This window comes from Ambystoma mexicanum, chromosome 1q, assembly GCF_040938575.1.
Source record: "Ambystoma mexicanum isolate Mex_15411 chromosome 1q, UKY_AmexF1_1, whole genome shotgun sequence".
NCBI classification, from domain to species: Eukaryota; Metazoa; Chordata; class Amphibia; order Caudata; family Ambystomatidae; genus Ambystoma; species Ambystoma mexicanum.
In genome coordinates this window covers 756,964,273-757,036,361 of record NC_090922.1, presented here as the reverse complement: position 1 = coordinate 757,036,361, position 72,089 = coordinate 756,964,273, and positions in this window count along the sequence as shown.

The window sequence follows — 72,089 nt, the reverse complement described above, 5'->3', positions numbered from 1 at the left end:
ATGCCAAATAACATAACATAAACCTTTCAGCCATCAACTATTTTGTTTTCCCATCTGCTAGTAGCCTACATCTACATTATTTCCCACTAAGGAGAATAACCTCCCATATTCAAAGAAAGGGTAGATCACAACTTGATCTGTTCTATAAAGCATTCAAGGAATACCAAAGGTGACAAGGGGAAAGGCATCATATCACAATATTACCCCCAGGGCAGCAGAGTGCATTTTATTTGCAATATGTTATCCTCTGAAGCAGGTTTGGCATATCCTGGTCAGTAGCTGCAGGAAAATATTTTCCTCCTCAAGCTGTGATTTGCTATGCCTTAAGTCCACGGTTATATCTTTTATTGTTATTTCTGCCTGTCATACGGATCACAGAATATCTATATTTCAATATCTGTGAGATTTTCCAGAGGAGCTGTCAGACTGCATAGCATGCTTGTGGATGCTAATTGGTATTATTGCATAGATATTAATGTAAATTACCTCCGGTGTGCCGTATTAGTATGACTGTGTCCCTCCATATCAGAGCCGCTCGGGGGAGTGCAATATATAGAGAGATAGTAGCAATGGTTATCAACGGTAATGTGGAAGTCAGGTTATTAAAACTTTGGTGTCATCTGTACATGCTACTCACGTTTTCTTTTTTCTTTACACTCAGGTTCCAAGGGAGGAGTGGATATCATGGTGTAAAGGCTCCTCTTGGTTTATCAGCGGCAAGGCCTTGAGGAAGCATCCTTGATCTTCAATACAAAGCGTATGATGGACAGTGGCTGATATGAAGTGACAAGGGTGATGGGTTACCTCTTTGCTTGGATCCTTCATATGGTGATTGTTTCAAGTAAATGTTGTTGTTCTGAGCGCTTAAGAGGGACGACAGACTAACAACACAGCCTTTTTTGTATTGGGTCTGGTTTGATTGGTTGGGTCAGAGATCATGAACCCAGTAAGTTATGGAGTCATGTTTCAAGTTATCAGAAACTGTTTAATTTCGTTTCTGAGAATGGTTTATTTAAATGTAAAAGAAAAAGTATTTGCTGCTGGATGAGTAGATAAAGAGGATTAATGCATAATAGTCGCCTTTGTGTCTTTAATAGAATCTAAACCCCCACTCACGATAGTGATGGGGACTAGCCATTATTATGGAAAATGGTGACCAATCCAATACATGCACAATCTCACAACATTCAAATGCCAAATGGCAAAAATTTGAAAAAGCACTTTTACAAAATGTAAATAGAGAAACATGGCAATCAATTACAGTAACATATATTACAGACATACAAAGGACATACATTCGACTAGAAAACCCATGTTGTTGTACTACTTATACAATTCAATTTCAACCAGCATCTTTCCATCACAATCAGGTCCTATTCAACTGTCAACTAGCTTTGATGCCATCACATTACTGGCTCATACTCTCACACATTAGTTTACTTTAGTTTAGTTTAGTTTATTTGTTTACATAGCGCGCTGAACCCAGGGGTAGCTAGGCGCTTGGTCTTGAGTACAGGTTACATATATGTGAGGTTGCTTAGTTACAGGATTTTACAGTTACATAATATACATGCGAGGTTACAGAATTACAGGGATTTACAGTTACACAGTATAATATACAGAAGGTGAATAGGGTGTTTGTTGATGTTAATTACCTCCATGATTAATATGCAGTGAATAAAGTCATTTACAAGATTGAGTAGTAGGAACAATTATCCCAGGTTGGGATGGGCATATTTACATGTATATACAAGTTGAACATGTAAGAGGTAGGTATGAAGTTATGTGCAAGGGATTGCGAATAGAAGCCATGCTTTGACTTTGAAGCGGAAGGCGGGGATGTGATGTTCATCTCTCAGTGATGGGGGCATGGAATTCCAAGTTTTAGCTGCTAAGACTGGTAAGCTAGTGCCGCCTGCTTTCTGGAGTCTGTATTAGGGAATGTTGAGGCAATGCACGTAGTTAGTTCTAGTGGGTCTGGAAGATGTTCTTGTACAGAATATGTCGACCATGTATTTAGGGGCTGTGTTGTTAAGGCATTTGTGTGTGATCATGAGGGTCCTGAATGTGATTCTGTCTTTCATATGGAGCCAGTTGGCCGTTTGTCTTGGCTGGATGATGTGGTCAGTACGTGGGATGTTGAGGGCTGCCCTAAGGACATTATTTTGTGAGATTTGAAGTTTTTGAATGTTTTGCTAGCTATTGCCTAGATATAAGGAGTTGCAATAGTCGAGTTTGGAGAGTATCAGAGCTCCTGCCCATATGATACAACAGTGGGTAGATAGAAAAGGTCTGCAGGCCGTCATAAGCGTTCCATGTAATAATGTCCCTGCAAAAATATCGCCATGCAAAAAAATCTCCGAAAAATGCCAGTTTTTTGTGGGGACATTATTACATGGAACATGCAGGGGACACCCCCGCAAACCCAAACCTTTTTTTCTTCTTCATGGGGAACGGGGGACACCTCCGCAACCCCCGCTGCCCCTGTCCCCATATATACGGTCACCCAAATAATATCGCCACAACTTTTTCCCGGCGATGTTATTTACGGCGACCATATATATGGGGATAATATTACCTGATACCGTTATAAGTTTTGTGGTGTAGGCCAAGGCAGAGGCGATGGTGTTGACCTTTGTTGATAGTGTCAGGGAGGAGTCTAGGTAGACACCTAGTGTTTTGGCATTATTGGAGACCTTAATATTGTTTCCATCGATGTTGAATGAGTCGTATTTTGTGGTAAAGATGTTATAGAGGGTAGGGGAGATGCAGGAGCCTTTGGGAACTCCGCACGTGATAGGTGCGGGTTCTGGAGATGCTTTGTCTGAGAAGACCCTCATGGATTTTTCGGATAGGAAGGATTGGATTCATTTGGCTGCATTGGGTGAGAAGGAGGCAGAGGTGGTTAGCATTGCAGTAAGGATGTTATGGCCGACCAGGTCGAAGGCAGCCGATAGATCAAGAAGTAGAAGGAGGGAGGGGTGGCCTTTGTCTTTGGCCTCATCCATTTGGATTTTCAGATCTAGAAGGGCTGTCTCTGTGCCGTGTCTTGGTCTGAAGCCAGATTGGCGGAGGCCCAGAGGTTATGCGTTTCCAGATGGTTCTGAATTTGGATATAGGCTGCTTTGTCAAGGATTTTTAGCAGGAATGGCACTGTGGTGATGGGACAGTAGTTGGTGAGAGTGTTAGGGTCTAGGGTGTTTTTTTTAGCATTGGTTTGACCCAAGCGTCTTTCAGATTTTTGGGTACAGTGCATGATGCGAAAGAAGAGTTTATGAGCGTGGTGATGAATGGTGCAAAGTCTTTAACTTGTTCTTTAATGAAGGGTGTGGGACAAATGTCCGCTTGACATTTTGAAGGTTTGAGGCTGGAAATGATTGCTTCCACCTGAGCGATGGTGACTGGGGCAAATTCGAATAGTTCTGCATTGTTGGGTTGAGGTTTGTGGGTTTGGTGGGTTTGGTTAATGTTGCTACCTTTGGTGGATAGGAAGAGTCTTTTGGCTTCTATTTTTGTTTGGAGTAGGGCTAATTTGTCTAGTAGCGCCTTTTGGATTTTGGCACACCATGTGGCGTCTTTTGCACAGGTGGATTGGGGGGGAATGGGTGCTTCCATTTCTCTGAGAATGGTGAAGAGTTCTTTTACATTGGATTTGGCGTTTTGTATTCTGTCGTTGAAAGTGTTGCTTTTGGTGTTGATAATAGCCTTTTTGTAGGAGGTGGCAGCTGTCTTGAAGAGATCTTTGTTGTGGGGTGAGGTTTGTTTTAGCTATGTGGATTCCGCAGCTCTTTTGGTTTTCCTCAGTGCTTTTAGTTCAGGTGTGAACCAGTTGTTGAGGTGGTTAGGCTGTTTAGCTTTTCTGGGGTTGATGGGGGCGATTTGGCGTAGCGCCAGTTGTAAGTTTTTATTGAAGGCGTTCACTAGAGCATCTGGGTCGAGTATGGGCATGTGGGGTGGATTGATTATAGGTTGGATTAGGTTCAAATTGCAGTTTAGGTTGGCCACCCAATCCAGGGTTTTGCTGTGGCAGTGGGTGGGTTCTGACAGGCGTTGTTTGAAGCCCAGTTCGAGTAGGGATTGTTCTACTGTACTGGCGTGGGAGTCTAGAGGGTCTTTGAACCCTAAGTTCAAATCTCCTAGTAGTAGGATTTTTGAGGTAGGTTTGGTGTTGTGGGAGAGTAGGTTGGAGATGTCTTCTTCAAAAGTGGAAGTGGGTCCTGGTGGCCTATAGATTAGGTGAATAAGGAATGTGCTTTTGGCAGAGAGTGGTAATTTTGTGGATATAAGTTCTCCAGAGGGGAATGGAAGAGAAGTAAATTCTCTTAGGCACATCTGGGTTTTTGAGATGAAGGCAATTCCTCCCCCTCTGCTGGAAGTTCTATCGGCTTTGGTGATGGTGTAGTCTTTTGGGACTGCAAGCATAAGTGCAGGTCCTGCTGCTGGATGTTACCAGGTTTCAGTTATTGCGAGTTGGTCCAGGTTATTGGTTGTGATGAGATCTGAAGTCTCAAGGGCATGTGCAGTTGAGTTTGATGTTGGTGGGTATTGGCGAATCTTTAGTACATTTGGGTTATACTAGTTTTGACAATATGCCTTTGAATTAATGGCTTGTTGACTGTTGTCTAAATCCAGCGCATGGAAGATTGTATCTAAATGTCTGCATTTTCCAGGCTGTTTTAGAGCGTTATTCAGAGGGTGGAAATATGCCAAATTAGGGGTATTTCACACCCAATCCCCACTTAGAGCTGCTCGCCCAATTCGCCCTCACCCAAATATCTTCCCATGCTGGCGGTATTTGCTTTTTCCTCAGGGTTTTTCACCCCAATTCCCCTTTTCATTCACCCGCCACCTCCCTTCCCTGCTACAAACATGTCATACATCAACACACACACACATACACAAAATGTGCTCACACTTAACTGTTGCTCTCCACTGTGATGCTGGAAATGCATTGGAGGGACAGGGCCTCCATGTCCTTGTCCTGTACTCCTTTTATCATGTGTGTTATTTTCTGCACAGTAGTCCGTGTGGGACTCCTGGCAGTGCAGCTCTCCCTCTTTTTGGTTTGGTGTACAGACCCTTGGTATACCCTTATGGCACCCATGTGTAGGGGTACAAACCTGTACCATGTGTGTATGTTTATGGGCACCTGTGTTTGGCCCACCGAGCAGAGTATGGGCTGGCGGCAGCTCCATGCCAAATTTGACAGGTGTTCTGAGTATCCTCCATTTTAGGATACCCAGGCCCTGTCGTTGGAATCGGTTGATTCCTGATAAAAGACAAGATGACCCCTGTGGCCTCTTGTTTCTATTGCCTGTTACCTTGTTTTCCCAAAGTCCTGGGAAGCCCTGACTCTGTCCCTTCCCCTGACTGGCTGTTGGGTAGAAGTTCCATATATGGTGTTGTGGGGAAGTCCAGGCCAGACTGGCTGGAGCCTTCCCAATGACTGTATGTTGTGGGTATGGCCTTGGGGTGGGGCCTGGGTGAATGGAGTGTGTGACCAATATCCATTTCATGTTGTGGGTATCCGGTTACTGCTGTGTGACACAATGACTGAGACAGCCCTGCCCAAAAATGTTATAAATGCAGTGTTGAGTGCTGAATGGCTGGCTGCTTGTCCCAATCCACATTCCTTGTTGCGAGTGTCTGGATGGAGAACAATGACCTGAATGCACTGTGAGCCTGATTGGCTGCCTGCCTGTTGATTGCCCTTCTGAATGATTGGCTGCCTGAGCCTGGCTCAGCAGTGTGAATGAGAGACAGAACAGTATATCTGGGGACCTCCCACTTACTAGAAATGTTCAGAGGCTGAAGTCGAAACTTGATGCTTAACCTTGAAGCCCAGCTGGAAGAAAAAGTCTTTGCTGCTGCTTTCTATTGTCACAATCTGAAATCTGTCGTGTCTCCAAGAACTGTTCCAAGAGAGGACCTGGCTAGATGACCTCTTCCCAAGCTACGATGGAACATTGTGCACCAGCTAACCTTCAACGAGGCTCCCTGGAAGTCAATCATCGAAAGGCTGCCGACCGGAGACGTGGACCGCCGAGGAATCTGAAGTGAAGCGCCCGGACATTGAAGTACATCGTCGTCAACCGAGGTTTTGAGGACCAATGTAATCTCGTCGACCGGAGCCGCAACACTCAATTGCCTAAGACATTTGAATCAAGGACTCCCTTGCTCATCACCGTCAACCGATATGTCCCACTGGAGAAAGTAAAGGTTGCAGACGAACCAAGGAGAACCCAGCGGTGGGTTTCCAGCCACCCGAAGTCCTCAAAGAAGCCGACGAAGATCAGAAAGCCAGCCATCGAGCCCCAATCGCTGACGCCATCTGCCGATGAACAACGACCTTGCTGGGCCTACGTTCTTCATTGATTTGCTTTGCGGCAATGAACTATTGTCGCTGAGGTGCACCGCACGCCTCATCTTTGCAGGATGTCCACGACCGACCATCAACGAACATCAGAAGGACCAAAGCTGCTCCCTCAACAACATTGTTCACCCCTTTCTTTGAGGAATCTTGATGATCCGTGGCTCCTGCCTTAAATAAAGTTCATTCATTAAGGATCCGTCGATGAGTTGTTGTCGAACTCTGCCAAACCAGATACATTGGGGTAGTAGAACACTTATTGAAGCTAAACAATATATGGACTGGGATTGTCAATATACTTTCTGTACAGGTTGCCCAGGTGGGGGGATCCTCACACAGAACTGTGCCTAGTGGTAGGGGCCTAGTATTCTGCCAATTGCTTAACCAACTTGTTTTCCTCATAAATTTAGTGTCAATACCTTTTGCTATTGATTTAGTTGCCTTTTGAAACTGTCAGCAGTTGCTGCATTATAGTGGAGTCAAAGAGATGTAATTAGATGTCATATTCATCTATTTGTATTTTGTTAAAGTGGTTTTATAAGTGTTTGATATTTGAAAAATAAAAATGTGTATGTTGATATATCGTGCATGTTGTAAATTGAGCAACATTATGCATAGTAATTAAGTGATGTTGCACACACTTTCTAAATAATAAGTATCAATTGCATAACGATTGATCCCATATGAAACATTTTTGTGTTAGAAATTGTTGAACACACAGCACTGTAAAGGTTTTGCTGCATTTGGAGACAATAGACCAACCCACACTAAAACTCTCTAAGAATGCAGGTGGGTGACAGCTTAGCATTCCACAGCCTCTCACACAAGTGTCACTGCCCATATGGACAGCTTCCTCTACCAATACTGTAAAAGTGTCATAAACCCTTGACGTTCATGAATTATTCATTAGCACCCAGGGCAGGGACAGCAACAAATCAGGTTGCTCAGAAAGCAGGCTGAAACTATCGATCAAAGCCCATGTTCTGAGCAACCTGATGGCTGCTTCCCCCACCATGTTCCCTCCACCCTCCCTTCCCTACTACTTTTAATCCACCCCACTTACCTGATTTTTGCGGCTTTAACACCCACTGCAGCTGCTGCTTCCTTCTCCCGTTGTCCGTTCTGGCTGCCATGGAAATGTAAGAGGGGCTCAGTGGCAGCCATCTTGCTAAATTATGTTGTTTGAATGAATGGGATACTGCAATTCATCCCGTTCATTCAATCAAAATACAATGCTCTCAACAACCTGGGTTACCGGATTGGCAACCCAGTGTCCTAATAGCATTTATACCCTCTCTGGTGTGCTGGATCAGGTGTTATCAGCCTGGGCACCCTTGTTAAAAGCCCTCATATCGGGTATTAATGCTTAACTGGATAGCCATTAAGCATCTGTAAGCTGATGGTGCGCTTACTGCTCCTATTGATGACCCATCTATAGTACAAATGCTTGAGTCACTGAGGAGGGCTTCCCACAGATTTTCTTCACTATAGGGTGTTTCAGGACTGCACACATTTGTTTTTAACAGTTATCAGTGATGCATTGCTGCTTAAGCCATCAATCTTGTCTCCTCAAAACAGGTTCATCCCTGTTCCTCTAAAACCATCTAGGAACACATTGACACGCTCACTCCGGCCCTTGCCGATTTTTTCAACCTCTCCTTTGCCTCAGGATCCTTCCCCTCGCCTCTGAAGAACTCCCCTGTGCATCCTATTCTCAAGAAACCCACAGCTGATTCTTCTTGTCCGGCTAAATAACGCCCAATTTCCATTACTTCCTTTCTGGGCAAACTCCTGGAAATGCTGGCCATCTCTCAGCTTAACCTTCATTCCGATTCTGTTGGCTGTCTCCATGTCCACCAGTCTGGCTTCAGGGCTACGAGAAGCACGGAAACTGCTCTCCTGAACATCTGTGAGGATCTGCTCTCCAACCTTGACTCCAGCATTCCCTCTGTCAACCATACCATCCTGCTCAACCGCCTCCGTGATAACCTGGGTATCACTGATAGGGCTCTGGCTTGGCTGACCTCTTTCCTCTCTGATTGGCCCTCGCAGGCCCAACTTGGGTCCTTCCTATAATCTATCATCTATTTCCCTCTCTACCTGTGGTGTTCCCCAGGGATGTAACCTCCGCCCAGGCTTTTCAACCAATACCTGGCAACTCTTGTCCACTGCATTGCCATTTTCTTCTCAAATTACCAGTGCTACACTGATGAGACTCAGCTCATTTTCAGGCTGCCCTCAGCCACCTCCTCCCCCTCTCTCATCTCTGATTGCCTAACTGCCATTCAAGATTGATGTGCTGCCAATGATCTTCGTCTTAATGCCAGCAACACGGAGATGCTCCTCATCAGCACACCTTCACCATCCTTCCCCCTCACTCTCTGGCAAGCCTCCCTTGGCCCTCCTCCAACCCCCACCTACGAGGCTTAGAACCTCAGGGTCATCTTTGACTCTACACTTTCTTTCTCTGCCCACATCTCTGATGTCTCTAAAAAGTCAAACGTCCTACTGCACCCCCTCAGAGGTACTCGGCCTTTCCTCTCCTTCTCCCAGAAGCTCACTGTCTCCCAAGCTCTGGTTCTCTCTAGGTTGGACTATAGTAACAGATTCTTTCTAAATCTACCTGCCTCTACCCTCTGCCCTCTGCAACTAATCCAGAACAGGACTGTGAGATGTGTCCTTGGCCTCAAGCCCTGGGATCGTATCACTCCAGCTCTGAAATCTCTCCATTGGCTCCCTGTGGATGTAAGGATTACATTCAAAACCCTCTGCATTGTCCACAAGGCTTTCTGGGGCCTGGGTACAAAATACCTTCAGCTATCCCTCCGCAAATACCTCTGCTCTCGAGCTCTTTGCTCCTCTACGTCTAACTCCCTGAGGGTCAGTCATTTTTCAAAGAAACGAGCTGGGGTATTTCTCCGTCTTCGGCTGGGGCCTCCCTCTGGAACAGCCTCCTTGCCAATCTAAAACTTGAGGAAAACCATCTCCGGTTCGAGAAGCACCTCAAGACCTTCCTGTTTGCTTCTGCCTTCGCTCCCCGCTCTCCCTCGCTTATCTTTTCTCTCTTGGCATCGTGCACCTGGCTACCCTCTGTCCTCCGGGCCCAGGTGCCTGTTCCCCCTGCCACCCTACCGCACAGCCTCCGGGCCATCTGTTGCACTGGGGTCTGTATCTGTACCCATACAGCCCCCACCCCCCTTTTTCTTCCTGCACTTATCAAACCTACCCTGTCTGCTGCCTTAAACCTAGCACTTGCCACTTGCTGGCTGCACTACCACTGTTTGTTGCCTTTATTATTTATGTATTTATTATTATTTATGTGTTTCTCCTTTGCTCTGCACTTTCCACTTCTCCTCTCTTCCAAGCACTTTGTCACTGGGCTTGGTAAGATCATTGTTTTGTTCTCCCCTGTTCCCCTTCCCTTGTCGCGCTCTGAAACAATTGTGTATGAGCGCGATCGAAATAAAATATCAATTCAATTCAATTCAATCTTGAGCATGATGTTCAGTGGACCTGAACAAATATGGGCTGCTTGGTGTTCTTCCAGCTGCCTGTGTTATTAATGTTGCAAACGCTGCTCAAGAGCATCCGTGATACATGTAGTGCTTGGTGAGAGATATCTTTCCCTGAGACAGGAAGATGAAATTAATTCATTTTTAATTTGATTCAATTATGGAAGCCAGAACATACTCAATGTTGCATTTAAATTCAACCATCATATCACCATAAAATGTTGAAAACAGGTCCCTCAGAAGCTGTGTCACCTTAGCATCATCTGCCAGAATATGTGCTCTTGCCATGTTACTCAGGCTGAGCTCAAGCAAAAGCACCAGGGGGAAATCCTCACTCAGGGAAGGCTTGTGACAACAGGCTAACCCAATTAGCAGCCTCCTCAAAACCTTGTAGAGTTGAGCAGACATTAGATAGCAGTGGCCACTGACAATGTTAATTATGACTCAATTAGAGCTCTTCCCTGAATGTTGCAATAATCTGTGCTGACATTACAATGCTCACTTAGCCGTTCTAGCATGTTCAAAGTAGACGTGAAATGGGTGGCCATGCTGGTCTTCAGTTTGAGAAGTGGCAACTGGTGGTGCAACTGCTGTTGGCACTGGGACTCATGAATTTGGTAGTACATCAGTAGTAAATCTACTGATTTACTGCCAACATTACTTACTGTTTTTTTCCACCTGATCCAATAGCATTTGCCAAGTGCTGGTGTGGAGATGTAAATCCCCATTTTTTGAGATATAGGGCCTCATTCTAAGTGTGGTGGTCCAGAAATAAGGGTGCCGGTCGCACCGTACAGACACCCTTTCTGGGCCGCCAGTCTTCAACTATGCCTTCTGGGGCCATTGTGCCTGGCATATCTGACATGCCGGGTGCAACAGCCCCGAACAGCACCGTTAACAACCGTGGGACTCCACAGGAATGGAGACTACCCGAATCTGCCATCTGATATCCCAGGCCGCTGGAACTTGTAATGTCCCGGTGGCACCGGGATATCAAGCTGCAGATTCGGTCTTACGAGGACGGCAGATTTAACGAAGCGGTAATTCTGCATGGTAAATTCACAGATTATTAAACACAAAGTTGAATATTCACTCAGGTGAATCCTCCACTTTACATCCACATTCTGAATCTGTGGGTGTGGTAAGGGCAGTGTCAATTGTAAGGAAGGCATGGTATCAAACAGTGAAGACAGACACAAGTGATCACAGTTCAAGGGTGTTTATTGAACTTCAATGGTCTGGTAGAACGCCTATCTAAACCTAAATCTAAAGATGGGAGCAAGCTACGACCATAAAATAATAATAACACAGTCTTAGTGGAGTCTATCAAAATACAAGGGCCTATACCAATAAACATATTGCCAATCCTTACTTCTAAATACAAAATGGTGTAGAATAACAATGAATGCAAAAGAAAAGTTTTCAAGAAATTATATGTCAGGATAGTTGAGCATGGGTTTCCCTTCCCCATGTTTATGTTACGCTCACCTGGTATCCATAGGGACGCCACCCAGCCGGGTTACTCGCTGGTATGCTTCTCAGCTTTGCCCAGATGTGGTCTGCAGGGAAGTTTCTGCCTGAAAATACAGGAGGAATGTGTTCAAGGCTGACCGACCGGGGTAAGTATCCTCCCTCCACCCCCGTATGATTTCAGCCCCTCTGGGACCCTCTCCTCACCTTGTGGTAGAGTTAGGCGTGCTCTCTGTCCTGCCTTCTTTGCAGGGGCGCGTTGTCTTTCATGGGCGTGTGCGGTTTAGTTACTTCACTGACGCCGGTCCGTTTGATATTGTTCAGGTAAGTCTTATTGCTGTTATTTAGTTTTGTTGCTATCCTGCATGCCTTTCTTTGTTTAAAAATGTCTCTTTTTTCCCCCTTAGGTATGCAGAGCTTCAGCGCGGCGAACTGGCTTGGCTGAGCCCCGCTGGTAAATGATGGCGTATTAAGAGCGCTATGATGCGGTAAGTAAGCACTATGCACAGCGCTGCGAAGTTTTGCCTTTGCTAACCTGTGTTTTCCTTTCTTGTAGGTCACGGTGTTCTTCAGTGCGAGTGGAATGTCCGGAGTGGTGCCAGCTGAGAGGTGATCAGCCAGGTAAGCCTTTTGCGCAGTTCGTAACTTGCAAATGTCTCTACTGCTTTCTTTAATGTTGCCTCTATCTTCCTCTTTCAGCTCATTCTGTCCAGGAGGCGTGCAGATTCGAGGAAGTTGTTCTCAGTAGCTGCGAGTGGCTAAAGATGAAGACTGCAGGTAAGATGCTGCTGCTAATGATGTTCCTTTCGTTTCCTTGCAGGTTTTGCTTCTCCGAGGTTCGAGGGATTAGCTGGACATGGTGAGCGTCACGTTGCAAGCTGCAAAGTAACGCAAAGCATGTTGTCTTGCTCGGGTGTGGTTTAAATAGCACCAACAAAATAGTCCTGGTAAAGTAGTCCCTAGGCTGCCACACCCAAAACACTAGACCGCATAGCTTGGTTCTTTGAAACCAAGCTACGTGGAAGTCTCCATATTGGCTGATAACACATTAAGTAGTTCCCAAGCACATGTTTTTCATGGTGTATGAGCCTGGCGCCATAGGTGCCAGGAGTGGCCCCAAGAGGGTTTTGGAAAAGGATGCCAGGTTCTAGAGGCCCGAGTCCTGACTCCACCTGGCCAATGGGTTTGCCAGAGGGGGTTCTGGGCGAGGGTCTTGACAGTTTATAGCATCTGGCAAGGTGGCACGTGCAGGCTTCACACACTCTAGCTTCTTGGCCATGAGGTAACAGTTCAACACATAGGCACCAGTGCCTTCCGCCAAAGTCTCTCTTGCAATGACAGTCTCGTATTGCAAAGGGCCTGATGTAACAAATAAGACACAAAAGTACATTTCTTTTGTCAGGGTTTTCACTTTTACAAGTTCAAGACTGGTCTCCCTATTTCGGGGCCAGACCACGGGTCCTCCTCATCCGGACTCAGACCCATTTTCTACAATGTTCACAACTTGTTCCCCCTCGTTCGGGCTCGGACCATGGATCATCCTCGTCCGGGCTTAGATCCTTTTTGTTACCACATTTGAAGACTTTCGAATGTGCAATGGGTTTTGCTTCAACCGTCACATGACCACTTCGATTGACTTCACACAATTTACACTTCACATCAATCTTATACTTTCATTTCTTTTGTCCCGACACCATACAGAGACTTTCGACTGAGCACATCCACAGTCCGGACCACTCTGTCAACAGTTTTGTATCTTTACTTGCAATGCTCAAATATACACCAGCAATTTAGCTTCACTCGCATCTTTCATCATACACGTTTGACAATGTACATGTTCACAATATTGCCGCCTGCAACCTTGACTTCAACATAGACCAGTCTGGCATCGGTCTCCCCAACTCACTGACTGTGTTGTTTTTTTTTCACTTCTTTGTTCTTGGAGGCAAAGACGATACCACAGCGTCTGTTGCTCCTCCCTGCCTTTGTCCTTTATGCAGGAGGACCCTCGGTATTTACGACACACAATGCAGGATTTTCAGCCTGGTTTCTTGGTCTTACGTTTTCTGCCTTGAAGGTTTTTTGAAAGTAACGGCTTTCTGCCAAAAGGGTTTAGGATGTTGCCACTCTCACAAATCTCTCGTGCCTGGCTGTTGATCTCCCTTTGTTCAACTGCTGACTCAAAACTGCTGTAACTTTGTTTGTTTTGCCTCACTCAGTGTGTGCTCTCGTGCTCTGCCTTTTATCCATGTGGGGAAGTGTAATGGAAGTCAGTTGTGAGTGATTGTCGATAATTGCCTGAACTCGCCTGACCATAGTATTGGGACAGGTCAGGTACATGGCTTGGGTGTGAGTCTGTTTTCTCCCAGAGCAGGCTGTCCTTGTAAATGTGTTTGTACTGGAAATGGGTGGGGGGTTGAGTTTCTAAATATCCCATCAGGTAGGATGGGTTAAGGGCGTTATAGGGAAGAGAGGGATAAGGCATCTCACCATCTGGTGTCCCACTCCCACTCCCCAAGGACCCCTCACCCAGGTGATCCTCCCGCACTGGTCCACCCCCAGGTTCTGGATCCAATGGTGATGGCAGTGGCCTGGTCACCTGAGAGAGAGATCTGCAGGGACTAGCGGGTGAGCCTTCTGGTTTCTCACACAATTTGGTTGCTACCCAAAAACTGCTGGTAATTGAATTGCTACCACGTTTCCCTACATCACCAAACCTGTAATGAGGCCAAGTTTCTTTTTGACAATTTTCTGCAATTGGAACTGATCTTCTCTGCCACGATGGCCATTTATTTCAAAGGCTCACAATTACTGATAAAGTATGTAAAGAAGGACATGCCCAACCTAGGGGAAGTGCATTGTCTTGCCAATTTTGAAGGCAACAAGGGCATTTGGTCTATTGTCTACTGCAACAAAAAAAAGATACAAATTGACTCTCTCCACCTTCTCCCAGATGTCAACTTTGTTGTGGCTTCTGGCCTGACACCCTTGCAGAGGCACCATTGCCTGGTGCTGAACTGCATGCACCTTCTGCCCTTAAATTACTTCTGCACTCTTCTTGGTTTTTAAAGGAAGAAAATGCTATCCAGTCGGCTGTGACTGCCATATAATCAGTGTTCTTACCATCAGTTTACAGGTCTTTCATTTAGAGGACTTGTTGTCCCAAAAACTGCTGTTGATCCTGTGAAACGGTGGCCATAACGTTGTTGTTCAATTCTACCACCTATTTAAAAACATTAGCTGGGAACTTTCCAGTGGTGATATGATTGTCCCATTAGCTGTCAGAATCCAATCGTGTTCACATAATAGTGGAGTAGGAGGTTTTGTCAATAATATAGGCATGCTAGCATCATGCAGACACTGTCCGCAATGGCATTAGTGATATTTCAGGCCATGCACAAATACTTCCATAGTACCAGCCTGATACAATGTGGGGTCACTGCTATGTGGCACAGTGGTACAGGGGGCAGAGTGTAGTGTCCCAAGCCCTAACACAGCTGCAGTTAATTTCAAGGGTAATTGTGTGGATTGAGGGAGGTATGCTGCTTGTCAGATGCTATGGAAGATGCACATGAGATATTTTAAGTTCATCCAATGTCTCCACATTGTTCCACCATAGCTGTGGCACCTACGATGGCCCATGCCTTCTCTTAGCACACTGCCTTCCAGTTGTTTGTTCAAGAGGCCAGATTTATCCTGTAATGTATGAGACTTTAGTTGTGAGCTAGCACACAAGCAGGGCTCAAGTAGGTGGGATGGTGCTGCTGATGCATGTGGTGTTCTTCATGCCACAAAAGTATGCATTGTGCTTTCTGTCCTGTGACTGGAAGACTATTTTTCAAAGGGAAATGCTTTCATTAATACTACAGCTACAGAAATTGTGGTGTCATTCTGTTCTACTCATCAGTATTGCTTCTCCCACCAGCAATGCTTGGTCTCTTCTGGACTCTGATCATCATATGTCTCTTGAACATCATTCAAATCATCATTCATCTCCTCATCATTATTTCTGTCTGGCCAATGGATGGGGGAGGCAGAGATAGAGACTCGGGATATTAAAACTCCCTCCACAATTCAACTGTTTCATGTGTTGATTTTCCATGGACTTCATTAGGCTAGATATGCATGCCTCCCATTTCTGCCCCTGACAGAGTGGACATGAATGTGCAACTTTCACCGATGGTCATGCAAGTTGATTGTCTTCCTTTTGAAAGTGTTGTGCATTTACATAAACTGGTGCAACCCCAAATTAATTATTGACAGATGGTGTGAACTGTGAGCTGGATTATACCATTAATTGCCCACATGATTTCTGCCTGCTTCAGGTGTGCAAGACCATGAGCAGCATGTCTTCTGCTGTTTCCATCTCATTTAGGTGCTGACACACTGCACCAAATATGTTATGCCCACACTCACAGGTGTTTCATCTGGCTCCCTGAATCTCAGCTCCTCCCTCCAAAAAATGCTGGTGGGCATGTCTCTCCCATGAGCTGCTCTCAGGGATGGCTGTCTCCTACCACTCTTCTTTCCAGGTATAATCCATTAGCACATCTCAGCACATGCTTCAAGAGCTAGACGCTGACTATAGTGTCACCCACCTTCACACAACTCTGGTGATGGCAACAATCTTTTGCACCCACTTTACATCACTAAATATGTCACACAGCAATGTCATCACAAAAGAAACCCTAAATATATATCTCAGACTGGGTCCCAGTCACGCAATGCCTTCCCCTATGCGTATCCCTCCTCATCTGGTCTAATTCCACTTCAGTTTATAAACCCCTCCCTAAATGTTCTAAATCGGCTTCCATTAAGCACCTCCTGACTCTCAGAAAGCTGCCAAGACTGACAATGCTCAAATGGGGAATATCTGTCCCCATTTAGGGATTGTGGTTGAGCTTCAGACTTTTCAAAATGTTCCTTCAATTTTTGAGCTGTTTGTATAACTTAAATTCGGGTTGTTTAAGCTTCCTGTGGAAAAGTTCATCCAGGTCTGTTGATGATGTGTTTTCTCGATCATGTTCATCTGTTCGTTTTGCTTAAAAAGCCTTTATAAACCCACCATCAGCCACGTCCCTCGGTTTACTTGGGTAGTGATGTAGCAAGCAAAGAAGAGTAAGAGATTCAAGCTATGTCATCAAAGATGTACTTCAGCACCAGAAGCCTGTTACTAAGCAGGACGTTGTTGGTGCCTGAAACGTAATGTTATATGCATGCTTCAAAGACTGTTATGCAACTAGAGATATTTCTGAGGGTAGTTTTACTCTTAAAGAAGACATTTCTAAATCCCTCCAATAAAAGAAAAAAACTCTACGAAGCGAATACAAGGTAAGACGCTCATGTGGGCACACAGTTTCCTGTTTAAATCACCTAGATACAAACAGGATGTGATATGTTAAGGCTGGCACGAAAGGGGGCCTTAAGCCTAGCTGAGCGTGGGAGAAGTAAACCAAGCAGACACGGTATCATTCTCACTCCCCCGCTACACCCAAAATACTATCATTGCAAATGACTGCAGCACCCCGAAGGTCTCATTTACCATTCTTCCTTGAACACAGCTGCTCTGTAGAACCATAAATAACATTACTTAAAACTGTTCTGTTGGTGCTTGGTAACTTTTGCATTTGAAACATGGTGATGTCATAATCCGCTCTGAACTTAACTCATTCATATAGCTTGGGGTTATAGGTACAAGCATTGGGCTCGTTCTTTCAAATTGTATCCCTGTCAAAGTTTATGAAGTACAGTAAGTATCATTGGTGAAAGCATTATGTCTGCAAATTATGACAACCTTTTTTTTTTTATCCAGCATATCACATAGACCACAGACTTTACATTGAGGTCCAATGACAGTGACCAATATAAACTTTCCACTTTATTTAAGTCATTCAACATGACTATACGCCTTGATTACGTCCGCTATACATATAACAAGAAAAGTGCTAAAACCAGACAACTCCCCCAGATCTTGACCCTTTCTTTTTCAAGTTAAAGTGTCTGGTTTCTTGAAAAACATCGCTGTGTGTTCAAATCTTCCTCATACCCTGCTATCTGATCGGAATCTATCCCCAACTGGAAGAGATACATTTCATCCAGTCATATATTTAGATGTAAATGGAAGCCATTCCTGTTGAAGGCCACTGCCCACCTTGTTTATCAAATGTGTCATGAATTCCATTGCAAAGTGAGATTCAACTTCTTTCACCAATCTTGCTTTGTTGGAGCTGTATGCCTTTTCAAGGCCCTCACCAAGGTGACCCGGGCAGCTAGTAGCAGGTTCTGTGCCATGTGGCTCTGTTTGCAGAATCCATCCGTTTCCTCTCCTAAGCCAAACAACACCAGGAGAGGGTCAGGTGGTCTTTGTATCTCACCAACTTCAGGTTATTAGTCATGGTTGCCTCCTCCTCAAAGCAGGTCGTTACAGTCCCTAATCTGTGTTACCCTTCAGTTAGTTACCTGCAGCCATATGCGATTTGCCAGGATCGTCCCTGCTCTATCGCCTTTCTCGCAAAAGGTTTGCTTGACTTTTCTAAGTGATCGATATGCGCCTGCTAAACCCAAGTTACCCAGATGTCTCCATTTAGGTTGGATCTCCTGCATAAGCTCCTCTGTTTCAACACCCCCATGGCTAGATATCTTTTCAGCACTGATATTTCCTCCAGCCTGGATTCCAGTAAGCCTCATCCCTTTTCCTCATCGCCCGTCTGCTATAAGAATCCCCCTGAACATGTATTTAGCAGATTGCCATTCTGTGTGACGTTATTGAAAAATAATTTCTTTATTCCTTGATTAGAATTGTCCCAAAAGACCAGGTTTTATTGCAACATAGTTTTACATTACCATGATAAATGTCCTTCGGTTGTTATAATCAATAAAGCAATCAACACTATGTCATGCTCTTAGCAGCCTATCATTTGCACTTATGCTCTCTTCAATATAATCTCCCCCAGGATCTAGATGGGACTCCCTCAGTGCATTTCACCACTCAAACTATTGTAGGACCTATTCAAATAAGTGCTCTGCAGCCCCCTTTCGCCTCCTCTCCCAGCCAGTATCCAACACCCAGTCTAATCCAGAATTGCTCGTTGTGTTAAAATCCCATCCCAGGATTCTGATGCCCTCTGCCCATTTGGCCACTTGAGCAAATCCTCTCTCGATGAATTTCACCTTGTTTACATTATGAGCATACAAGGCCTTCATAGTGACATGTGTTCCTCACAGTCTTCTCATGCTCATTAGAAGCCAACCCTCCATATCTCTTTTAACCATCACATTATCCAGGATCATGTCTACCGTCAGGTGAATTCCCACTCCCCCCTCTTCTCACTGGCCAAGCACTAGAAGCACTGGCCCACATTTGTACCAAAGATCTTGATTTAATAACCCCTTTTAAAATGGATTTCCTGAAGGAACTAAACATTTAGTTTCTTCCTCCTCACCTACGTTGCCAACAGCGATCTCTTGGTTGTCGGGGGTGGGGGTGGGGTGGTTCATCCATTTTACATTCAAGGTGGCAACAATGATGCTATACGTGGTTGCTAATGCTAATTTGTGGTTCCCATCCAGACAGGCAGAGCGATGCACCCTGCCCTTCCCATTCAATGAAAATCAGAGCCAAACGGGCCCGGACACCCAGAGGTTCGAAACCCACTCCTAATCCCCCATTTTGTAGCAAAACCTAAAACTGTAAAATTTAACCAACACAAAGAACTTAACAGAAATTGATCAGAGGATTAGATGTCCCCCTTATCATTGTGATGCCTGCAGTATACCAGGCCACCTGGGTCATACACTAGAACCCCTCCTCCCTCGCTTCAGATTCCCCTGTACATTTTTCATACGTGAGCTAGGATAGAAAACAGAACAACATTTCCAATCATATCTTTTCAGGTAAATCTGTTATTGTACAAGGTCCTGCCCTGCAACGGTATCACTTCACCGTTTGGGAGGCGGTGTCAGATCCGGGTCTCGGCAATGGCTCAGCCACCATTCTGAACTTACGCGTTCTAGTAATCTTCACCCGGCTCCCTTACTTCAAAAGGACTTTAGAAATGCCCCTGCTTCTCCTTATCTTTAATTGTAGAGTTCGGCTCCACTTTCTCGTTAAGATCCGAGAGGATCCGGGGACATCATCCACATCGGAAACCATGTAGGCAGTGCATTTGAATTCAAAGGTGAGGGAAAAGTGGAAGCCCCATCTATACTGGATGTCCTTCTCAGCTAACCAAAGTGTCAGCAGTTTGCAGTCCTTACGTCTGGTGAGAATACCTCCCAATAGGTCTTGGAAAATCTTGATCTTCTTCCTCGCCCTAGCAAGGATGTCCAGCTTGTCTCTGTAATGAGCGCATTTTGCAAGGAGGATCTGGGACCCTTCGCACCACTCCACTCCCAGTAAAAAAGGAATGATCTAGCCTCTGTGTCCTGGCAGGACTTCCTTCATCTTGCTCTCCAAGCCCAGTCCAGTTAACCCCTCCTCCTGTGGATTGCAACAGAATCTTATGTTTTTACTGCTTTCCCAATCCTCCATATTGTCCGTCCTGAGGGTAAGATTCTTACCCATCTGCTCAAATTCTTTGATTCTTGTTTCCAGGCACATTTCCATAATATCAGCCATCATCTGGTTATTTTCAAAATCCCCCATATTGTCCTCCATTTTGTCGGCTTTTGTTTGAAGGGTAGCTCATGAGGGTTGTAGGTCAGTTCTTAGGGCCCTGATTTCCTAAATATATATTTAAGATGTCCATTATTGTAGGCCCCTCATACTCAGTTTGACTGGTTGGTTCCATTCCTCAAGCTTTGCTTCACCAGACCCTAAATTCTCGAATCCACCTTTGTATCCCTCGCTCCAGGGAGATTTCTTGTCTCCTCCATGGGTCTTCTATCTTGGCTAATGCTGGAAACAGAATGTCCCATCAACAGGGCTGGGATGACTCTCCATGAGCAGATTGAGAAAAGAGACACACCTCTCTGTGGGCCACCCGGGTTCCTATGAAGGCCGTCACTGCTGGAGTTATCTCTGCTTACACTCTTTCCCCGAGCCTCCTGGCGCTCACATGTCTGCAAGCTTCTAGGGCACTTTTACTGCCCTGGCTCACCCTACCTCCTTTATCTCTACCAGTAAAAGGCCCTGTTGCATACTTCCAGTAACACTCTTTTGGTATCTGTTGGCCCACTCCCCGTTCTCCACTCATTAAGGGCGCACTGCACTGCCACCTATCCTGGAGTTACTCCTCTTGCTCCCAGCTTCATCCTAGTCTCAGGGTTCCTCCCTCGGAGCCCCAGCATCATGTCTGGTGGCCAAGGATCCTGTGTCATCCACAAGCAGCCCCTCAGTGGGTCTCCGAAACAATCCGCCGACCCCTGAGGCACTTGCCTTCCCACTTATAAGGTGCTGGTGGCGCATCTCAGGTCCATCGTGATTGTGGACTAGCTCCTCTGGAGCCCACTCAGGCGCATCAATGGGATGGCCCCAGTAACAGTCCACAGATCTCCATTCTCTACAGGCCGGGGCCCTCGGCACTTCCACCAAAGCTACAACCAGACCTTAGGATGCCTTGTGGGGGAGTGTTCAGCTGTCAAGTCTCTTGGGTTATGAAATATTTTCCAGACACAAGGGCATTCTCCAGGAGCTTGTGTCTTAGGTCGGCATCTTGTTCGCACACACTAGCTGTCTCCAGAACCATTTCCTAATGAAACAACTGCATGAGAATCATGTTATTCTTATTGGTAAGATTTTGTTTTGACATTTCAGACCTACATATCTAGAATCAATTATAGGATTTAAGAGCGCATATCAGTAGTTGGAGATAAAGAACTTGTTCCTCTAAATATGATATTTATAAAATTGTAGCGCTCTATGTGTCACCATGAGGGAAGCATTCTAGAGTGAGAAACAAACATTACAAGTCAACTGAAGAATCTTCAGGAGTTTGTTGTCCCTAGGCCCAGTACAGCTTGTCAGCCAACTCTATCGACCCTAATATGACTGGTGCTGCTGTATCCCCTTAAGGTACTAATTACAAAACCCCACGTAGATACAAAACTATCGGGCAGTTATGTTTGAAAATGGTGTTGCAATTATCAATGTGGGACAGCTAGGGAGGGAATGGAAAAACAGTCTCTATAATGCATAGTGGATTATGCTGTATGTGTCTCATCCATACAAAAGCATTAACACACAAAGCCAAAGGCAGCACGTTCAGTGTTAACCTTTTATGTTTTTTTCATGGGAGTTTTTTTAGTGATATCTAGTGTAGTAAAATAATCTATGGTTGTGGAAATTGGTAGATGGCAAATGTATATTCTTCTCTGTGCGTTTTTTTTAGGTGTGTGCCTCTTTTGTGATGTATCAATTGTAATGGTGTGAACTTTATTGCTATCCTTTAGTCACAGTATTACTTTTTCTTTATTTTAATGTTATCTGAGAAATTATGGAGAGGTAGAATCTGATAATATTTTCACTTAACTGCACATGATGTGTGATGCTTTTAGTTTTTGTTTAGCACAACTTGGACCTCATTACGAGGTTGGCGCCAACCCTGTAACACTGAATCTGGCACCGGAATGTATAAGTCCCCATGCCCATAGAGTCCCATAGGACTCTATGGGGTTGGGGAGATGGAAGCACCGGCACTATTGCTAACAGGGCCAGAGCTTCCATGATGACTCTGCCTACTGGGTCCGCTGCACCCGGCAGGGTCAGACCTGCCTGGCACAGCGGCACTGGCAGGCAGACTCTTGGTGTGACGGTCTGGAAATAAGGGTACTCATTATCTTACCGGCACCGTTTTTTTCCAGACCGCCACACTTGTAACGAGGTCCATTGTATCTTAGAATACTCTTGTGATGTAGTAATGAACGTTAAATGGGGTAGAACCGTGCAATGTTAGCAGTTAACTCACCAAGTGTAATGTGTATTTGTTGCTGGAAGGAATTTATAATGTAAGTATATTGAACAGAAAGCAATCAATAAAAAACACACTTATAACTTTCATTGGACATATGATGATCATACCAGGCATTTGAGGTAGACTGTCACGTTTCTGGATGCATACTAGACACGTGGAGCTAAGACTTGCACATAATAACTATACTGTAGGAGTAGGGACTTTGAATTTTAACAGTTAGGTTCATAATTTTTGCATGCACATGTTAGCGTGGGTTTGAACTGCAACTGGGGCCCAGTGTGAAATGTATTACTATACTCAAGAGGGTGAGTCTTAGGCAGAATTAAACATATGCCAATTGCCAAGCACATGATTGAAATTGCACTTTGCTTCAGGATGATATTTCAATGAACTGAGCTGCATTTAATATGATATGATATGATATGGCATTTGTAACGTGCCTATACACAAGTGTTTCAAGGCGCGAAGATAATCTAACATACTAAATAACCCAACACCAAGTAACATGTAACTGAATCCCCTAGTAACATTTAGTGCAAATTAGTCCATGATGAAATAAGCTGAATGCAGATTGGGACAATGCATTATGCTCTGGAAATGGGAAATTAAACGTGCAGGCTGAATCTGCACTGGGTGATAAACTAAAAAATGTGAAGATCCGTTCAACTGAAAACAGGGCATTGTATTAGAGCTATAAGCTCAAGGAGAGATATATATTTTGCTCTCCAGCAATGAAATCCCGTGCCATTTCTGTTGAATTGTCTTCTCAAGGGCAGGTGTTTCCCTTGAGTGACAAGGGGATTTGATAAAAAGGGTTTTGAGAGGGAATAGCAGTCAGTCATCTTCAGGCACTGGGAGACGAGGGAGGAGAGGCTGGCTAGGCAGACAGAATTATTTGCTGACAAGCTGTCTGATGCTGTCTAATGCCGAAGCTGTCTTTATCTGGGTTGACCCTGGGTTGACCATGGGTGAAGCAGGGGGAAAGATTGGGGAAGACCTCCATCCCAAACAGAATCAGAAATACCGCCAACATATGTAGGTAAATATAAAGTTAAGTGAGGAGCTGCTGCGTGAATGAGATCAGGTAGTCGAGGTTAAGTAGGTCACTTCAGTTTAGGTGCTGTCTATTTTTAATGTGCATGTAATCCTGCATTATGTTTTGCAAAGTCTCACTGTGTTTTTGTTTTAACGTGTGTACAGGAGGGCGCACAGTCTTCTGATGGGCCCATAGGTCAGTGCACAGCCTCTAGTACCTGTAAAATAAGATAGCTGCACCTTGAGGAGGTTGGGGTGCACGAGTCACATACTCCAACACAATCCAATAAGGACCACTCAAATGGATCAGCACAGAGACTGTTAAGTTCATAAGGGTTTATTTCATCATAGCTGACAAAGCACAGCCCTATCTGCTGTGGACAAGTTCCCTGCCTCAAAAAGAACATCCCCCAGAATTATACAGAGCTCATTTATAGCAAAAGGGGAGGGAGTAAAATGCCCCCACGTCTCCCTGCACAGTCTTAAACAACTACATCATTACATTAGCTCATTGGGCAATTAATTTTAATTGGACTAAAACCTTCAAAAATGAAATACGCTCTACCATGCATTCCTAACTCTGCTTCGGTGCTCGGTTCAACTTATAATTGGTGCAGCTGCACTTTTCAGATAAGGGTTTCGACCAGGCCTGCCTGGTTTCTGCCCCTTAATCAAGTTTCTGAAGGCATGATTTCCCTGAACGTCTCAACTTTTAAAATTATCTCATCATTACACACTTTGAGCTCCTGAGTTCTTCTTGTTCAAGCCACATTTTGGTTACATGCATTTTCATTAAAGGCATTTTTAGCCTGACTGATTTTCTGTCCGTGTATAGAATATCTCATTGTCCATTCTGTGCTTTACCACCATATTAAATCATGGTAATGCCATTTCTGACATTATAACCACAATTCCCTTTGAATACTAGTATATTGCAACATTATAAAAAAAACATTTTCGCATAATTGTACACCACATAAGTCCCTTTGAATTTCTCTGGTTGGGTTTAAGTGGGGGGGGTCTCCGCTTCATTCAGCTGTTGATTCAATATATATATATATATATAGGTTGGGACCTCCATTACACTCCTCCGTCTTTAAAGTTCAGTTGTTTGTAAACCAACAACTTTAAACCATATTCTATTTCCATTCACCGTAACGTTTATCTAAACATTTGTTAACACGATCTTATAATGTGGTATATACTAGCGTATTGTCATACTAAAAACAAACATGTGTGTGTCATCTCCTTCCATGTAAGCCCTACTTCCTGTAACTGTGTGCCTTTAATCTAACTGTATGCCTTGGACTATTCACAGCCATTGTGAGACTCAAGAGGTTTGGTCAAGCTTTGAGGTAACCCATTAGCCATTGTCTCGTCGTATGTCACACCTTGTCTGCAACTCCCACCCCAACAAAGTACAATCTCTCCTTGAGCATCTTCTCCTGCCCATGAATATCATTTCGCTTCGTCCTTTCCTCTTGTCCACACTCTTTCCTTTTCTGTATCTTCAGTTGTAGTTGTCATGCGTTTGGCGTTAGTGGACCGTCTGTGTCCTGTCGCCTTTTCCTTTCCATTTTGTTGTTTTCACAGTTGGTCTCCCAGGTTCTTTTGAAGCTTGGACCAGAAGTCCATTGTTTTTCCTTTTCACATGAAGTTCACTTTTTCCCATAGTGTTTCTCTTTCAAATGGGTTCATTGTTCGATAGGTTCACAAGAGGGGACAGTTCAGCATGGAGATGCAGGGTTGGGGGAGTCTCTTTTGCAGACATAATTGAGCGTCAGGCTTTCACTGGGTTCCTCTACAACCTCCCTCTCTCCTCAAGCAGTTCAACGTCAATTTTCCAAGGCATACAGGTCCCTCGATGTATACCTGTAATATAGAACGGAATTAGTTTCTTTTGTAAAATAACCGGGTCTCTACTTATCTACCACATTTCCTACCAACCCATTTCCTTAAAACCTCATTTCGCATTGGCTCTTATTACTTATTCCCTAAAATTGAGACATTCCCTCCCTCTTATTTGACACCCCTGCCTCCTAGACAATCTACGCAACATTTCATTTTAAACATTCCCCTTTTGTGGGTCATTTTTACACCATAACTAAAATACCCCCCATTCCTAGAACTGTGTCAGCTGGCTTAAACAATGATTTTTGTTTTCAATACCACTTAATACATCATGTTCATCATGGTACGCGTTTTCCCCTTTCGGGTGCCACATGCAACCCTAAGGAGACAATCAATTAAAGAAGGACGTCTTCTCTTTTCTTGGTCTTCTAGGCACGTCTGTAGTAGATGACAGAAACATCCTTGGGGATACCCGTCGTCTGTAGAAAGTCAAAATAAAGGCGAAAGTGATTCGGGCATTAGCAAGGGGTCGGGTTTTCTTCCCAACTTTAACCCCATTCTTCCCTTTCTGCTATCAAAAAATACTCTCTGGGTCATTCTCCCCTATTCGTTGGTGCACATAAACAACTAATTCCAAAACCACCCCGCGGGGATACTTAGCTTCGGCTGGGTTCTTTTCTCAGCTTAGTTATATTCTTCCAGGTTAGCAGTAAATTCTTCTTCAGCTTAGCAGCCATTCTTCTGGTTAGCTGCACACACCTCCTCACCTTAGCAGCCATTCTTCCTATTCTTTTTTTTTTTTTCGTTAATTGGACCATGGTCTATGCTTGTGCTTTGTGTTCATCCTAGGTAGATAAAACAGAGGCGTTTCACTGCACACCGTCCCTGTCTAACTTGATCTGGCCTACCCCAGTCTTCTAAGACTATGGCACAAATTCTAACTAAGTGCCTCCACCTTTATTGTTCCCATTAATGTTTGCCTACTCTAATGCTTGCATACCTCTATCATAACACTCCTTTTGACATTATGAACAAAATATTTACTCACCTTCAATTGTACTTCTATTTTCTGTGGTTGTCTGGTATGGCCATGCTGTTTGTCTATTTCTCTATTCTTTCCGCACCTGATTATACCTATCTTGGGAAAAACAGATAACTTGTGAAGACCTTGCGTCTCTTGCTACCTTTTCCTGTTACTCACCTGGATCCTCTTACCGTCAGTGTTGATCAATTGCGTGTTCACACCCTTTTGGCGTGAACTAGTACTTACCGTTTTCTCTTTTCTCCCTAATTTCAGGCCATGCAGACGATTTCTTGTGTTTCCACGCAAGAGGTCCATAGCTTGTCTGTAAAATAAATCAACATTGTAACTGACATTCACAAGTTGTTTTGATTGCTTAACCATATTTACTTTAAAATGGTTTGTGCGAGTTTTCTTCGTTTAATTGACCCAATTTTATCAGCCATTTTCCTTTTCCTGTTTGCCAGGAACCCTCATAAGTGCTATTTGTATTCCATGTTTTGCCTTTTTTCATGCTTCTGAGTGTATCCCTTATCCTTTTATTCATGTTTTACTCAAGATAACCACTTATTTTCAGTGTTTCCTGATTTATCTATCTATTTATTTATTTATTTATGTATTTATTTATTTATTTATTTATTTATTTCTGTGACCAATCCTTTTGCGCTTCCTCGCCTTTTCTCTGACCCTATCTTCTCCCTTTCTTCTTATCTCTATATTCCTTTTTCCCTTGAATTTCCTCATCCCTTCTTTCACATACCTTTACTTTTCTTCTAACCTTTGCTGTTTCTGTCTGTCACATTCATAGGCTGCTCTCTGGTTTGCGATCGAGCTGCTTTCCTTGCTCTTCGCGATAAAGCTCTTCTCGCCTTAGCCTAACTTTCCTTCTTATCCTTCTGTCCCTTAACGCCTTCTATTCCTTCTTATCTGTGCCTCATCGAACTTCTCCTTAGACCTCCCATCATCACTTCCTATCCCATCGAGTTTCAATGAGAATTGTCCTCCCCTCCATTCGTCCTTTGTAAATGCTATCTCATCAGTTCTGTCTTCACTTTCTTTCCTCTTCCTTCCCTCTCTCCCTTGTTGAGAGATGCCCTTGTCTGTACTTGATCCCCTCCTTCATTAACGCATTATCGTGTCCCCCCTTGTCCCTTGGCTAGGGATGTGAGATTCTTTTCCTTAACCTTCTTTTGCTTTTTGCTACTACTGTATGAAGGTGGCTCATAAGCGGGGTTACTATAACCTGTGGTTGCTTTTAGCTCTCTTTAATGGGCAAAGTCCCTTAGGCTTACTTCCCTCGGCTCCTGTTTCAGGTGGGCAGGCGTTGCTGCAGGTGTCTCACCCGCCCCCTCAGTGCATATTTCAACCAAGCTGCTGGAGGCTCTTCCTCCTTTCCTTGCTCTTTTATTTTTACGATTTCAGAGCAGCATAGTGTTTTTCTAACTTTTTGTTTGTATGTGTGGCATGCAAGTAAGTTGCCATACGTGGTAAAAATGGCTTTAGATTAAGGCTCAATTTGTGGCCGCGGCATAACATCTTGTGGGCGGTACCTTTAACCCACTCCTCCAATTGGAGCAATGTTTCCAGGCTTAACTCTGTTTCTATTGATATCCTTAGGTGAGTCCAAACCCTCCCATTACTATGAGCGAGCATCAAATGCAGCAAGCTCCAATCCAGCCCCTTCCTGCAAATTATTACATTTTTTTTTCTTTCAATGTACTTGAGATCATCAATCTATGTGTGATTCCTTCTCAACTGTAGAATCGCATTAAACTTTTTACTTGATTTCAACGAACAAGGAGCCAAAATTCCTTACATTTGACATACAATAGGACATGTATAACAGACACTTGACAGACTAGACAAACACCAGCTGGACACACATATACCTGCCTTCTAATGAATACCCCGACATGGGGATTAAACAAACCCCATCTGTGCTGTCTTTAATCGTCACCATAGGCTATCGTCCCCAATTATGTGGGCTCTGGGTTCACGTTTCTTCTGACCACTCTTTAAAGCACAGGAACAAGGCAAATCCTTACGTTTTTGTCTCAAGTGACCCCCCCCTGGTAATCGTTACTTTTTCTCTGGGGTGTCCTCCCGGTTCCTTACTTTTCTCTCGGGTGTCCCCCCGGACTTCTAATGTTTTTATCTCGGGTGTCCCCCCGGAATTCTTACGTTTTTATCTCGGGTGTCCCCCCGGAATTCTTACATTTTTATCTCAGGTGTCCCCCTGGAATTCTAACGTTTTTATCTCGGGTGTCCCGTGGAATTCTCACGTTTTTATCTCGGGTGTCCCCCTAGAATTCTTACTTGAACCACTATTGTCCTTCTTGATTCTTATTTCATTCTGCTTGCTCCTTTATCAACTGCTATATTTCCCTATTGTATGGCTGCCTTCATTTTCCTGAGGTAATCCGTTTCACCTCGTGTTTGCAAATGTTCATAATTCGCAGCCTGTGCCTGAATTTCTAAAATCCTTCAGCTCCCTTTTTCTTTACCAGGTTATACAGCTGGCTACATTCATCACATTGCACACGTACTAAAATCTTTTACTTCTCACACACCCAATCTCATTTGCTCTCTGCCGCTTTCATGCCTTCAAAATTGCTTCTGTTTAACTAGGGTATGGACTAAATAATCATGCTTTTCCTTGGTAACCTCAACACCATTACCGTGCTTTCACGCTTTGTCATTCAAGTCTTTCTTTGTTCATCTAATTCCTACAATACCAGAATCTCATCCGCCCGTCTAAAACCAAAAGTTATTTTTTTTCCCATTTAATGAATGTTCTCCGCTCCGGCTGACAAGGCCTCAAAATTGTAATCTACCACCCCTGGTATGACTCCATGTAGACTGTCCTACCAGTCACGGTGGAGCTCCTAGAAAAGCCTTTAGGAGCACCCAAAAATCCCCTTTACTACATGTGTGCTATCCCCAAGATTCCCCAAAAAGCAGGTCACAGATGATCCAGTAACCTCCTTTAATTTCAGGGGGCATTCTTAATCAGAAATGATAGAACGCACGAATGGCAATGGACCATTCAGCTACATGGCAGTGCCTGCCCCTGTCTGCACGTTGATTTAAAACCCCATGTAAAATCATTTGCTCCTCATCTCATGAAGTTTATCACTACCTCTTTTAATTCTAACACTATTTTTGTAGCTGTAAAATAACCCTTACTCATACCATGCCTGGTTACATGCTACACTCTGTTTGCTACACGTTATCGTTGGAGTGCCAATGCAGGGATGTCATTTGAGGGTCACCAGGGGTCGTGGCTGCACCCCCCCTGGGGGTTTTCCTTGTTTCCCATGGTCCCCTTTGCTACCCTAAGAATTTAAAAATGTTTAAAACTTTCTACTGTGGTATCATCAGAGGTCAAGGGTCATTGAGATGTCACTTCCGTTACCTCTTATCCTTTTGGTGGGACGACGTCCCTGTGTCATTACTTCTCTTTCAATATTATGCAAGCTAATGCCTCCGGCCTTTTCCATTCCCCGCCATACTTAAAGAACACCCTGCTCATTCATTTCTCGTGTCCTTATCAGTGTTAAATTGTATTACTACACCGCCATCCTTGCAGGCATCTCCCAAAAATCCTCACAGGCTCTAAAAGTGCAGGGTGCCACTGTATGCAACTCTCAGTATTCTTTGAAAGAATACACATGACTTTGTGCCAGATGAGCTGCTCACTGGCCAACCATGGAGGAAAGGCTACTCTTTTAGAGTCAGAAATGTAAGTCTTGCACAGCGCTGGTACATTTAACTGGTGCTGCTGCCAGGGTCAGTTCAGCCCAGTGGCGGCTGGTCACTTGGAAGTTGGTGGCGCATACATGTCTTTGCGGGAATTTGGGAGTGAGCTAGGCCACCTCACCCCACTCAGTGTGCCGGTGGCTTCTCCCTCTGCAAGGCATTTTGGAAAAAATGGCTTCCAAGATGTGCACTTTACTGTCCAAGACATATGACATCACAAATCCTGGTCTAATTTTGATTCTAAACAGCCTGGAATCCACTGAAATGTCTGCAATGTTTTTTTCCCAGCTCACGGACACCTGGTCCAATATTCTATAGATCACTGAAATAACCTCACAATTACATCAGCTGTTAGCATGTCCACCACGAGTCAAGAATAACAAAAATGTGATGACCCAGCCAGATCTGAGCCCTGCATTTCCCAGGCATCCCACGGAAATATTTAGCTGTTGTTTTCATTAATAAATATCCCCTTTGCGTGTGTTTAACACATGTAACTGTACTAGTGTATTTCCCCCATCTTTAAATGTGGGCTTTTTATTCCATAATTCACAACAATGCTCAGAATGATTCTTTGCATTTTGCGGTCTACTTTTCATGCCTTGTTTCCACGAGACCTACAGCCTGTCTTTTTATAACATTCTGTGTGATTAAGGCAATCTTACAAGGCGCGCCTGGAGAGCGTCCTCCGTGTTTATCTCAAGGGCTCCCTATTTGCACATTCCTTTCTTTGTTTGATCACTGCGCTCTCGTGGACTCTTAGTGGGGGGCCTGATTTACTTCTCTTGTAAACCCCCCTTTACATACTCGTTCTCAACTGTGTTTTTCCAAACTGCTGCTCTGCTGTTAAAACAACCAAAAAAATAATACTATCTTAATCACTACTTGCAACCTTGTACGGCCATTCTAACAAAACCAAAGCTCTGTTTTTGCTTTAAGATTTTTTCTATCATTTCTTATATTTGTACACATGCCAGGCTCACAGTTCCTGGTTCTTAGCCGGACTTCCCCTACATCTCACAGTTAAAACATTGCCACATGTTGCATTCCTTTTTCGCGCAGTGCGCTTAATGCACGAAAACAGTACTTCCATGAATCAAATATAACTCAGCCATTTCAATGCCCTTTAATTAAGTTTCTGAAGGCATAATGTCTCTGAACTTCTCAACTTTTAAAATGATCTCATCATTACACACTTTGAGCTCCTGAGTTCTTCTTGTTCAAGTCACATTTTGGTTACATGCATTTTTCATTAAAGGCATTTTTAGCCTGAATGATTTTCTGTCCGTGTATAGAATATCTCATTGTATATTCTGTGCTTTACCACCATATTATATCATGATAATGCCATTTTCGACATTATAAACACAATGCCCTTTGAATATTACTAAATTGCAACATTATAAAAAACCATTTTCGCATAATTGTACACCACATAAGTCCCTTTGAATTTTAAGTGGGGGGGTCTCCACTTCATTCAGCTGTTGATTCTATATATATATATGTATATATATATATATATATATATATATATATATATATATATAGGTTGGGACCTCCATTACAAGTGTATTTCTCTTGCCAAGTTCCACGAGACCAAGGAAAGGCTTGGCACAGATAAAGCACTGAAAACTATCACAACAAGAAATGTTTTTGCACTGTGAAATACAATGTAGGCATAAGTGTAGTTCTGTGTAACTCACAGATTCTAAAGTAACTTTTAGTTTCTATACCTTTATTCCGCATTCAGTCCCTTTTATTTGATATGAACAAAGAAACAGGTGCGCAGTGAGAAATATTTCAAAGTAAAGTAGCTGCTGTGTGCTGTTTATCTAGAGAGATTGAATGAATCTGCAGTATTTCACTTGCATCCTTTACAGTTGTTGAAACTCAGCCAAAAGGGCAGAGTGTGGTATTGTACATAAGGTACCACAAAGGGGCATGAGCCATCCATCTAGAGTGTATCAAGTCCAGTATTGTGTGTGTTGTTAGTGAATCTGGTAAACACAATTATTAGGCAACATTCTGAAATGAGTCTCACCACTATAAAAATACCCAACGAGTTACCACATTATATTACCAAGGATTATCAAATATACCACCACAATAAAAAATACCACAAAGTAATAGATATAACCCCCAAAACATACCCAACATACCCAAGGTATTAAAGGCATTTCTAATACTTATTTGTACATGTCTCAAAGTACAGTAGGGTCTTATTGGTTGTTATATATCTATTACACAGCCCACGGTAGTGGCTGTGTAGTTATGGTTAAGTTGCTAATCCAATAGGAAGAGCACTTTTTGGGCAGCTTATAACTTTACTCCCCCTGGACGAATCCTCACCAAACGGTGCAAATTTTAGTGAAGTTTGGTCCGGGGTGGGGGGGGCAAAGTTATAGGGGGGTCCCAACATTTCTTTTTTTCCCATAGACATAATGGGAAAAAACTTTGCGCACGCCTACAGCTCAAACCGCTGGATGGATTTCCACAAAATTTGCGGCAGGAATGGCGGCTTAGTCCCGAAAGCATGCTTTTGTTAATTTGGTGTAAATCAGTGGTTTTTTTTAAATGGCCAAAATGTAAGGCAAATAATTAGTGATATCTATGTCCGCTCCGTGGACACACTTCCCTGTTCGCTCCACGGACAGGACACCACTTGGCTAATCGGCTTGCGTCATTTCCACGGACACGCAACGTGTTCTCTGATTGGCTGGGATGAGGCGTGAGGTGCGTCACATTGTTTCGATGTGCCCGCCATCTTGGATCTGCCAACATCACAGCGGAGAACAGAGGCAAAATGCAATTTTGGGCAGTGTTAGTGTGGAGAAGTGCTTGGGGAGGGTTGGGGAGTAAGAGATGGGTCAAATACTGTATTTGTTTAGGTGCCCCTGATATGTTCGCCATGTGCGCGGTCGTTGTGGTTGCCCGCAGACATAATAAATACACTACTGGCTATTCTACTTTAGTATGATGTTGGTTTTGGGTTGTTAGTAGAGGATTGATTGTAATTAATATCCCCTATAAGCAGCTTACATACCACAGTCAAAATGTTTGGTATTATAGGTGTGTTATGCTGCAGGGGTTGTGGCCAGGGCCTAGAGTCTTTGGTGCATGGCCGAAGGCCCTGGCCACACCCACCGCAACATAACACACCCGTAGAATCAAACACCCATCAAATATCGACAACCCAAAAGTTTGTGTACTGTTTCATTTGTAGAGTTTGTATGTGAAGTTTTGGCTAGGTTATGCAGTTAAGATTGTGGAGTATGTAACAAGGAGAGCAGTGTTTCTGACTTTATTTATTGTATACTTACTGGTTGAACTTTTCGTGGTTGTATGCAGTTTTTTCATGACATGGGTAACTGGACCAGATATACTTTTTCGATCTCTGTGATAAAAGAAAAGATCATATGTTAGAGCAGGTAGTTCATAATGAGTTATTGCATTGCATAATAGATATTTCTGTTTTTTTTTTACCCTCATATTTAGTACTTTACAAGTACTATTGTTCAAACCAGTCTACTGTGCAATTTGCTCAGTTTTTGTGGTTGTTTTCTAAATCATTGGGTCTGAGAAAAAGTGTAATCCATGCTGGATTAAAAAAAAAACCTTCTATGTTGTGGGACAATATATTTCTTTCATTGCTTTACTGTTTATTTCTTGTTTCTTGCTAATCTTCTATCTATGGCTTGTAAATTTATGGTGCAATTAGATACCTGGTGGCGTATTCAAATTGTTTATTTCTACTTTTTTGCTCGTCATCTATCTGTTTGCTTGTTGTAGATTTTTTGGAGCAGACAGATCACTGTTGGTGTATTCTAACTGTATATTCCTTGTTTGATTTTAGTGGTATTTATGTATGTGTTTGCTTGTTGCAGAATCTTGGGGCAGTTAGATACATGTTGGCATACTCTAACTATGCACAGTTTTGAAGTTTACATTTTTGCTTATGTTCATACACAGATTACATATAAAATTTTGGTTTTAAGAATATTAATTAAGCATTTACAAGATTTGCTGGCAATCTCTGCTTTAGAGTAATGGTACTATCATTACATTCAAACCATCCACAATTCTTTTTTATATATGCAGTGTAGTGACCTGCATTGGTTGTGGCTCCTGCGTGGTAGATTATACCTATTCTTGTGAAGGTTTTCTTACCAAGTGATACTTGACCATGTGTGAATCCAGTCAGCTTACAGTTGTTTTTGTACCATCTGCATTGTAACGTAAGAGCATTACTATTACGTATTTACTATGTGTCTTTATTTGTAAGGTGGCACGATTATCTGAATTGCAGGTAGTACATAATCTGCCAGGGTTTGCATTTTGTACAAGTTGCTGAAATGGAATGGATTCACAGTTAGGTATGGATACATACATGAAGCGTTCATTAGGGACTTCTTCCTGTGCCACATGGTTGCAGAGAGTGCATGTATGTTTCCACATGTATGAAATCTGAAAGATTTCAATTATAGGTATGTTTTTGTTTTCCAGTACTTGTAGTAAGTACATTAGACATTCTTGTGGATCTTCTTGTGAGTTTATAGTGAATTGACAATTCCAGCACAGTAGCCCAATTCTTGTCTTATTCCATGAACACTGTAATTGTTGTAAGGATTGTTGTTTGCATTTCTATGAAGGACTAACATTTGCAAACACAATTGGTCTGTACTGTGTAAGTAAATGTTCTCAATAATTGGTGTCAATTGGAATAGAATATGTATTGCTACATTTGCATAGCAATTTACAGCAGTTATATATGAACATTTGAATGGACCTGACAGTTCTGTGTCGAAGTCATTTGTTCGGAGTTTGTGTTGCTTCTTTGAAGAAGTAGTTGAGTTACTTTGACCAGTACATCCTTCTTTGGTTGTGGTACTTGATGAAGTATTAGTTTCTTTTTTTTTCTTTGGAGGAATTGAATTGATATCCTCTATCTTTTCAGTTTGAAGTAGTTTTCTTTCACAACGTTTTGCTTTTTGTGGAACAGGATAGGTTTTTAGATGGGGGGAATGGAGTGAACACAGTCTATTGTATTCTAGAATGCAAGGAGTATCTGCATTTACTTTACTTGCATCAAAGTTGATTAGAAATAGCCCGTCAAGTGTACGTACGCGTGATAGTGCAACATAACTCATGCCTTCTTTAAAGACTGTGCTACCAATATCTATTAATGGTTTATCTAGGGTAAGACCTTGTGATTTGTGAATGGTAACTGCGTATGCTATAGTTAGTGAAAATTGTTCTCTGCGTACATACATGTCTTTGAAAAGAAGGAAGCGGGTTGTTGAGCGTACTATCCTTTTAACTTCTGATAGCTTGTCAAAGAGAATATTGACAAATTGAATGTTGTCACATGGGTAGTCCTTGCTCCACGTCAAGGTTACATTTAAGCATTACTCTACAGTTTAAGGATAATTTTAATATTTTCTCCATACCAGCTGTGTTGGAGATAGAGTTTTCTAGGTTATTAAGGGGGTAATTCATAGAATTCAGCGCACAAGTGGCGCACGCGGCTGGCGCACAGTGTGCGCGTGCGAATCCCTGCACCAGCCGCAGGCGTCAAAATACATTTCCGCGCACAGCGTATTCATGGATTCCAGCCACCAAAACCAGCCGTGGCGCACAGTGACGCAGCAACCCTGCAGCAGCGCCAGTCACGCCCCCAAGAACGCCCCTTGCGCAGGGAAAAGCCATCAAAATCCCCAATCCAGCGCAAAGGGCTGCGCTAACCCTGTACCAGCACGGCAAGCGGGGTACGTGTATCACTGGGGTGCACGGGAAGTTCCTCACGTTATTTCAGCTGGGTACGTGTCTTTCAGGGGTGCGCGTGAAATTCCACACGCGATTACATCAGGGTACGTGTACATCAGGGGTGCGCGGGAAGTTTCACACATGAATTCAGCAGGGTACGTGTATTTCAGGGGTGCACAGGAAGTTTCACACGGGATTTCAGCTGGGTACATGTATATCAGGGGTGCGCTGGAAGTTCCACACGCGAATGTCCTGGGTACTTGTATTTCGGGGTGCGCTGGAAGTTACACACGTGAATTCAGCAGGGTCCGTGTATTTCAGGGGTGCACGGGAAGTTTCACACGCGATTTCAGCTGGGTACGTGTATATCAGGGGTGCGCGGGAAGTTTCACATGCGATTTCAGCTGGGTACGTGTATTTCAGGGGTGCGCGGGAAGTTTCATACGCGATTTCAGCTGGGTACGTGTATATCAGGGGTGCGCTGGAAGTTCCACACGTCCTGGGTACGTGTATTTCGGGGGGCGCGGGAAGTTACACACGTGAATTCAGCAGGGTACGTGTATTTCAGGGATGTGCGGAAAGTTCTACACGCGATTCCATCAGGGTACGTGTATATCAGGGGTGCGCTGGAAGTTCCACACGCGAATGTCCTGGGTACGTGTATTTCGGGGTGCGCAGAAAGTTACACACGTGAATTCAGCAGGGTACGTGTATTACTGGGGTGTGCGGGAATTTTCACACACGATTGGCCCAGTGCGAGCGTGGTACGTGTATTACTGGTGTGCGCGGGAAGTTTCACACGCAAATTCAGCAGGGTACGTGTATTTCATGTGTGCGCGGGAAGTTTCACACGCGATTTCAGCTGGGTACGTGTATTCCAGGGGTGCGCTGGAAGTTCCACACGCGAATGTCCTGGGTACATGTATTTTGGGGTGCGCGGGAAGTTTCACATGTGATATCAGCAGGGTACGTGTATTTCAGGGGTTCCGTGGAGTACTACACGTGAATTGGCCGTGTGGGTCCTCCCAGGTGTTCGCTCCACAACCTCCACGGCCCCTGCAGGCAGCCCACACCACGGGGGACTACCCTGCACCCCCACTCATGTCCTCCAGCACCCCCACCCCCAACACTGTGGGGCACCCTCCACCAGGCACCCACACATGTCCCCCTGCACCCCCACCCCCCACCAGTGCAGGGCACCCTCCACCAGGCCCCCAACTCATGTCCCCCTGCACCCCCACCCCCCAGCACTGTGGGGCACCCTCCACCAGGCCCCCACACATGTCCCCCTGCACCCCCACCACCCAGCAGTGCAGGGCACCCTCCACCAGGCCCCCAACTCAAGTCCCCCTGCACCCCCACCCCCCAGCACTGTGGGGCACCTGCCAGCAGGCCCCACTCATGTCCCCCTGCACCCCCACCCCCCAGCACTGTGGGGCAGCCTCCACCAGGCCCCCAACCCATGTGCCCCTGCACCCCCACCCCCCAGCAGTGCAGGGCACCCTCCACCAGGCCCCCAACTCATGTCCCCCTGCACCCCCAACCCCCAGCACTGTGGGGCACCTGCCAGCAGCCCCCCACTCATGTCCAACTCATGTCCCCCTGCACCCTCACCCCCCAGCACTGTGGGGCACCTGCCAGCAGGCCCCACTCATGTCCAACAAATGTCCCCCTGCACCCCCACCCCCCAGCACTGTGGGGCACCCTCCACCAGGCCCCCAACACATGTCCCCCTGCAATCCCACCCCCCAGCAGTGCAGGGCACCCTCCACCAGACCCTCAACTCATGTCCCCCTGCACCCCCACCCCCAGCACTGTGGGGCACCTGCCAGTAGGCCCCCACTCATGTCCTCCTGCACCCCCACCCCCCAGCACTGTGGGGCACCCTCCACCAGGCCCCCAACTCATGTCCCCCTGCATCCCCACCCCCCAGCAGTGCAGGGCACCCTCCACCAGGCCCCCAACTCATGTCCCCCTGCACCCCCATCCCCCAGCACTGTGGGGCACCTGCAAGCAGGCCCCCACTCATGTCCAACTCATGTCCCCCTGCACCCCCACCCCCCAGCACTGTGGGACACCCTCCACCAGGCCCCCAACTCATGTCCCCCTGCACCACCACCCCCCAGCAGTGCAGGGCACCCTCCACTAGGCCCCCAACTCATGTCCCCCTGCACCCCCACCCCCCAGCAGTGAAGGGCACCCTCCACCAGGCCCCCAACTCATGTCCCTCTGCACCCCCACCCCCCAGCACTGTTTGGCACCTGCCAGCAGGCCCCCACTCATGTCCAACTCATGTCCCCCCTGCACCCCCATACCCCAGCACTGTGGGGCACCTGCCAGCAGGCCCCACTCATGTCCAACTCATGTCCCCCTGCACCCCCACCCCCCAGCACTGTGGGGCACCCTCCACCAGGCCCCCAACTCATGTCCCCCTGCACCCCCATCCCCCAGCAGTGCAGGGCACCCTCCACCAGGCCCCCAACTCATGTCCCCCTGCACCCCCACCCCCTAGCACTGTGGGGCACCTGCCAGCAGGCCCCCATTCATGTCCAACTCATGTCCCCCTGCACCCCCACCCCCCAGCACTGTGGGGCACCCTCCACCAGGCCCCCAACTCATGTCCCCCTGCACCCCCACCCCCCAGCACTGTGGGGCACCTGCCAGCAGGCCCCCACTCATGTACAACTCATATCCCCATGCACCCGCACCCCCCAGCACTGTGGGACACCCTCCACCAGGCCCCCAACTCATGTCCCCCTGCACCCGCACACCCCAGCACTGTGGGGGCACCCTCCACCATGCCCCCAACCCATGTCCCCCTGCACCCCCACCCCCCAGCAGTGCAGGGCACCCTCCACCAGGACCCCAACTCATGTCCCCTGCACCCCCACCCCCCAGCACTGTGGGGCACCCTCCACCAGGCCCCCACACATGTCCCCCTGCACCCGCACCCCCCAGCACTGTGGGGCACCTGCCAGCAGGCCCCCACTCATGTCCAACCCATGTCCCCCTGCACCCCCACCCCCCAGCACTGTGGGGCACCTGCCAGCAGGCCCCCACTCATGTCCAACTCATGTCCCCCTGCACCCCCACCCCCCAGCACTGTGGGGCACCTGCCAGCAGGCCCCCACTCATGTCCAACTCATGTCCACCTGCACCCCCACCCCCAAGCACTGTGGGGCACCCTCCGCCAGGCACCCAACTCATGTCCCTCTGCACCCCCACCCCCCAGCACTGTGGGGCACCCTCCACCAGGACCCCAACTCATGTCCCCCTGCACCCGCACCCCCCAGCAGTGCATGGCACCCTCCACCAGGCCCCCAACTCATGTCCCCCTGCACCCCCACCCCCCAGCACTGTGGGGCACCTGCCAGCAGGCCCCCACTCATGTCTAACTCATGTCCCCCTGCACTCCCACCCCCTAGCACTGTGGGGCACCCGCCACCAGGCCCCCACACATGTCTCCCAGCCAACATGTCATCACAATCTAAATCCCTGGCCCTTATGGTCAGCCTCCAAATGCCAAACACCCACCCGAGTATTGCATCCACCCACTTAGAAATGGCAATAACATGATAGAACACCAATTGCAAGTTTGGAAATGAACACATGTTCCTCACATACACCCAATGGGTGTCAGTGAATCTCAAAACCCATATCATGATATGCATGAAACCAATGAGATGATACTACACATTGAAGTTTGAACAAAAAATATGTATTAAAAGAAACATAAATTGAATCAAAAATAAACAAACAAAAATGGGAATTTAAAAAAATAAAAACCAGCATGTCCGTAAAATAATGCAAAACCACAAATCATAATCCAAAGGAAAGGTGTCCAAAGTCACAGTCCACAAAGGTAAATCCAATGGAAAATTAAAATTGAAAACCATTGCTCCATGGGTAAATCGTAAAAAAAAAATTAAAATCCAACAGTCAACTATATACAGATAAACAATCCAGGGTCCATGATCCCAACAGAAGAAATGAAACCTATCTAATAACACTACCTAATAAAAAAAAACTATATACAAAAATGTGGCCCATTGTCCAAAAGGTCCAAAAAAAATGCAAAACCAAAGGAAACCTAACACTAACTACAGAACTATGTACAAGGGCAGCGGGCTAGTCCGACGGCTCACTTTTGGATGTCCCAGGCCAGGGCATCATCGAACTCCTGCTCAATGTCCCGGAGGCGGTCCTCCTCCATGGCCGCGAGGGTCCGCAATGCCGTCAACGTGTCCACCTCCAACCCCCTGCGGATTGCCTCGAGGCACTGGTCCCGCCTCAGGGCCCTCCGAATGGAGTTCTCCGCCCTGACCATCGTGAGCCGTGCCTCTTCCGCCGCTGCCACTCCGCATCGATGGCGTGGCCCAACCGCTGCGACACGGAAGACACTTTCTGTCTTGGGTCCTCCTGCCCTCCGGCCGATGCCTGCCCCTCTGATGTCGAAGGCCCCGAGCCTTCATGGCTCCCACCACGTTGCTGCTGCTGCTGTGCCTCTGCCCGTGCACTGCCTCCTGCTGCCTGCACATCCTCCGCCGGCTGGGGTGCAGTTGTTGATGTGGCCACCCCTGCTGGACATCCGACTCCCGACTGTTGCAGGGATGCCTCCTCCACCAGCCTGGCCGCACCGTCAGAGGCAGCTCCACAGGGCACCCAGGTGACTGATGGGTGGGAAGATGGCACAGAGGACGACTGGCGCATAGGGGGTTCAGTTGAAGAGGGGGTCGTAGCAAGCCCCATCAAACGGAGGAATCCGGCCTGGGTGACCAGTCCCAGTAGGCCGACGCGGTCAACGAGCCATTCGAGATGACGTGCAGTCTCCTCATGAAAAGACTGCAGGTCACCTCGCATGGCCCGTTGACGCAATGCCACACCAGTCAGGACAGGCTCAACCCGGACCCGGATAGCCATGTCCGCAGGCAGAGGAAGGCCAGTTGTCGTGAGCTCATCCCCTGCCTGAAAACGGGTCCGGACGTAGGCATCCCTGCTGGTGCAAGATGATGCAGTGACAGGATCAGGGACAGGATTGCACACAGGCACCTCTGCGGCGGCCTGTGCTGCCTCCTGTCCCTGGTCCTGCACTGCACCACTAGCACCAGTGGAATCCCCACCTCCAGACCCCGTCTCTGTTGCTTGCATGGCCTCCTCCTCCACCAAACCCCCCACCAACCTGGATGACTCTGTGCTATCTTCCCCCGTTGGGCCCTGTGGGGTCCCAGCTGCCCCTTCTGCTGCCGAGGAGTCCAACTCCAACCTCCGCCTCTTGGACCTCCCCCCGGCAGCTGCGGCCTGGGACGCGGCACCGGACTCCTCACTCCCCGACGAGATCACAACCTGGGAGGGGAGCCGGGCCTTGCGTCTCCGGCTGGCGGTACGATCCCCTCCGCTGTGCTCCACAGCACCTTCTCCGCCCTCTTCATCAGTTGATGCTGCAGACGGGGAGAAATAAAACACAGGCATCAGGGCACTGTACAATGGACACATACACACATGACAGTTGTACATGAGTGGCATTGCCAAACCTCAGACATGCCATCACAATCCCCAACACACATGTCATTTCAACTTGCACAAATGAGCCATACCACAGCCATATCGCAACTGCCAGCACCATCCATACACATACAACAGCATGAGCAGGCAAAGGTGAGCCAGACATCACATGCAACGCAGGGAGTGCACTACACATGTACACACACCACCACACTTGCATGCATGTGTACACCTCTGCCAACTGTCGCAGTGTTCAGATGGGCATCCATGTCACATCTGCCAATCAGGCTTTCACATCCCGCTGTCACATGCATCCATGTTGCATCACTGTTGCACCCTTGTCAAATACACACACATGCACATGTACACAGTACTGATACATGCAGCTGAAAACAACATACATGCGTGACATCACGAACATGCCTACTTACATACACATTCATCCAAACGTGTGCCCACACAAATGCATTTGGCATGCAAGCCTACACACACAAGCACCATCCATGTCTCACACATGACAGCCCTCGCATGTGTTAGCCTCACGGCCCTGTACACCCCCACCCATACTCGGCCCCATACAAACAGATGTGCAACCTGCACACTACTGAAACATCACCACACGCACAGCTTACAATCAGGATGCATGTACACTTACTGCTCGACTCCAGACGGGTCTGCCTCTCAAGGACCTGGACGTGGAGCACTGGGGATATGCGTTCCAGGACCCTCATCTGATCTTCCGACAAGTGGCCCCGGCGCCCCTTAGCATCCGCTGCCTTCAAGAGGCGCCGGGCCTTGTTGAGGGTCCTGGACCTGAAGTCCTCCCAGCGCTTCTTGACATGTTGGAAGTCGCGGACTGCCACCCCCTCTGCGTTGATGGCAGTCACGATGTCCGTCCAGATCCGAGTCCGTCCTTCCTTGTTGGTGCGGGAACTTCCGAAGAGGGCATTATACTGCCCCAGGACTTGCTCCACCAGAACACCAACTTCCCTGGCACTGAAGCTGGTGCCCCTCTGCCTCTCTGGCCGGGGGTTGTCAGTGGTGCCAGATGTTGCAGTGCCCGACATGACAACCCCAGAGGCAGGAGTGGGTGGGCAACTGGGTCCTGGGGCTGGGCTGTGGAGCGATGGAATCCCAGTCGGAGTCTTCGGTTCCAGCAGGGGTGGTCACAGCAACAGCACCCCTGGCTGATGTGCAGGCAGCAAATGGCAGGGCACGTGGGCAGCAGGCAGTCAGGCAGCAGCAGATGGCAGGTGGGAGCGTGCTCGGGGCTCTGGGGGGCAGTAATTCGGCCTTCTGGGCAGGAGCGTGGTCTTCCATGTGCTTATGTGTGGCCAACTTGATACGGAGTGATTTGGCACGTGAAAATTCTGCACGTCAGCGTGTAATTCGAGGAAAGGCCCTTAGCGCCAGCGCGTCTGCATGCATATGCAATTTCATTGGACAGAAGACCCTTCAAGCGCAAGCGCCTCTGTGACGTGACGCGCGCAGGCGTGCATGGGCGTTTCAGCGCGTGTGAAAAACTGCACGTCCGCGTGTAATCCACGGAAATGGCCCATGCGCGTAAGTGACGTGACGCGCACGGGCATTTCCCTCAGCACGGGTTAAAGGTGAGTGGGGCCAGCAGTTCGCTGTACGTGCCTTTCGTGGAAACCGACGTGTGTTGCTGCTTCCTGTTGTTTCGCACGCCATCACAACTTCACAGCTATCAAGGACGTATCTCTTCTTTTGGCGGGGGTATTGGCTACGCGTGTTTTTCTGCATCGCGCTAGTCAGACGGTGAGTCGCACACGCTATTTTTCCCACTGCGGGTGCCCCTGTGTATCGCACCCATTTTCGATGTCATAGTAGCCTGCGTGTCCCATGCGTACGCGTTATTCGTGTTACTGGGTGCCACCGCGTACTGCAAGAGGTTGAATCCACGCACCTAGGCTGCAGGGTTGCATGCACGGTTTTACTGCAGTTTTGGGATGCCTGAGCGTTGCGTGACCCGTCACTACATCACCGGGGTCACATACAGCCTTGCAGGTACAGGGGGGTTGTTAACATCTTGCTTCCCACCCCCTTCACCCCAATTGCCCAGGTCAATTGTGGTGTACACCTCCCATTGGCACTACTCCATCTGTGCCGGCACTACTACATCTGTGCCATGGTTGGGAGGGCACCAAAGGTGAGGGGCGCCTCAGCTGGGTGTATTCCTTGTGGCGGGTGTGGTCGGGGACGTGGCTGTGGTGACCAGGGAGTAGGGGGACTCCAGGGTGTCCAGGGCGGCCACAGAGGGGGAAGAGGCAGGGGTGCGCCACTTGAGCACAATGTTGTGCCATGTGTCGGTGCAGTCATGCCACCACCCCCTGTGGTTCCGGGGGATGCAGCTTCTGCATCTGGCACTGGCGCCCGTGTGACCCGGCAGTCCGTTCCATCGACTGCCACGGGCCCAAGGGTAGTGGTAGCTGCAGGTGCAGCTGTGTACACCGCCACCCAGGCTCAGGGTCTACCAGCGCAGGCTGCGTTGGCACTTGAGGAGCCCTTGGTAGATTTCCAACAGGCCAGGAGGGAAACCATAGGGGCAGGCCGGGCTGCTCAGACCAAGACACGTGTCCCTGGGGCAGTTATGTCATCTGCTGCCCCGAACAGCCGGGTGTTGGCAAGTGCAGGGGCAGATGCACCCAACAACACCCTGGTTGTGAGTCTGCCAACCAGGACTGTTGCAGTCAATGACCCTGCCACAGCTGATGTTTCTGCGCAGGGTCCAAAAGAGGGCACCCAGCTGCCACTGACACAAGTCAGGCCTTTGGTGTTCCCTCCACCTGCCACTCCCTTGGCTCAATCCACCGAACCCACTGGCCATACTGGTCAGGGCGGCATTAGCCAGCCAGGGTCTGCGCCACAGTCCAAAAGGAGGAAGGTTGCACCTGCAGCACAGGCTGGGACCCCACACACAGCCACGACCTCCTGCACGTCGAGGAAGAAGCCTTTCTGCAAGCAGGAACTGGACTTCGTCGTGGGCTACGTGCGGGGCCACAGCTGTGACATGCTAGTGGGTGCCAATAGTCAGACTACGGCTGCCCAACGTGACACCCACTGGAAGCATGTTGCGGAACATGTCAGTTCATTCAGCCATGAGGTGCGCACGGCACAAGAGTGCACAAAGCGTTGGAATTGCATCAAACGCAGCACTAAGGCTAAGCGTGCCTCTAATTACAACTTGACTCTGGTGACTGGTGGTGGGCCTGCACCAGAGGAGGAAGAGCTCACTCCGCATGAGGCACTCGTTTCGGAGTTCACACCACCTGAATTGGTCGAAGGAGTGGGAGAGATGCTGGACTTTGATGCCCAGTCCAGTGAGTGTTGATGCATGTTTGTTGAGGACGTGTGTGTTTCACTTGTGGGATGTGTTGTGCATGATTGCCACTACATGTGACGTGTACATGGTTCTGATGTGTAAGTAATGCAATGCTTCCGTGATGCATGTCTCCTCTGCCTGCATGCGGGGACTCCATGTAGGCATGCTCCCTTGCCCCTCCTCCGCCACTCTGCACCCCAGTTCCACCTTTGCATTGGTCTGCTTCAATATTGCTAATGTGTACTTTCCTGTTCATGCGTCCTGTGTAGAGGCTAACTTCCACCGTAGAATCTGCCAGACATATGCCATGTGGTACAGCCTTAGTACTTGATGCAGGGTATCTCACTTGTACTGTGCATAGGTCAGATGTCCCGCAGGGACATGAGTGCCCATTCATGCTCCATGTGCATTGCACGCAGGCCCCTATGTGTCCTTGACTGGATGATCACTGTAATACAAGTCCTGGGTGACATACATTGCATGGCATCTCATCAGCCTTCCCATGTCAACTGTGGCTCAGTACTGCGTTGCACACATGTTTAGGGTCTGACAATCTGTGTGGCTCACAGGCCTCAGCCTGTTCAATGGCCAATGACTCTGTCCAACTGTTGTTGTGTCTTCTTCACACGTGGGCGGCCTCCAGAGTTTTCATCATGTGTCCTGCTTACTGTCCCATCATCATTTGCAGTGTTGTCACTTGAATCACATTAAGCTGTTGATGCCAGTCAACACTGCCTGTCAATACACAGGTGTATGGTCAGCCTTTTGATACCATGCTAGGCATCCCTGCTTTTGTACTGGGGTGGAGGGGTGCTTGGCTTCTAGATATGGTACACATTGAATGCACAATGCACGTGATGCCTGAATTTGACCTTGCACTGCCTTCACATTTCCTGGCACACACCATGGAGTCCTTGTACATGTAGGTAGTGAGTGGCGTACACATTTTCCGCACTGCATAGACCCACTTCCATGGAAACTGCCACCTTTCAACAGGTCTGATCACAGAAGCAATTCAAAGTTGACCCAGCATGCATGCCAGGTTATATGTTGTGTGTCACATGTCTGACTGATGCGTTTGTTGTCGGTGTGTGTGTGTGTTGTGTGCTTCTGACATGTGTAGTGACCTTTTTTCTCTCTATTTTTCAGGTGATGACGCAATGGAGGCGGAGTATGGTGTTGTCATGCCAGACACAGGGTTGTTACCACTACATCAACCCGGCACAAGTGGGGATCGTGGGGTGGTAGGCCACAAAAACCCCCGAGTGCTACAGTCCATCTTGTCTCTGGCTGCCTATGAGTCCAGCCTTGATGACGACTCTGACGTCAATGTTGAGTTGGATGAGCATCAATTCCATGTGTCAGGGGTGAGTGATTTGATGTGGACACTCCTCTGTCTGTGACACCTGCACTGAGGGATCAGACAGTCTTGGTTCCTCCGCCCGTGGTGGATCGGGACGCAGAGTCACCCTCCACACCAGTCACTGATGTGCCTGGGACATCACGTTGACGGGGGCATGTAGTCGTGCAGCCGCGGGCGGTGCCAACACAGCAAGGACCCCCAGTCCTTGGGTCCCGCAGGGGTCAAGCCCGGCAATGAACATCGCTGAGAGCATGGAGAGTGTGGCCCGATCTGTGTTCCCCCCGTGCTAGGCAGGTGCTTCTCCAGCAGCAGGCGGCACGGTCAAAGGCCCGCTCGCTCAGGCTGGGCATGGCGGCATCAGACAGGGCACGCCAGGCTGAAATGTCATCTGCGTCAAGCAATTGCTGCTCACGCAGAGGCGCACATGGATGCCCTGAGGGAGGAGTATGCTTCCCTCAAATCCACTCTGGGTGTCCTTATGATGTCCCTGGGAGGCAGCGGGCAGAGGAGAGGTTTGCACAGCTTGAGCGTACCATCTCGGCTGAGCTACAGGCTTGCCGGGAGGTGCAGCGGTTGTCCAGCCAGGCCTTGCAGGAGGAACTCCGTGTTACACGTGCTACCTTACAAGAGGAAGCACGTGTATCATGTGAGGTTCTGCATGCAGACCTACGTCACATCGCCACACAGAACCAGGCTCAACCATCCGGCAGACTTGCAGCCGACTAGGGGCAAGCTGCGGCTAGGCGTGGCCAGGTTACTGTGCCACGTCCTCCTTTCCAGGATGAGCCAGACTCGGATGACCATCTATCTCCCACATAGGTCGGGCTGTGCAGGCGTTGAGCCCATGGAGGTTTTTTTTTTGGCTCAGCATCATCGCATGTGGGTGTTGAGCAGCACCCTGTACCTCCCCCCTCCTGGATGCCTCCCCTCCCCCCCCCAGGTCGTATGTGGCCATTTTTGATTTTTCTTTTAGTTTAGTTAGTTAAGTTTCTGTTTGATAGTTAGTTTAATTAGGTAATGTAGGTTTTTCATAGTTAGTGTAATTAGTTAATATAGTTTAAAATTGCTTGTCTATTGTGCTTTCATGTGACGGTGTGGTACTTTGTGGCTTTTGAAGGCATCCACTGTCTGTTCCAGCTAGGCCCTTCAGGCTTGTCTTGTGTATGTGTTTGCTGCTTGGGGTCCTTAACTCACATATGCCACTCCTGCCTCCCTTATCCATGGGCTCGCAAGGATGGTTCAGTGTGACAACCTAATACACAAGGGCTTTGGACTGTCATATCTGTGGCTTGTCTGGTGCTGTGTGACTTGTGTTGACACCCCTAGTGGGGATGATTGCGGTGTTATTGTCCACTGTTCAGCTTTTGCTAGATGGGGTGTTTCATGATTAATGTGTACATTAATTGCTATGCATTGTGTAGTATGTTTCTTATCTTTACTGTATACATGCTTGTTGCAATTCATGCCGTAGATAGTGTGTTCCACACTTTTGATGTGAAAGACGGACTGATGGTGTGATTTCTGATGTAAGTCTCTGACATGGTCCAGTAATGAGATGCCTGAAGAGACACACACAGATGACTTTAAAGCATTAATCATGTGTTTCATGCCCTTTCTACAGGGGGATGAGCCTCCAGAGCACCTGTGCCAGCAGACATGGCCCATTAGACGTCTGAATTCTGGACACGTTTGTTGGTGCCCACATGCACATGTGTGCACAAGCAGAGGTACAGGGATTGCAGACCTACATCCTAGAACTGCTGACGTGTTCCAAGGAACTCCAGGCAAGGTGAGCAGCACAGGGGGGCCAAAACACAGCAAAGCTTGCACCAGGCGAGTTGCACATGCAGGCTTAGTCACAGCACTGAGGGTGAGCTTGGACGAATATTGGTGTTGAAGCACACAATGCAGCTCAGATGTGTTGGTGGACTGATGGCTGTTGATTGTAAGGTGATCTGGGTCACCTGCAGGGGCAGTGGCACATACCCTCCGGTACACCAAGGTCCATTGAGGCACTTGTATCAACCATGTAGCCTTCCGAGACATGGAAAGGGGCAGCTCACAGGGACATACAGCAAGGGACATACTCAGGTGCAGTGCATTTCATTTCCATGTACATTTTGATACATGCACTGCCAACTTTGTTTCGGTCATGGTGGAACACGACTTGTTCTGAAGTCATGCCTTGCTATATGGGTCTGTCTGCTTACCCAGGGAACATTGCATGTTGTGTGAATTGTGACACATTGGTGTGCCATTTGCCACGCACCCACCGGCGGCTGACTTACTGCATTGACTGTGTATGACCCATCACAGGGGTAATGTCATATATGGGTACGAAGCATCTACACCAGATTGTCTGTTTGTAGAGTAGTTTGTTGCTATGGGGCATGTTTGGTGGTGTGTTTTTGTGTAATGGGCACGTACAGGTTATTGACTGTGGCTCTCTTTGCAGCATTGCAGTGCTCCTGTAACCAGACCTAAGAGTGCGCAGGCAGGAGGCCAGCACTCAAAACCAGAGCTAAGTGTCTTGTTCTTTTTCTTTCAAACTGCTCTGCATAGGCTTGCTGGGGGGTGCACTAATGCATGGATGAATGTGTAATTCAATTTGGTATTTTTTTTTCCCCTAATCACCGGAGTCCTATCCAATTTTAAACCCTGTACCCTCTACCCGGTGTTCCTGCTTCCCGTACCTATCCAAGCAACGTTCCCTAACCCTCTTTGCCTGTTTAAGCCCCAAACTTGCAGGCGCCAAAACCCTAGAGGGGGGTGGTTGGTTCATGCCACTCCTAAGCCTGGACTATAGAAGGCCATGACAATGATGTCCAAGTTTGTTCGGATTGTGTATGTGTTCATGCAGGTAGTACATTTTCGTGCATTCCCTACTTTCATGTGTCATTCCTCCTCCCCTCTCCTGCCACTCATTCCAGTTATCCAGTGTGACAACACCTGTCCCGACTGCATATCCCTGACCCTCCTTCCCCACCAGGGTCTCAGAGGCCTGTGTGAGTTTGACCTTGCAGGCACCCGGGACACGGTGGGGGTGGTTGTTTCGTGACACTCCCGCGCCTGTAAACGGGACCTGTGACAGTACACATCCGTTCATGGTGCATCATTCTATGTTATGTACCACACATGGTTCACATCCTGTTGTGACATTGTTTTACTGTGCTACCTTGGTTGTTACATCATTGTGGTAGTACTTGGCCTTTGTGAGGTACTGCTATGTCAAGTCATCTACTGGAGGGTGTTCTGGTTCGTTTTTCTGGCTAGGATTTTGTGATTTTGCAAATGAGGGTGGACTCTGAGGGTGCAGGCACCTTTTTACACACAAGGTGGGAGATGGTGACGAAGGGGAAGGGTGATCCTGTGGCCAGGTGAAGTTGAGGGTTGAAGGCTCCATGACCCAAGTGCAGTTGTTCAATGTGTCATGGTCATTTGTGAGGGAGGGGGCGGGTGGGTTTGTTGTTGATAGTAGCCTTGCTCTGCAGTGTGATGGGAACCCTGACATTGTAATGGTGGTATCCTATGTACATGTTGTGTTCTGCTGATCAATGCCTGTTCATGTGTTGTGTTTACCTTTCAGGTGTGAGGGGATAGTTGTGGTTTGACATGCTGGGGTGTACACATGGTGAATGTTCACATGTGATGTGTAGAGGACACTGATGGTCACTTCATTGCACATGCATATGTTGAGTGCATGTCCTTACTGACCCACACACTTGCACTATGATGTACTACATGTACAACCACCCTTGCATATCCACGTGTACACTGTTTGCCTTCTGCTGCCCACTGTTTCCCTGCAGCACATGTTCTGTGACCAATTATGGATCCTGTACATGCCTAATTTGCTTTTTGTTGTGGTCTGTCGCTTAGATGTGATGCTCAGGGTGTGCATCACACACAATGGCTGTTCACTGTGCTGTGCACTGAGCAGTGTGTTGCAGGAGTTGGACACAGCACGCAGAAGCTGCAGTGTTGATTTTGCAATGCACAATGTGCATGTAAACAGGCATTCATTGTTATGTTACCTCTACAACTCTTGTAATGCATTTGGAAATGACTTATTTTGGGTGGGAGGTTGTTGGTCAGTCATTTCATCTGATTCCAGGTCAGGCATCATTGTCTGATGCCACTATACATTTTTGACATGGCAATGTGTACCTTATTGGTACTGTCTTGGTGTATGGGTATTGCTTGCCATGTCATGTTGTGGTTTGGGACGGTTTGAGTGACATAACAGTGATGGCCATGGCCTGTTTTGCAGGTGTGTGTGATTCACACCTTGCATGTCAGGGTCATCCGCTTCTCAAAGCAACTAGCTGGGGGTAGATCTCTCTCCGCGGCAGGGGCCTCCCTCTGGAACAGCCTTCCTGCCTCACTGGAACTTGAGGAGAACCATCTCTGGTTCCGGAAGCACCTCAAGACCTTCTTCTTTGCTTCTGCTTTCTCTCTGCCTCTCCCTTGCAAAATTCTTCACTGGAACTGCACTGGATCTGCAACTGGGCCACTCTCACCGACCTCGGTCCCTGGCACAGCCACTCTCCACTTGCACTGCCTCCCTGGCAACCCCTGCACTGCAGGACTGTCTCTCTATCCCTACAGCCCCCCCTTCCCAGCACTTGTCTGCACTTACCTTTGCAGTTGCCACCAGCTGGCCTATTTATTTGTTTTTTAGTCTACTTACCCTGTACTGCACTCCCCCCTCACCTTCCCCTTGCACTTTTCCCTTCCCCTGCACTTGCACAATCTAAATGACACCTGGCCTAGTAGTATCGTTGTCTGTCTTCCCTTGTTCCCCCCTCCCTGCCTCATCGCACCTTGAAATACTTGTGTATAGGCACATTACAAATGCCATATCATGTCATGTCATATGTGTGCCTTTTTGTCACACAGGATTGCTTGTGTTTAAGTAGCTAGGGATGCAGACAATGTGGCACTTCCATGGCAACTATCTCAGGGTGGTAGGGTTGGGACAGTTGACTGTCTCTTTGTCATCATCGATTGTCACCTGGTATGTGCCAGGCCTGTGTGTACTCCGCAGGGTTGGGAGTTAAGGTGAAAAATGTGGCCACAAGCTGGGTCTGGGCTTCCTCGCCACGTGCCTTGTCCCCTCCCATGGGCAGCACCTGTGCCCGTGGTTGGGGATGTGGGGGCACCACCATGTCCACCGGTACGCCCTGCCGTGTTGCAACATTGTGCAGGACACATGCTGCCACAATGATCCTGCACACTACTGGGCGTGCATAGAGTAGCTGCCCGCCAGAGCGGTCAAGGGAGCGGAAACGTGACTTGAGCACTCCGAATGTGCCCTCCACTATGGCCTTGGTTGCAATATGGGCGGCGTTGTATCTTACCTGGGGTGGTGTGGTGGGGTTCCGGATTGGCGTCATCATGTGGTTGCTCAGAGGGTAGGCACTGTCCCCTGGGGAAGTGTTTATGGTTGTGATTATTGGGGTTTGTGTATTTGTGTGTGTGTGTGTGACATGCATGCATGTGCAAGGGCATTTGTACTCACCTAGGAGCCTGTCACGATGCCTGCCCCCGGGAAACCAGGTTTGGCCCAGCTACCCCGGGAGCAGGCATCATACCATTTAATGCAAGCCTATGAACCCCAATTAGGGGCTACTTGGGTGCAGTCCTGGCGCCTATGGCGCCAGGCTCATAAGTTCAGAATCAGTCCTGGCGCCATGGGCGCCAGGCTCATGGTCAAGGACTTACCGGAAGCAGACCATGCTGCTAACTTACCTGAGGCAGACCAAGTTGCCAACTTTTACCGCAGGTTTATCCCAGACTTTTCGCATATTGTTCATCCCATTACAGCGCTCTTACGAAAAAATAAACGCTTTTTGTGGATAGACGAAGCGGTAAGCGCCTTTCAAGAGCTAAAGGCTAAATTCACATCTGCACCAGTCCTAAGGCACTCACGTCCTGAACTCCCGTACATTGTGGAGACTGATGAATCCAGCTTGCCAATGGGAGCCGTTCTCTCTCAAAAGGACCCCGAAACTAACCAGATTCACCCAGTGGCCTTTCGGTCAAAAAAGTTCTCGATTTCTGAATTAAACTATGCCATTACTGATAAGGAACTGTTAGCTATCAAGTCCGCCTTCAAGCCTTGGCGGCATTATCTACTCGGAACCAGACATACCATTACAGTCATCACCGATCACTGAAATTTACAATATCTAAAGACAGCTAAGGCCCAGTCTTCTCGCCAACTCCGTTGGGCACTATTCTTCGCGGAATTTGATTTTGTAATAACCTATCAGCCCGGTTGTAAGAATGGTAAAGCAGATGCCTTATCCCGAATAGGGATGGGAGAAGCATAAGTGACCCTGGAACCCGCACCTATAATTCCTGAACAGCGAATTCTTGGCATAACATCTGTACAGATGCTGGAAGACATTGAAGGAATTATCCGACAACTCTTTGATCCTCTTGCCTTACAAGACTGGGCTAAGAAAGGCCCAGACTTCTCCGTCACCAATGAGCTACCATATTACCGAGGACGTCTATTCTTGCCACAAAAGGAACTACAAGAGCTAGTCGTCTCTCGTTACCATGACACGTTAATGGAGGGGCATCCTGGTATTACAAAAACGGAAGCTAAAATCAAGAAACAATTTTGGTGGCCCACCTGGCGAAAGGACATTAAGTCGTTTGTCCTATCTTGTGGCATTTGTGCCCAAAACAAGAGTCAAAAAAGAAGACCAGCTGGTCTATTACAACCTATGGACATCCCACCGATTCCTTGGCACACCTTGTCATTAGACTTTATCACGGATTTACCCCCATGCTATGTTTTCAACACTATCCTAGTTATTGTGGATCTTTTTTCTAAAATGGCCCACTTTATTCCATTAAAAGGGATACCTTCAGCTGCAGCCCTGGCCAAGGAGTTCCTTGAAAACATTGTTCGCCTACATGGCCTACACGGCTTCCCATCCGTGTTAATTTCCGACCGAGGGAGTCAATTCATCTCACACTTCTGGAGAAAATGTTGCCAACTGGCACAAATAGATGTTAGGCTTTCAACTAGTCACTACCCCCAGACCGATGGTCAAACTGAGAGGACCAATCAGACTCTTGAACAGTACCTGCGTTGTATGCTACACCAGTCTGAGAGCAATTGGAAAGACATCTTATGGATCGCTGAATATGCGTACAATAATTCAGTACACTCAGGAACTGGACACAGCCCCTTTTATACTATATATGGACATCATCCTCGAACCTCGGACTTGGATTCGCCCCAACGTTTGGAGATGCCTGCAGTAGACCATCTCCACACCGTCATTACACAAACCTTCAAGGAAGCAACAGAACATTTACAGAGAGCTAAAGATAAATACAAGAAAAACGCTGATCAACTTAGGAGAGAAGCACCACAATACCAGATAGGAAACCAAGTATGGCTATCTACTAAACACATCCCACTCAAGGGAACACAAACCTTTAATCCTAGATATTTGGGACCCTACTCGATCAAGATCATTATCAATCCAGTGGCCGTCAAGTTGGACCTGCCCGCCCATATGCGAATTCATCCCGTCTTCCATGTCTCTCTCTTGAAACCAGTCACCAGGAACTAGATTAACCAAACCACCAGATCCCATCCTCATTGACGGGGAACCTGAATTTGAAGTTAGAGGGTTAGGTCAAAACTCTTAGTTTTGACATAATGTAGTGACCATGTGCACGCACCCCAATTGGTGAAGACATTCCACTGGGAGTTCCCTAACAAACCAAAGCCCAGAGGAAGAACGATTTTAGAAGGGGCCTTGAGGGGGAGTGCTGTCACAATGCCTGCCCCCGGGAAACCAGGTTTGGCCCAGCTACCCCGGAAGCAGGCATCATGCCATTTAATGCAAGCCCATGAACCCCAATTAGGGGCTATTTGGATGCCATGGGCGCCAGGCTCATGGTCAAGGACTTACCTGAAGCAGACCATGCTGCTAACTTACCTGGGGCAGACCATGCTGCCAGTAACCAGAAGTCAAATGAGGCCTAGGAGGGACTATTTTTCCCTAGGAACTATTTTTTACTCTGGTGGGGCCGCGGAAGGATACTTACCTGGAACTACTTCCAAGGCTATTTAAACCACGCTCTGACAGCAACCCATGCTTCGCGTTATTCTGCACCTGCAGCGTAACGCTCACCGTGCCTGCAGCAGCTTCCAGTCTTCAGCCACGCCCGCCTGGAAACCTGAAAACCTGAAAGAAAGCACAGGGAAGGTTAGAACCAGAGTTTTACCTGCAATCCTTACCTGAATCCTGAATCTTCTTGGCTCTGACCTAGAAGGAAGAAATCATCAGACGCGCGCCGCTTCGCATCCTGCAGCGCCGCGCGGGAACTCACCTGAAGCAATTCTCCGCATTCCATCGTGCTTTTCAGCATCCAGCGGCTGCTCTCCAACACCTGTGGAAATAAAGACAATAAGGTGAGCAAGGGAGCATTCCCAGACAATAAAGGCAATCCCCAGGACTTACCTGATACCACAGGGAGTACTTACCTCATCTCGGGTCAGCGCGGTGTCCCCACAGCTTCTCCGCCGTACCCCGGCCCCAAAGGGGAAACTAAAGCAACACAAAAGTGCAAGTAGGGGAAAACGAATTCCGCTACATACTTACCTGGTTACTGCCTGAGGCCGCAATCACTGGTAACTGGTCATCTACGCGCCCCTGCGCTCGAGGCAGGATGGAGAGCTCATCTTTCCAAACTATCAGGTGAGAACATAGCAAGAGTTCGGAATTTGTGGGAAGAGATCGTAGGAGTGGGGGAAGGTGGGGTTGGCGCCCAGTCCTCGCAGGTGGCTAATTCCCTTTTCTCCATTACGGAAGAATATTCATACGGGCAAAACAAGCTAAGCTGGGTGGTCAGGTCCAGTCCATCATTTCGGCGCCCCGTGTGTCGCTGGAAGAGGTAACAGCCCAGTTCAGATCGACGCCCCCGTGGACACCAGGTGAGCGTAACAGAGCCATGTGTCGCCATGCTGCCCAGCTTCCAGGGCCCGGCTCAGGGCGGACATTCTGTATATGAAACTGTCAAGGGTGGAGCCAGGGTAGTTTGCATAGACAGAGGTGATGATTCCCTTTGCATCGCATACCACCTGTACATTGATGGAAAGCCAGTGCTTGCGGTTTCGGTAGATGTGCTCAGTGGCCCTAGGTGGACGTAGGGCCACATGGGTGCAATCTATGGCACTGAGCACTTTGGGGAAGTGTGCCACCCTCAAAAAATCCAGGACAACGGCCTGCCTTTCTGCGGGTGTTCTGGGCATGTATATGTGCCTGCGGACTGAGGGGCACGCTGTCATGATTGCCAGTACCTGGTGTAGGCAGCGTGACTGCGTGGCCTGTGAGACCCCCCCCCACTATGGCAGTAGTCCGCTGAAATGACCCAGTGGCCAAAAAATGCAGGACATTGAGCACCTTCTCCAAGGGGCTCAATGCTTGGGAGCAAAGGGTGGGGGATGTAAGGTCATCTTCCCACTCCCAGACCAGGTCTAGGATGATATGGGGTGGAAACCTATACCTGCCATAGACCTGGTTGTCAGGCATCCCAAAAAGGCTTGTCCGTGGTGCAAAAATGCATGCCCTGGCTATTCTCCTCCTCCTGCGGTGTCCCACGATCAGTGCTGCAACAAATGGGGCATTCATCGTAGCTGTATATACGTGTTTGTTGTTTGCGCGTACTTTTATACTGTGCGCGGGGACGCTTCCGCCTGCCTTCGTGTGGCGGACGCGTTGACGCCTGTGTGCGTCTTTTGCCGTGCACGGGTTTCCCGTATTCGAATCCATGAATATGGGTTGTTCGCGTGCGTGTGGGCGTTCCGTGTAGTTCCCTGCAGTACTTCCCCAGTTACGCCTTCTTTTTCACGCATTATTCCCCATTCCGCGTGTTACGCCCACTGTTCCGCACACTTTGGTTGTGTGCGCCGCTCTATGTGCGCTTTTGCTGTGCGCGTAGCGCACGCCGTGGGTGCCCGCATGCGCCATGGCAGGATTTGGCGCACGGACAGCGGGAAACACGCGCAGCGTCTTCCTTGAATCGCACGCTTGCGCGTGCGCTGGGTTTCTCACACTTGCGCCACCTTGCGCCTGCTTGCGCTGGGATTTTCGGCGCACGTTTGCTCCATGAATCGACCCCTAAGTCTTGTTGAGGCTTGTTGACACGTGGGTAGTGTCATACCATGTACGTCCAGTTTATCTGTGGAGCAAATTTCAATTATTGGTTGAATTTCTTTTTTCAACATTGTTCATTGAATTTTGGACAACTTGCAAGTGTTGGCATCAAGGACATACAATTGAAATGTGTGTGTGTGAATTGTTCCATGACATCAGTAGCACATGAGTAATGGCCATAGAGTGCATGGATGTTCCTGGTTTTTAATATTGCTTGTGCTTCTTGAGATAGTACACCAACTCTAATACTTTTTTAAAATGTAGGCGTATCTGAGGTCTGCAGACTGGCACATGTTTTCTGTTAATTCTCTGTATTGGAAATGTTGCCAAAGGTTGACATTTCCTATGCTGCCAAGAGTTTTACGGCACAGTTTGTTCCCTAAGGTTTTAAAAATAGGTTCAGCTTTCACTGGTGTCAATTGAAGAAGATCTCCGAAAATAATAATGTGTTTTCCTCCAAAGAGCTGTTTGTAGTCTTTATGAGGACCTTTTGTAATCTCAGGTGAATCAACGCCAACATTAGGTTGGAGACCATCCTCACCTCATCTATTAGCAGCATTTTCATTTGTTTGAAAACTCGTAGTTCCATTGCAGCTTCTGTGGAAAGTTTGTAATAGTATAATTTGTTTTGGTGTTCTACTGGAAGGAGTAGTAATTGGTGTAAATTGACACCGCCTATGTTGTAGGTAGCTAAACCTGTGGGGCTAGTTACAACAGCTGACAGTTTGTTGTTTGTCAATTGTTGAAGGAACTTGCTGATGATTTTGATTAAGAATGTTTTGCCTGAACCAGCTTCAACACTCACGTACAACAGTATAGGTTTGTAGTCTTGGCAGGTACAGTTTTTATTTTCATGTTCCACACCATGTTCAATTTGTTTTGTTATTTCTTGGAAAATGCTACACTGCTCATTGTTCAGTTGTTATTTTAGTACAGCAAAGTCTTCTGTAGCTTGTTCATACTGACACATGGTGTATTCTACTTCTATCAAGGCTAATTATGCCTCATTTGCTATTAGTGGCTGTTCAAGTGGTTCTTGGATTCCTGTTACAGTGGGTTTTCCCCCCCAGTGCCAACGCCTTTTTTGGTGATTTCAGTGTTTCACCATGCAAAGCCTTCTAACATTTTCTCCTTCATTAACCCCTTAAGTGCCAAGGACAAGCTATCTCGTCCTTGGCACTGGGGAGGTAATCCCAAGGGCGAGATACCTCGTCCTTGGCACTTAAAGGGTTAAAGGCAAACATGTTAAAGCTACGCAATGATTACGTGGATTTTTCTTTACAACAAATGCATCTAAGTTGTCAGATATGTAACTAAGTAGACTGGGAGTTTATACAGAGAAACTAATACATCCTTAACTATTCTTTACCATTACAAGCACCGGCTATGTTACGAGTCTGATGGGACTCTTTTCACTCAATCGGATACGTTAATAGAGACTTTTTTTAACACAAAAAGATAGGTAAGCGCTTCTTTAAGACATCTTACAAATAAAATAGTTAATTATTTATAGTTGTCCTAATTTCACCCTCATAAGCTTTTTTGTTCTTTTTCTTTTTCTTTTCACCACAATGTCTTCTCACCCCTACCTTTCCTCTGCTCATATATCAACAACACAACTGGCCGCCATTATGGTATGTGTTAACATTTTACATTACGTGAATTCCTTGATACTTTATTCCTTTTCACTGTGTGTCTTTGATTGCCCCAAATGTAGGAAAATGATTTATTTTATGTTCTATATGGGGAAACTAAATGTAATACATATGATGACCAATATGATTATATTTTACTTTTACAATATGTTGTGTATAATTTTGCATGAATACAGCAACTTGTACCTTATTGCCCAGATTTGAAAAAGGCACGCTAAGGATAACACATGTTATCACTATGGGCCACTAATAAAATATGGGAAGAAAGCAAAATCTATGTGTGGCGCAGTAATAGATGTGTGCAGAATCCCCTTTTCTCTCAGCTTTGACAAACGAAGTAGGGGAACTCTGTGTCTTCGTTTTCTACAAGCATCATTGTGACACAGAAAAGCTGGTATCTTATTATTAGTCACGGAGGTTGAAGAGTGAGGTCAAAAAAAGTCCCTCCAAAGTTTGCATATTTTGTAGTAGTTTCATTTTGATTTTGTCTTTGCTTTTTACATACTGATTGAGGAACTGGCGTAAAGATTTGAACGATTTATTGGCAATGTTGCACATTGATGTGCACGGCCATTTGTAGACTGGATATTTTGGTTGAGTAGAATGGGGAGGTGATACTGAGTTTTCTAGGGATATTTTTGTGAGCAGAGTTTCTTGTTCCATAATGGTGTTATTAAGTTTTTCATACCCTCGTCCACCTCTATGTATGGCAATTGGATTTGTTTGCATTTGTTTATATGCTTCTTCATTAAAATATGGTTCTGTGGTCGTGGTGTGACTCCATTCACCTCCACAGATGTTTAAGAAGCTATTTTTGTTGATATTCCATTTATTGAGAAATCTGTTTTGTAGTTTAGTAGTTAGTTTTGTTAGTGGTTTCATCTAAAAAAAATAACTTCCTTTTGAGAAGGATTGCACTGTCTACGAGAGCTTCTAGGATTCATTTTCTACGTTAGGTTTTAAGGGTTGTGCATGATTTCTCTCCTGTTTTTAAAAGGTTCTGAAGGACTCTGTGGCAGAACATTTTTTGTAAAACCTTTTTTTTTGTATGCTTACTTGCCACTATGTCAAGATTTATAGGTGCAGCTTTAGCATTAGTGGTAGCTGAAGTCTTGTTAATCACTTTCTGTTAGGTTTTACATTTTGATAGAGGAGGGAAAGTTTCTGTACTGGAAGCTTGTTTTGTTTCGCTTAATGACTGTATTAGCTGTTTTGTTTGAACTTTTTGTACACAATCTGCTAGAGATGGATGCTTATTTTGGACACTTTTATTTTTATTTGCTCTACATCTGCGTTGCGTTCTACGGAGTTGCTTTTTGGGAGGCATTCTTTGGGGTCTGTTGGAGAAAATAAAGAAAGTGTGGTTTGGGCTGTTGTGCAGTGTATGCATGCTTTGTGCATGAGTGTCTGAGTATGATGGTAAGTATGATTGTGGAGGTGTGTGATTGTGCAATGGGCAGCTAAATCAATTTGGGCAGGCTATTCTTGTATTTGTGTGTTACTATACTGGGCATCAGATGACAATATAAAGTATGCAACTAGTAAGGGGAAGCACTAATACTACATCTAATGGTAAAGGGTTAATATATGTGTTTCTTCTACAATACTAAAATGGTAGTGTGTTTGAGTAACAGTTAGAACATTATGTTAGTTTTGTACTTACTTTTTTGTATGGAAAGGGTAGGTTTCTTCTAAGTCCTTGTTCGTACTTCAGACACTACTGCTTTTCAGGAGAGTGGTCTTCAATTAAATTGTAAAAGAAAGAAGTTAGTGAATATGTGTGTTCATAGCACTTTTGTTAATGTAGACATTGGTTTGCACTTTCCTTTGCCTGTGAGCATCCTGTATATTTCATTTAGAATCTGTTAGTTGAATATGTGTTTTTAAATGTGTATAATAGTAAATGTATAGAGCACACTTGTTTTTTTAATGTTATGTTAATGGATATTAAGAGATAGAAGAAATAATCATATGCATTTTTTTCTATTTTTACAGGGTAAATGGCAGATATTGTACATAAAAGCATTCCATTTATGGCTTTGTGAAGGTGTGGGAAATAAAGCAGAAGGATTTCATATAGAGTCAGTGGTGTTGTTTGATCTGGGAGCCTTTCTAATGATATTGTCTGCGTGTGTGCTTGCATGAAGATGTATTGTATACTGGCTGCGTATAATTTTATAATATACTGGACCGTCTTTTTCATAATTATACTGTTATTTTTCCCATTTTATAATATGAAACAATAGTTTTTTTAGATAGGTGTGTGTGTGAACAAAAATTTGGAGAGCTGAAAGGTTTGCAATTGACACTTCATCATAGAAGATGGGAGAAATGACAGCAAGTTCATTTTACAGTTTATACAGGGTAAGTAGCAGTTACTCTGTTCATATTTTTATTTATTTTATTTTACATTTTTAAAGCGCTTACGCAGCCCGCGGGCATGGAGGTGCTGATACAGGAATTGTGTGTTTTTTAGTTGCATAATTAGTTTGTCTTAGTTGCGTATTTATAACATGCTTAAGCACCCAGAGGTTTCTAAGGGCGGACCCGGGATCAAATCTGTGTTGCTTCGTGTCGTTTTGCTTTCAAGGCGCGCACGTTGCTGCTGAGCTATGCTCCCGGGATGTATTGTATTAATAGAAGAGGTGTACATCTACTATGTAGAAAATATTCATACCTGTAGTCTGTGTTCATACATGTGGATGTGCATGAATCTGCAAGTAGAAATCTTGGGGAGTTTTAAAGTAGTTGTTGCTGTAGGTCCTTTGCATTCACAGCCGAAATGTACTGAGAGTGATCAATAGTACATCTAAAGTGCTGATCTGTGATGACAGAGTTAGCTGTAGAGTTGAATGTGATTGGTGGATGATTATGTGACTGCTAAACAGTAGCCAATAAGGAAGTGGTGCAGAGAGTGCAGTGGAAAGGGTAGAAGGGCTGCCCCAGTGTTACTTACTCGCTCCGCAGACAGCGCGGTTGTTCGCAGACAGGACATGCCACATCCAGGGTTTCCGAGCATGAAGTGGGAGTATATTTTGAGGATTAGCCAATCAGGTGTTGAGGTTCTGCTTTGTTTTGAGAGGGGCTATGTGTAGTGAAGATGGCGGAGGTGCAGAAAGTCAGGGTGTTGGTGGTTGGAGATATGTTTGTGAATGTTTGGAGCAGTCTGCTAAATCTAGAATGTGGCTAACCATTTTGACACAAAAGGAGTGGATGTGGTGTAGAGCACTGTGCCTGATTTGAATTTGCAGGCAAATCTAGTAGTTTTCCAGGATATGGCTAGGTTTCATAGTCCACATGTAGTTGTCCTACACTGTGGTGCTGTGCTTTTGGGCTATGTCAGTGCCCCTACTTTGTTGCAAGATCTGCAAAACTTTGTTCAGCCAAACAGGAAAGTCCTTCCAAATGCCAAGGTTATTTTTTCTGCTTTGTTACCTAGAGGAGTATGGGACAATAGTTGTGTTTTTTTGTCCTCAGCAAAATATTGCTGGTTGTGCAATCAATCGAGGCATGGTTGCTTTCATGCTTAGAGTTGATATGTTCTTTTGTAATAATGAGAGCATTGATTGTGGTAATGTTGTTTATTTGAAAGAAGATGGCATTTCTTTATCTTTTATGGGAAATGCCATGGGGTTGCTTTGGAGAAACTAATGTGAAGATTTTTGGAGGAAAAGAAGTTAAAAAAAAGAAACAAATATAAAATAAAAGGTGTTTCTGAAGCATCTGCAAAACAACCCCCAAAAAATCTCTTTTCAGAGCCAACCTCAAAGGGGAAATGGGGCACACTATTTAAATTTTCATTCCCCATGCTCAGAATTTTCGATTTGTCTGCGGATAGTGCGGTTGTTTACAGACAGTGCGTATTACATATGGGGCTTTTGTGGTTGAGAGGCATGCAAATGAGACTGAGCAGAGATGGGGTTGGTCAATATGGTTTACTGGGTGTTTTGGGTAAGGAGAGAGTTTGTCAGTAGGTGTTTTTCCTGAGAGAAGAGCAGATAGCTACGGCTGTGTGTTTCAGAAAGCAGATTGTTTGGATTTGGGAGATTCATGGATACATTGGTTGGAGGTGCATGCAGATCACTGTGGAGTGGCTGCAAATCTTGAATTCTCTCATGTGGAAGTGTACTGGCATGGAGTGCTTGGAATGAAGTGGGTGGATTTGGTACCTCTCTGTGCTCCTTTGGTGACATTACTATTAATCATTGTGGAGGGAACAGTTTAGGACATCTGTCTGGATTCTCTATGCAATTTGCAATGAAAGAAGGACTTGGGAAAGTCATGGACATGTATCCAAACTCCAGAGTAATTTTTTCCCGTATTGCGCAGAGACAAATGTGGCTGCATTCTTTTTCATTTGGTCCACAAATGGAGAAAGCACAGTGCAATGTTAACAAGGCTGTTTGTGCCTTTTTGAGAGATGCTGGTATGTCCTCTTTTCAGAATGAAAACATAATGTTTTGTAGCACACACATATTTCGCAGAGATGGAGTACGTCTTACTTATGTCGGAAATCATATTTTTCTGCAAAATATACAAAATGCATTGCAACCTTTTTTGGAATTACAGCAATCCATTTTGCAGTAGGTGTGGACCATTTGAAGTTTTTGAAACACAAAAAAACACCACAAAAAGGCTCTTTTCAGAGCACATCACTTCGTCCCAGAGAAAAGTGCAATGGTTGTGACAGGGCAGCACTGCACAGATTTTAGATGTCTGCAGACTGTCCGCAGACCTCTAAAAATGCACAGGGCCCTGCACTATTTATTTGTCACTTCTGTTTTTAAACTGTGAAAGGCGGCTCTGAAAAGAGCCTTTTTTTAAAAATATTTTTTTGGGTATTTTAAACACGACACACAAGGAAAGGAGGGGAAACGAGGGTAAGGAATGGACACCAACCTCGGGGATAAGAAAGAGCAGGTGGAAAGAGAAAGATGTAGGGTGAGCCTTATTCTGGTAGGTCGCAGACCTTCTCATGCTCCTTGACTGCAGTCTCGAAAGGAGTCTGAAGGTTCTCCCCCCTGCAGAGTACTGCGTCGCAGTAAATGCACAATATTGTTTCCCTCGAAAGGTAAGGGTCAAATGTATCATGAATGGCCTGTGAGGCAGCTGGAGGGATGCACTGTCCCACAGGAGTGTCTTTTGTGGTGACAGGAGTGGAAATGGAGGATGCTGCAGAGGAACTCAACCTACAATGTTTATAGCAAGGTACAACCTTAAAAATAGCCCCACTGTGGAATTACTTTAGGTGTTGCTTCATTGATGTAGTACCAAAGCTATAAGAACCAGGCTTGCCACGACTCAGTACCATGTGGCACTTAGTGCAGATCACCCTGTTTGCATGAGCTTTTGATTTTCCATCAACGGTGGTAAAAAACCGCCACACCCAAGACTCACAATGAGTGCTAGTAGTAGGGACTTCCACTACCTCATCCTCTTCTTCCTCTTCATCCGTCTCCTCTGCATCCTCATGCCTGTTCCCCTGTGCAGGCGCTTGGGGACGTGGTGGTGGTGGAGGCGGTGGGGGTGCTGATGTGGAGGTAGTAGCAGCAGAAGCAATTTGGGATGCCATCTGGAAGGTTAACCAGGAACTAGGAACCAGGAACCAAGAACAGCAACCTGCACAATTGTCCTGTTGTAAATCTTGGAAATCAAAAAGCAGAATGAAGCTCAGCTCTGGGGTGTGGCCTTTTATAGGGGTGCTGGGGCGTACTTCGCAGACACCCGCGCCATCCCTGAACACTTTGAACACCAAGAATAAGCTGAAAAAGTTCCAAAAAGTATGTAGATCAGCATGGACATTGTCTGGGACATGTGCAATGGTGAACCTTTACTGTAAAATACCTTGGATTGCTCAAAAAAGCATTTTTTAAATGTTCGGGGGCCCGGACAGTGTCCGCATAAAAGGACACACGCTCAGCGTGGCTGCGGTCACATGATGACATCACGGACACTTCGGAAAATGGGACGGCTGTCCGGCGGACACTAAATGCGCAGTGACGTTGTGCGCATGCGCGCAGGTGTTCTACGGACAGTGTTTGCGTCCCCGAACTAATTAAAAGTGGGACACACGTGCGGCGGACAGTTGCTTAGAGGTGCAATGTTCGTAGGACCCAAGTGTGTGATGCGCATTTGCGCAGGTGTTCTATGAACAATGTTGAAGTCCCCGAATAAAATAAATGTGCGTCAAAACTTTGCGGACAGGCGGATGGGATATGTGTTCTATGGATATATTAATTCTGGCTGCGGAAATTACGAACAGCGGTGGTGATTGCAGAGAGGCGGACATCTAGTGTGTTCTCAGGGCACCTCCATTTTAATTTCGGACAATACGAACAGGTATAATGTCCTTAGGACACCCATCATTTGGATTAATTGCGTACAAGCGGACATCTTGTGCGTTCTGAGGACATCAGCATTTCAATTACGAACAGTATGAACAGGTATATTGTCCTTAGGACACCCCCATTTTGGTTAATTATGGACAGGCAGACATCTTGTGTGTTCTAAGGACACCTCCATTTTAATGACGGACAGTACGAACAGGTATAGTGTCCTTAGGACACCCCCATGTTGGTTAATTGAGGACACCCCGGCCAGCCACGCTGTCCGCGGACTCCCTTACTGCCTTTTTAAAAAAAAAAAAGAAGACACGGCATATACTAAGAACACACTTAAAATGGTATTATTGTTTAACTGTAGAAAAATTAGGAAAGAGAGTGGGAAGCAGAAACTGAAACAAATGCAGGGGAATTAGGGGTTTGGACATGATGTATGGGAGGGGAGCAATGGATGGAAGTCTCGTTGTACCATTTTACTTGGTGGGGAGGGTTTGGGGATAGTTGGCTGGGACATGGAGAAGGGGAACTGGTACATGTGGGATAGTGGTATTTAATGTTTTCTTTAACGTGGTCCACAACACCACTTTTAGTTGATTGAAGTGTTGCATTAACAAACCCATTTTTAGTTCCATTTGCTTCAGAGGATCTTCTAATATCCCTTTTGGTATATTATTTTTATTGGTTGTCTGTTCTGTTAAACAAATAAATGTGTTAAGTACACATAAAGTAATGGTTATTAATTGGCTTATATAGAGAAATGTTGTGTCTACCATTATTATCACTGTCTTCACTCATTTCCTCTCATGGGAAATTTTCTTCCAGCCATTCCAAAGTATTGGACATTTGTGTGTTAAAAAAATATTAGTTTTAGTGTATATAATACAGAAAATGCATACGTATATGAAATAAATGTAGTGTACTTACTACTTTTTACAAACGTGTGCTGTTACTGCTGCGTAAGTATGCTCTTGCTTCTTGCTGTGCTGTTTCTGTGAGGTAATTTTTTTTGTTTTGTTATATTCCATTATATTGGAAATGCTACTTCAGTGGATGGTTGGTGTCTTACATATACAGTTTGCACTTCTTATTTATTATTAAATGTAATGTATTTATGTGGTGCTTTTTGAATATGTTTGGTGTTTTTATTGTATGATACAATAATGTAAGATACCCCCTGAGTTTTTGTATAGTGCTGATGGTGACTGCGTCCACCCGCGGGCATGCGCACGGCCCGCGGACATCAAAATCACTAGCAGGACAGGGGGTTTAGTATATTCTATGTTATATAAATGAAAGGTAAGGAAGTCTTAGTAAACATTTAAAACATTTATCACATTTCCATTATCTATATTTATATTCAGTGAAAAAATCTCAGTTAAAGAGAGGTTATTGTTAAATTGTGCTACTAAAAACCTATGAAATTCAGTGAAAAAAACGTTGTTAAAGGGACGTTATGGTTAAGTTGTGCTACTAAAAACCTATGAAATTCAGTGAATAAAACGTTGTTAAAGGGACGTTATGGTTCCAAGTACAACCGAAAAACCCTTGAAATTCACCAGTTACGGTAAGCTAAGCAACCATAACTCGCGCTATCACCGTGCACTGCCAAGACTAACACCCAGGACATCAAAGATGACATCACAAATGTAATTGATGACATCACTGATGACATCACATGTGCATTTACTTTTCATGAAAAGTCTGTTCAAGGGATTCTTATTGTAATGTTGATAAAAATGTGTCAAGGATCATTAGAATAAATGTCATGAGGTACATAGTGCATTAGGAAATGCATTGATATAAAAGGCATTCTATTATGAAGTTCTTTTCAGTATACTAAGCTGCCAATGTAGAACCGTAAGGCATTGTGTACAACATACATGATGGAGGTGTAATATTAATAATCTTGCCATGTGGAATAGTGAAATGATAAAAGCTTTCTTATTAGAGTTTAGCATACTGTGAAACATTTAATAAGTACCTAATAAAACCCACGTACTACATAATTGCATTATTGCAAACAAAACACAGACAACAACACATACAAATATGAGCACATACAGGGAGAATAAAGTAAACAAAAAAACAGCAGTATTACCAGACAATCTTCATAACCTAACTGATTATATTCATGCACAGAAATAATTGCTCTGCTTCAAAACTACTATTTCCCTATGCATAACTATCACATAATGTGAGTAGACCCTAAGGAAAGTAGTCTGAGTACAATGTATACAAGTATGAGCATATCCAGGGAAAGTACAGTAATAAAAAACAGCAGAACTATAAAAACAACTGTTGATACCCTTACTGATCATCCTATTACATAGAAAGCATTGCTGTCTTCCAAGTCTGTGCTTTCCCCTATGTATATGTTTCATATGCTGTGAGTGAACCCCAAGCAAATTACTGGAAGAACTTATTTGAAGTATAAGTCTACAAATGTAGTACTTTTTGAATTTTTAGTTCCTGATTGTTACTGGCCTACATATGTCAATAGAAAAAAGAGGGAGCCAGACATGTGATGTCATCAGTGATGTCATCAATTACATTTGTGATATCATCTTTGATGTCCTGGGTGTTTAAAAAACAAACTGTTAAGATTCAATTCATGGTGGCTCAGTGACATAACACAATTATTGGGTAATGCAAACATGTGTCACGCTTGTTAGAATATAAAAACGTATTAAATACAGAATGACGTAATGATATAAAACACAATATCTGATCGATACTTTGCAATTAAAATACAAAATTAAATTAGAAATATACTGAAAAACTATATAAAATATTTGAAATATTGAAAAAATATTTGACTACTACAGGTCTATGTTTTCTGCTGGCAGTAGTTTCATAATAGCCCAACACATCCAATATATAGCATTATATATGCTGTTGGACTCAGAATTAAGGAAATAATCCCAGAATGTCTCATACTTTATCGAGACTGGGTTATGCACGTTCTTGCCAAAGAGTGTCATATTAGTTGGATCCAGTGATTTACATTCAGTGAATAGGTGCTTAGCAGTTTCAATGTTACCTCGGATTTTACAAATGTGACACACCCTGTGCGTTAAGGGTATTTTTAGATATGCACCCTTGAGGACTAAAAGAGGAAGCTGCTGTATATGTATTCTGACTATGAGATTCTACACTATCGGACTGGGACCATAACTGAAATACCTCCTTCCTTAGCGTGAGTTTGCTCTTAAATAGATGGTTCAAAGTAACAAACCTGGTACCTTGTTCAAAGATAGGGTGCCAGTTTATGTGTTCATACAGATTATTATTCAACTGATGGAATTCAACTCCACAATGCTCTTGTTTTGAATCGCTGACACCTCCTACCACAGACACCAATTGGCATTTAGTCTTGCCTAACTCCAAGAAGAGGTATTCAACCAAAGATGAGGAGGGGAGCTTTAATATCCTTCTCCAAAAATATCCCTCTAGGTTGTCCGACCATTTTATGTCACTCATCTCATGTGCGTCCAGGCCATACAAGACTATGTGGCAGAAGCTCTGGCCATAGATGTTTATTATATCCTCGATTGAGTAACCTGCCGTTTGGTTTGCAAATACCCAGTCATGTGGGTCAGGCATTAGGCCTTGGACATCTTTGCCTCTGTTATGTCATAATAATTTCACTAGCACTCATTTCTAGGTCCAGGTATCGGTATTTGTCCACATAGTTTAAGGCCCCCAAATAAGTGGGAAGCTCAGGCATTTAACCCTCTTGGTTGTTATCAACATGACCTGTGTTTTCTCTGTATTCATTATTATGTCATTTTCAGCTGCTTATGCGACCAGCGTTTCGAACATCCCCCTTGCTCCACTATAAGTGTGATTGAATAACACCAGGCCATCTGTGTACAGCAGGCAGGGTATTGTCTGTCCCCCAATTCTGGGGCTGCAACCGACCACTGATGAGAAGCGAGGGGGATCAGAAATTCAGGTTGTACAACAGGGGAGCCATAACACATCCTTCGTTTACTCCCCTGCCAATCCAAACTCTGGCTGTCGTACTTGCATCATCTAGTCTAACGTGGCCCATGTTATGATGTAGTCCCTTCAAGGTACTCATGAGCCACATGGGACAGTGCCACCCTTCCATTTTGACTCATAGTTTTTCCCGGTTAACACCATTAAAGGCAGCCCGGAAGTCAACAAAAATGCTGTACAAGGACGAACCACATGGTGCCGAGGCCCTTCGAAACAATATGTCCATAGCCCTCAAATTATGGGTGGTAGAACTCCCCAGTCGGAATTCTGTCTGTAGAAATTGTAATAACTTTCTGTCATTCACCCATGCCTTAGAACCCGCAGGACAAATGTTGAGAACATTTTCCCTGTGACATCCAGGAGAGACAACAATCTATAGTTCTCTGGCATGAACCTGTCAATTTTTTTTATAGACCAGGAGAAGTATAGATTGTCGCCAGGAATTTCCTGTAATAGGCATATGCAATCAAATACGATTTTTAGGATTTTAGCCCATATCTTGTTTTAGGACCACATTAGCAGTTCTGTTGGGGCCAGGAGACCTAGAATTCTTTAGCTTCAATATTATTACTTCTATGTCGTCCTTGCTAGTCAACAGAGGACATCCCCAGGTATATACTGCAGCAGGGCTTCACTTATGGGACTACCATCTTTGTCCTTTATATAAGTTTACTACTCACTGTCCTTAATTGTGTTCAATATTTCTTTCCTATTCATCCCTTGGACCTAGTTAAAATCGACCATACGTAACAACTTCTACCGCTTCTAAGTGCTCCTATCATAATTTGCCATTGGCTGTTTTTGATCGAATACTTCCGGCGCTTAAGCCAGGTCTTGTATTCTTTCTTAATTACCTCGAGCAAACTACGCTTCTCGTTGTCCGGGCAGCCTAAATTACATATTACACGCATCTTACACCGCTTTTCTCTTTTTGCGTCACAAATCGCACTATCATAGTCATTCCTATAAACCACAACTAATTGTTCAGCACAATTAATCCTGTTTTGGTGGCAACATTTTTCAGCCACTCTTCAATTTTATTAGGATTTAACCTGCCCACGACTCAATGTCATCAGCTGTAAACTGGACGAGGAACACACATGCCCTGTGGACATGTCCAGCAGTCCACTGTATACCGTTACCAGCATGGTTAGATGGATGCCAGAACAACTTTGGGGATTGGTGGTCATATCACAGTTATAGATAGTCAGGGGCAATATATTGTGGTCACTGTAATCATTCAACACCACATTTAATTCTCCTGTAGCCATGAGGCATACGTTTTTCTGTAAAAAATAGTACAAAAGGGCTTGGCTATTATTCCCGCCCCATGTGTTATGGCCCAGGATATTCCCTCGAGTTCTGCCATTCATGAGGGCAAGATCCCAGTTCCTCAAAGAATGGATCCATCTGTCTCCTTTGTTATTGCTTATCCTCTGTAGCATTTCACATTTTTTAACAATGTTACGATAGGGTGCACACTCTTGATCGCCTTTTCACTGTATGTTGAAGTCCCCACCCAAGATGACAATCTGGTTATCATGGGACCCCCCCGCCACACAGCAAAAATCTCCACTAGTTGTGCATGTGTTTAATCTAGACATTTAGTATTAGGGGTAATGTAAACATTGATAATTAACACCTTCCCACTTTCAACTTTGGTGTCAGGGCACGATTCAACCTCCTGCACCATACCACCTGTGGAGGATGATACTATCTGGTGCCAGCCAATTACCTGCCTCACTCCGATATCTCCCCATATGGTCTACACCTGGGACCCTTGTTTGCCATGACTTGACATAGGTGGTACCCTTTTACATCCAGGGGACTATCAAACCATGTTTCCTGAAGGGGGAAAATATCATAGTTAGCAAGTAGGTGTATGGACCCATCTGGGTGTATTAAATGACTGTGTCCCATGGTGTTCCAGCTAGAGATCTTGTAGGTACAATTCACCCTAACAGGTGGCTCCCTGGTTAGCTTATGTTCCTAAAGACCGGTATCCACTGCTTTACCTCAAGCAAAACAGCTCAATTTCTGTAGGCTGTGTAGGGGACATCTAGATTTCTGTTTGTGCCCCAAGATGCCATGTGTGAGTGCCTTTCTTTATAAGGGGCTTTGTAATATGAGTGTGTATTAAAAGCCCCTATGAGCTGGCCTTGACAAACTGTGAGTTTAAGCCCCAGGTTATGTAAAATGTCTGCACGTACACATAGCAATGACACAACAATTCGCAAAACAAATCTTATTAAAACCCAATTTCTTTGACTGTCCCTTTGATGGAGGTCAATTCTCAATATGTCTGTAGAGGTGAACATAGCCAGGTGGGATATCGTTGACCACAGTTATAATAATTCAGATTGGTAAAAACAGATTTCATCGATTTTCACAGAGGTACCCACCCTTGATTGCACTGTTGTGCTCAAACTGGGTAGGTAGTTATTATGGCTTTGGTACCATGACTCCAGTGGGCGCTGAGTCAAACAACCCGGTTGGATATTACCAGCCGGTAATATTGCACATATCTGCCAGTCTTCCATTATGTCATGTTCACTACGATGATAGAGGGCGCCAGTTGGCTTGCTGTCCTTTACCGACTTGTTGTCTGTTTACTCACTTCAACCATCGCCCTGAACTTTAACAAATGATTTTGGTTTGTTGGAGGTCACTTCACTTGTTATCCAACTAGATGGGTATGATCCACTAGGCTTGTTAAAGAAAACTAGGCTTGTTCAAAAAATAAATTTGCCTTTTATCTTTTGCAATGTTACCACTGGCCCCTGCCGTAATTTTGCAGGCTTCGTCACAGGAGGGGTGCTTTTCATAATAGAAATTTCCTAACACAGTGCTTCCAACGCATCATCTTCATTACCTGCAGCAATATTTACTGAGCCTTGGAACAATAAGGAGGACAAAGTTCCAGACTAGTGGCCAGAGTTCTCCTCCCACAGGTCATATACAGCAGTTATATTTTCCTCCCTGGTTGGAGCACTTAGTGAAGCTCTGCATTCTCCTGACAGATATAAATTGACACTCACTCATAGCTTTTCTGTTCATTGTTCATCTAGTGACTGAGACGTAGGGTCAGCAGAGTTGATCAAAATAATTTCCAACATTTCTGCAGTTATGATTTTCAAGTCATGTTGTTCCATGGCCATTGCTGTGCAAAGGGCAAACAGTGCTTCAATTTTAGAATGAATGATATGACATGATATGATATGACATGATATGATATGGCATTTATAATGTGCCTATACACAAGTGTTTCAAGGTGCGATGAGGCAACGGGGGAACAGAGGGAAGACAGAGACAACGATCCTACTAGCCCTGGTGACATTGAGATTGCGCAAGTGCATGGGAGAGGGAAGGGGAAAAGTGCAGGGGCGAACGCGGAGGGGCAGTGAAGTACATAGGACAACAGTAAGTAAATAGATAAATAAAGACAATAAATAGTTGGGTGTCAAGTGCTAGTAGGGGCTGCCAAGGGGGCAGTGCAGGTGTGCAACTGGTGGGGAGGGGACCTGGGCCCGAGATCAGCAGGTAGCGAGGTAATCAGTGCAGTTCAGATTCAGCCAGGAGATCAGCATGGGAGATGAGGAGAAAAAGCATAAGCAAAGAGGATCGTCTTGAGGTGTTTCTGGAACTGGAGATGGTTCTCCTCAATTTTCAGTCAGGGAGGCAGGGAGGCTGTTCCAGAGGGAGGCCCCAGCAGAAGAAAGAGATGTCCCACCAACTCGCTGCTAGGAGAAGCGACTAACCCTGAGGGAGTTGGAGGCGGATGAGCAAAGAGCTCCAGAAGGAAGATATTAAGGAAGAGAGAGTTGAAGGTATTGCGGTCTCAGGCCCCAGAAGGCTTGTGGACACTGCAGTGGGTTTTGAACTGAATCCTCACCGCAACTGGGAGCCAGTGCAGAGATTTCAGTCCTGGAGAGATACGATCCCTGGGCATGAGGTCAAGGACACGTCTCTCAGTCCTATTTTGTATAAGTTGCAGATCCACTA